The sequence below is a fragment of the Nilaparvata lugens genome, chromosome 3 (assembly GCF_014356525.2).
Source record: "Nilaparvata lugens isolate BPH chromosome 3, ASM1435652v1, whole genome shotgun sequence".
Classification (NCBI taxonomy): Eukaryota; Metazoa; Arthropoda; class Insecta; order Hemiptera; family Delphacidae; genus Nilaparvata; species Nilaparvata lugens.
The window spans coordinates 63,256,874-63,328,962 of NC_052506.1; the positions used below are offsets into that span (position 1 = coordinate 63,256,874).

Genomic DNA, 72,089 nt, shown 5'->3' on the forward strand with positions numbered 1-72,089 from the left:
AATGGCGGGAAAGGACGCCGGCTGCCGCCGGTCGTGGAGTGACGCGGCCAACACAAATTAATGGCCTTCCCTATATTGAGAGCTGCTGCTGCTCCTGCTGCTCCTGCTGCTGCTTCTGCTCCTGCTGCTCCTGCTGCTGCTTCTGCTTCTATCACAACATCGGTTACATTCACCTCTGACAGAAAAAGGACAACCATTCAGATTTATAGTTCGTCACATGTTTGCGTTTTCTGGAATCTGGAAGCTACAGATCTAAATTCAGTGTAAATTTATTGTTACTTTAGAAATGAGAATTTCAACTGTACTGATATTTTTTATCCTTGTGAAGTTTATTGATCAAATGATACCTTGTTTCAAGTTTATGTTTCTCCGAATGCTTATTATTATTACTTTCCTTGCCCTATTACCATAGGTAAGGAAAGTATTGCTTTCCAAAAAAATTTAAGGTACCCTAATATCAGGTTTTCTATACGTTTCATTACTTTCCTTGCACTATTACCATAGGTAAGGGAAGTATTGCTTTCCGAAAAAAATTAAGGTACTCTAATTTCTAAATTATATACGTTTCAAGGTCCCCTGAGTCCAAAAAAGTGGTTTTTGGGTATTGGTCTGTATGTGTGTGTGTGTGTGTGTGTGTGTGTGTGTGTGTGTGTGTGTGTGTGTGTGTGTGTGTGGTGGTGTGTGTGTGTGTGTGTGTGGTGTGTGTGTGTGTGTGTGGTGTGGTGTGTGTGTGGTGTGTGTGGTGTGTGTGTGTGTGGTGTGTGTGTGTGTGTGTGTGTGTGTGTGTGGTGTGTGTGTGGTGTGTGTGTGTGTGTGTGTGTGTGTGTGGTGTGTGTGGTGTGTGTGTGTGTGTGTGTGTTGTGTGTGTGGTGTGTGTGGTGTGTGTGTGTGTGTGTGTGGTGTGTGTGTGTGGTGTGTGTGTGTGTGTGTGTGTGTGTGTGTGTGTGTGTGTGTATGAGTGTATGTGCGTCTGTGTACACGATATCTCATCTCCCAATTGACGGAATGACTTGAAATTTGGAACCTAAGATCCTTCCCCTATAAGTATCCGACACGAACAATTTCAATCAAATGCAATTCAAGATGGCGGCTAAAATTGCGAAAATGTTGTCAAAAACAGGGTTTTTCGCGATTTTATCGAGAACGACTCCAACGATTTTGATCAAATTCATACCAAAAATAGTCATTGATAGGTTCTATCAATTGCCATAAGTCCCATATCTGTAAAAATTTCAGGAGCTCCGCCCCATCAATACTAAGTGTGATTTTAGATTCCAAATTATCAGGCTTCAGATACAATCTGAACAAAAAAATTTAAGTGGAAAAGATTGAGCATGAAAATTTCTACAATTAATGTTACGTGACATTTTCACCTAAAATTGGAAATAAGCTCTAAATTCGAGAAAATGTGTTTATTCAATAATGCAAACTGTTGGCAACTGTTGATTCTATTAAATCATTCACTATGAAGAGATAGCAGACTTCGTGTGTCTGCAGCGTTATTGTCCTGTCACCAGCTGGCAGATCTTTGAATAGTAAACTTGAGATGCGCGTGTACACTAGCGTCAGGTGATCAATTTTCAAAACGACAAGGAAAGTTAAGTGAGTGCGCCACACCAGATTTTTTTTGTAGTAGGTATTACTTATAGCATGTTGTATTTGACTCATATTCGCGAACAAAGTTTAGTAACCTACTAGAATGTTTGTGATTAATATCTTGTCCACTTGTAACTTGTCATTCCATGTCTTTGTGAATATTTTGTATGAATCATGAGTTATTGAATTTGATTTGATTAATTCCTCAATTTTTCAAGAATATACATCCTGAAGACTATTATCTGATTCGTATTTTTCTGTAGCTTGTAAGAGATCTTTTCGAATAACTGGCAAAATCGCTAAATGAAAAGATTTTATAGGTCTCAAGCACACAGCTGCTTTGTTATCGCCGGGTGCGATATCAACAAACTCGAGATTAGATAATAACGAGTATCCAGGCTACAGTTTTGAACAGATAAATAGAAAGAAGAATATTATTGCTATTTATTCAATTATATAAAATAATCAATTTTTGAGGTTAGGTTCTATGATACTTACTGGTCGGCAACCTAAATAATCGGTCAAGCCGTAAAAATTGAAAATTAGTTAGACACCTGTGGCAAATTTAGTTGTATACAAATAGCATTCGCTTAAAATGTGATCAGAAGATTTGGTAACCTCATGGCATGTTAATGTAAAAGGAAAAAGATTTAAAAAAATACAAAAATATTTATTATGTCATACGAGCATGGACAGAATGTGTAAAATAAATACAAATATTAAGGGAATGTGGTATATCCTACTCGGCGCATGAATACATTGTAATTTTAGAATAAGCCAATCAAAATACAGTAACTGACCGATGGTAAAAGCAAGTCAATTCAAAAATATACTTCATTTATTATATAAATGATAAGAATTTGTAAGTTATAAAATACTCAGTTCAGTAACAAATGTAAATTTGAATAATTAAAAAATATAATATGTAATCTTTATGCAACAACCTAGCAGATTGACACGGACTATTTCAAATTATGTAATTGCGTAGAAGTTGGATATTCAAATAATATGCAAATTTGAAATTATGGAAGTAGGGTCGTGGAAAGAATAGGGGTAGATCAAAGCCCACTTGCTTGTCAGAGGTCACCGGGAACAGCCACCAATTATATAGAGCACAAGATCCCTTTTTAGCAATTGTACGTTTTAAAAGTTTAAGTTTGAATTTAAGAATTAATTTCATAAGACTCAGTGAGGTCGTATTAAGGCGTGAGTCGCATAAAAATACATTTAATTTCCCACTGGAGAAGGTCACATCAGCCCACCAGAAAGGCCTAGGACGTCGAAAGAATCCGGCTTTTTGCCGCCAAATTCTCACAATTTCCAGCGATCCGGATTCTTTCGACGTCCTAGGCCTTTCTGGTGAGCTGATGTGATCTTCTCCAGTGGGGAATTAAATGTATTTTTATGCGACTCACGCCTTAATACGACCTCACTGAGTCTTATGAAATTAATTCTTAAATTCAAACTTAAACTTTTAAAACGTACAATTGCTAAAAAGGGATCTTGTGCTCTATATAATTGGTTGTTGCAATTGATGTTTGAAATTGCCAATTGTGAGATAATCTATTTGGTCAAACCTAGTTCCAGACAATAGCCATAAATTGGTTACTCTGTATTCGTTATATTGGTTATTCTATGCTCATATTTGATTGAAAAGATGAATATGAATGTATGATATTGGAAACTATCCTTAATTCAGGGCCTATGCTCATGATGTGATAGTTAGAAAAGATATAAGACCAGTGATAGTTTAGAATGAACAATGATGAAAGTGAAATAATGTTCGTGATCCAGGAACCAATCAACAGACTCCTGTGAGATAAATCGGCAATTTCATTAGTATAAGTTGGACTTTTCATTGAGTTAGCAGATGGAGTAAAGGAGGCTAAATTAAAGCAGTTACTGTCATCGACGAGCAGAGAAAGTAATCAGAATTATTTCTTCACTAGAGAGGTAAGTGAAGGAATGTGATGATGAATATTCAATTGAGAGTGAAAGGACGTGTGCATTGATAGAGAAGCCACGAGTAGGAGATAATGTAATCAAGGAGGATAGAAGATTGTGAGAGGAGGATGGGAGATATTGCGGAAGTAACAAAGAGGGAGAATTTAATAGGTGGTGGGGTATGAATGGCAAGAGGTAAGAGGCTTAGCTATGTCGGCGGACTGCGGTAATGAAACTTGGATCTTTTTTGTTCCCCATTCGCGGATGACTGATGAAGAAAGCACAAAAGTAAGAGAGAAGGGAATAGTGACTGACAAGAGAAGGAGCAGCAGGGGAAAATTCCATTGGTGCAGCTTGAAAATTCCAATATCAGTGGCGCTAAAGACAGAACTTGTGCACGAGCTCGCTTCTCATTCATACCGATGAACCATTAGCGCCCGTCTTCGCTACTCTCCTCACCAACAACCATTCTTCCTTCCAAGTTGAAATGCCTGGATTGGGATCATTCAAAATTATAATATGATCAACATACGGCCATCTTCCAATTTAGAATATTAATTTTGGCCGACAGTAGCAATTAACAAGGTTTCAATCTCTTCACCAACTTTGATGAGATTGAATTATTGCGAATTGAACAGAGCTGTGGATAATCTTCCAGAAAAATCCATTATTTTATGAATAACTCACACTCACAATAGCCAGTGATCTATAGAAAAAATTTCCTATCACATCTATAGAAAAAAATGAATCTAATTTCATAAGGCTGCTATGTGACAGGAAGCATTAAAAATTTCTTCATTTCCTGTCTATTTATTATTTTCTATCGTGCTCTATCCCTCTGTTGAGGAGTAATTGCAAAAAATCCCAACCGCAAGTTATTTTTCTATAAAATATCATTCTTCAGCTGAGAAAAAAGTTTCCGAAATCATTTTTTCCATTGATAAAGGAGAAATTAATAATTAAAATGAAATGGACCATCCAATATCCACAAAATCAATCCACATTGTATCCGTATTGTAAATATTGATCCGTATGATTAGAATAGTTCAATAATAATAATAATGTATAATATTAACCTTATTGTTATTATTTATTGATCGGCATCCTATATTATAGACCATCAGGTAACCCGTGCTCTGTAAGGGTATATTTTAAAACATCACAAACTGAAAACTTGACGTGATGGAATCTTGAAGGATTGAATCTATATAGGCCTATAACCATCCCGGTTATAGAATCTATATGCAAAATTTCAAGTTAAACAGTCCAATAGTTCAGACGTGATGATGCGTCAAGCATAATATTCCTATGCCTTACGTGTATAAGTCAGTTCTTTCCTTTATTATAGTACTAGCAGAAACCCATGCTCCGCAAGGATCTATTTTAAAACTTGACAAACTGAAAAATTGACGTGATGAAATTTTGAAGAATTGAAAATAGGCCTAAAACAATCCTTGGTTAATATTAAGAATGTATGCAAAATTCAAAGTTAATCAGTCCAGTAGTTCAGACGTGATGATTTGTCAAACATAATAATTTTCCTATCCCGTACGTGTAGAAGCGTACGTGTAGAAGATAACGACTGCAAGAGATAGGACTGTGGAACAGAATAGTGGTGAAACTATGATAGCGCCAGAAGTGTCTCAAACACAATTGTAGGTACTACATGAACTTTTTGAAAGTGATTTGAAAAGAAAATGTTAAAAAAACAGAACTAAATGTTGTCTACCTTATCATTCTACCTCCATTTAGAGAGGTTTTTGTTTGAGCCGAATGTAAATCTATATATATTGTGATGAATCTTTCAAATAGATCTCATGAAAAGAGAGAAAAAATTGTGATTACCTTTTAAAATGAAAGAATTTGCTAAAGGAATAGTTAGCGACCGAGCGATAAAGCTTACTTATCAATAAGTGTATATTTGATAAGAGTACCGTTCTGTACTGAATATTTTTCTAGGAAAATTATTCAATAAAATTATAATTATTTTGCGAATAAAGCACAAATTGTTTATGAATCGCTCACTGATTTTGAGGTTACACTTTGTTTACTATCGATCAGATGTTTTTAAAACAGTTCGAACGCAGCTGACTGATTCAAAGTATTGTCAAATGTCATGCTGGCTTCACGTAAGATATAATACCATCTCTAAAAATTAAAACTATCAATAAAGGACCAAGAATTTCAAATAAAAAAAAATAAAATGTATGTATTATCGTTGAAATTATTTATTATTTAAGAAATTATATTATATGTCAGGTCTTATTGTAACTAAATAGGTCATAGCATGAAATTATATTATTGATAAAACGGCAGAAATTAATTATAACAGTCTCAAACCTAATAAAAATTGTACAAGAATATTAATTTATTAATGATTTAATTCAACTGAACCACATGGTAATTAAATCTCTTTGGCAAGCCCAAGCCAATCATAGTGCATAGAAATAGCACCAAGAAGGTGATCGTTTGAAAGCAACACATGTTAATCAATTATCAGACAACAACCCTGCCTTATCAGTTACACTAGCACATGTACATTGTATGAGAGGAACTATGTCTATAAGATTAAGCAGTTTTAAGAATTACATAAATTGAATTATTATTGTAATTAAAGGAATTGTATTCTACTGCTTGCCACTGACGTCATGTTTACGTCACAAGCTTTCTACCAATGGCAAATTTTTATGCAAATTATTGCATCGAGATTCTGAGAAGCAAGGTCTAGCCAAGAAGCTTAGAGAAAAGACAGCACTTCCCTTTTGAAATCCTCACCGTGCAGATCTCTTTTTATAGTTACCAAGACCTATTTGTGAAAATTTCTTGTTCGATTTTAAATGTTCTATTTGTGAGCCGATATTTTAGGCCAATTTATTTATTATTTGTAAATTTCTGTTTTCATCAATCGATAAATTTAAAAGTTTAAAGTAAATTATCCCTTAATTAATTCGGTGAAAGAGATATCAAATCAAAATTCCCCACGTGCTGAAACCGAAGCCTGGATTGCCGCCGATCAAACGATTTTTGATCTAAAGAAGAAAAACCACGACCGCCAAGGAAATTCACGTGAGTTATAATTTTTAAAAAGGGGCCCCAATCTTCGCTTCGAAAAATATTTCAGTGCAGAATAACATAAAATTCTCTTCGTTAAATTATTGGCCACGCCAACAAGCGCTTTTAGTTATTAAGAGCCTAAAATTTATTCATATTTAATTTATAAGAATTTGTAGTTGATTAACTATCCTCCGCTGCCTGAACCACGACCCCGAGCATTTTAAAAATATTTTTTATAATTCATTTTTCACTATTTTTTCAAACTGTTAAATTTTATCAATTGTAAAATTCTGTTGAATCACGCATGGTATCATGCAAGCACAAGAAAATTTTTAACTATTCTATTAATGCTAAATTATTATCAACCTGTAAATCAAATTCTAAACCTGCACTGTATGATTGCATATTTTATTGTAATATATTTCAGTTTTGTTAATTCGCTTTCTGAGTTCGATTATTTCTTAAGCCTGTCAATTATTGTGTCTGATACGTTCTATATCATCAAGAACCGATCGAATACGATCATTGGAATAATTGAATTAAGCTGGATATTGGAACAGGTCTAAGTGGATGTAGCGAGTGGGGTCAGATCGAGATATTTATTCTTTATCCTTACCTGCTCATATATCAGCTTTTATCTGTTACCTACCTCGACTTTGGAGCGAACACATCGATTGTACAGCAGTGGCAGCCATAGATCATATAAATTCCTACAATAGAGCTTAAAACCCGACAAGACTCTGTTCTCGAAATATATTCTGAACGATGTTTGGTCCAAATACTGTATTTTAATCCTTCAGAACTTATTAGAGACGCAGTCCCGTAAATTATCTACATCGGGATTTTTGCTCGACCTGTATGATTTTGTATGCTCATTCTTCACAGGTAATAATTTTAAGGTATCCGTCTTCAGTGTTTAGCGATCGCTACACTGCTTATAAAAATTTCAGCTTTATACAATCTGTCATTAGAAGAATCAAGGGTGAGCGAGCGTTTAGGCCTCCCGCGATTCCGACAATTGTATTGAATCTTGTAGTGAATCAATCAGTCTGGTGTACATTCCGCGTCCACACACGCAATTACAAAATTTATAGCCGCTACACCATTGACTCAGTACAAGATTCACTCTACATGTGTGAAGCCGTTAAAAAACGCACTACATGATTTGCCGGCCCAACGTGAGGCATTTAGATACAGCATTACATGATTTGGTAAATCACCCTACATATGTGAGGCGAGTAAAATACCGCTTTACATGATTTTGGCGCCCAACTGTGATAGGCATTGAAGAGGTGGATAATCGACTATGAGGATTATTTAGTTGCTCAGTATACTATAGCGCTGACAACGGGAAAATTTTTTGAAAAAAATTCATGGTTGTGAATTTCTTCGAATTGAATATTAACTGTTCACTGTTATACAAAACAGCAAAACGTGCCATACCCAATTTTTGAACAGAAAAGAAATTTATCGATTGATGAATTTTTAGAGAAAGAATCGAACTCAGAATTTTATTATCGTGTTATTTGAAAATTGGTCATACTATAAGTCATAGGTTTAAGAAATACCATAAGAAAGGTCATATTATTTGAAGAATATTAGGTCTATATTGAAACAATTTATAAATATTACAGAAAAGAGGATTGAAGTTATTTACATTTTTTAAATTTTTAAAGCATAAAGAGGAAGTAAAATTAAATCACGGATATATTGTGGAATTCAAGCAGAGCATCACTGCTTTTATATAAAATTTTGCAAAGAATACTAGCCCTATATATATAATTGCGGCAAGAAATTATAAGAGTAAAATATTTATAATAATAAAAGTAATAAATTATAAGAGACGTACCTTCGTTACCGCATAAGTGTCCATTGTATCCTGTGTGTTATTATCATTTTTATGTTAACGATATTGCTAACTTGATTCATTTCATCACTGAACATATTATTGAAGCACACTTTTGTATTCCTTCACTTCAACAAATTTTTTTATTTACACTATTTCAACTTGTGGTCATTCATTTGTAATCTTGCACATAACCCCACATATTTGCGATCGTTTCACTGCACTCGCATCATTGTATCATCCGATAAATTATGGAAGAACCACACCGCATCCTGGAGGCCACGTCAGCGATTTCAGAGAAGGAGGATGTCGCGCGGGATAAACGCCCATGCATTGCCGTTCCAGAGGTCCGGACGCCCGCATCTCATGTCATAGAACCATTGCCGCCAACCGAAGACCACACACCCACCCCTTCCGTGTTACAGATGAGTCTCATCCTGGAAGCATTGAACGATATGATCAAAGAAAGGAAACAACTGAACGAAACACTAAACAATATAAAATAAGAACTACGACCAAATAAAGGAAGTCAAACAGGCAAACGAATATGGCACATATATGGAAGACCAACCTACCGAAAATGTCAAGGCTGAAGTCGCGCCGCACCCCGCAGAACGCCGAGAGGGACCGGACGACATCACCTGCCAAGCTGGGGATGACATCCATCAGGTAGAGGGACAGCCCGTACCCCCGCGCGCCGGACACCAGGAGTCCCAGGACGTTGCCCGCCGAGTAGAAGAGCAGCCCGGACCGCCGACCGCACGTATCTCCGAGCCACCGAGGACAGCACCTGCAACAGAAAAACCCAGCACTCATGAAGATAGTTCGCCAAACAATAGAAAAACAAAAATCCACAACAAACCAAAATCACAACCAAAACTGAAAACCTATAAAACAAAACAACACACAAGCAAAATAGTAGTTCAACAGAAAAGAAGAAGCATTAATAGAGTTCATTTACACCGCCGTCATGTTAGGCTGAAATCCCACATCAAACTCCCTACCAGCATGCAAGGAAAAAGGAAGACCATATCAAGAAGGACCTACAATCACCGCAGTCATGTCCGGTTAAAATCAAACAAACTGTACACCGGCATGCAAAAAAGAAAAGGATTATTTGAAAAAACCCACAGACACCACCGGCATGTCAGGTTTAAGAATATCAAACTGCATGTTACAGGCCGACCAAGAGGAAATGAGTTTGTAGGAAATGATCTACACCACCGGCACATCCGTTTTAAGCCAAGTTTGATGAAAACGGATAGTTGCAAATCGGAATTGGACCTTGAATAATACCGAAATCAATTTAGATGGGGGCTTGAGGAGAAAATAATTTTGGATTAACTGAAAAATTACATTCGTGGAATACATCAACAAATCAAATTTCTTCATAGTCACAGCCTACCCATCAAATCATATCTTTGCATACTAGCATCTTTCTACTGCAGCCTAATCAACATAACCTAAACTTCGCTGCATCTCAGCTAATAAGGAAATATTATTAATCCACGTCAAATGAAGAAATTATTATCAACTCTAAGTCAAGAAATTAAAACTGAAAACAACTTTAAAAATTTACCAACCTAATCAAGCCATCCGCCTCATCTTACAATCATCACAGAAACAATCGCCTGGTATCATCTGCACAACTGAAAAATAGAAACAAGAATTATAGTATCCACGGAAAATAATTGTAAATTAGAAATAACATGAAATTAGTAGTGAATAGGAGGAAAGAAAATAAACAAAGTTTATTTGAAAAAAAATGTGTAAATCTAACCTTGAAATACAGAATCAATAGAAAAATCTATTCAGAACCAACGCCTGTTCGATAATTTTCTTCGTCCCACCAACCAATGTGTACGAAATCCTAGAGTCAATGTTAATGGAATCCAAGCAATATCGTTATTTAATTATTGTAACCTATTATTTAATGTGGAATTATAAGTAAAAAACGCAACCAAAAATATATATTTATGTTAATTTGCACGAAATGCGCATGTTCTATGTCATATAAATGTATTACTAAAAAAAGCTAAAAAGAAAATGAAATTCTTACCTTTAAATGTGAAATTTATTACTGTTGCATCAAAAGATCATGAATTGAAATTCAAATTGATAAATGTAATCTTGAAGACTTAATATTTGTAACCAGCATTGATAAAAATCAAGAAAGCCATTTCAAGTGTAACCCTGTTTGTACGCAACATACTAAGCGCAGATAAGAAATTGCTCGAGTCAAACTGTAGACGATTGTCAAGTCACCGAAGTAAAATCACACTCTCACCCAATTTATGTAAAAGCCAGAACAAAGAGTCGAAACCTGTTATAACTATGAAAAAACGATGAAAAATCTATATTTGTTGCAAATACTGTTCGAATCTTAAGAAGTAATATGTGAAATTTTGTATATTTGTCATAGTTATGGTCTGCTCATAAGCCACCCGTGAATGGAAGTTGTGGAGTTGTTTTAATGAAGGATCCAAAGAGACCTCATTAATTATTGTATTTCGATTGTATCCAATGGAAGGAACAATCAATTATTTATTTTCTCATAGCCAAAAGTGCACGATATATTGTTTTTAGTGTTAAGTGTTGAGTTTTCGTAGAAGTAAGGAGATGAAATAGTGTATTCATCACAATATCGGATTTTTCAAATAGTCATTGTTTCGACTCGTCTCCCAATTACCTATTTAAAATATCCTGGGGGCTTTTGTGTGATGAATCTTTCAAATAGATCTCATGAAAAGAGAGAAAAAATTGTGATTACCTTTTAAAATGAAAGAATTTGCTAAAGGAATAGTTAGCGACCGAGCGATAAAGCTTACTTATCAATAACTGTATATTTGATAAGAGTACCGTTCTGTACTGAATATTTTTCTAGGAAAATTATTCAATAAAATTATAATTATTTTGCGAATAAAGCACAAATTGTTTATGAATCGCTCACTGATTTTGAGGTTACACTTTGTTTACTATCGATCAGATGTTTTTAAAAACAGTTCGAACGCAGCTGACTAATTCAAAGTATTGTCAAATGTCATGCTGGCTTCACGTAAGATATAATACCATCTCTAAAAATTAAAACTATCAATAAAGGACCAAGAATTTCAAATAAAAAAAAAATAAAATGTATGTATTATCGTTGAAATTATTTATTATTTAAGAAATTATATTATATGTCAGGTCTTATTGTAACTAAATAGGTCATAGCATGAAATTATATTATTGATAAAACGGCAGAAATTAATTATAACAGTCTCAAACCTAATAAAAATTGTACAAGAATATTAATTTATTAATGATTTAATTCAACTGAACCACATGGTAATTAAATCTCTTTGGCAAGCCCAAGCCAATCATAGTGCATAGAAATAGCACCAAGAAGGTGATCGTTTGAAAGCAACACATGTTAATCTATTATCAGACAACAACCCTGCCTTATCAGTTACACTAGCACATGTACATTGTATGAGAGGAACTATGTCTATAAGATTAAGCAGTTTTAAGAATTACATAAATTGAATTATTATTGTAATTAAAGGAATTGTATTCTACTGCTTGCCACTGACGTCATGTTTACGTCACAAGCGTTCTACCAATGGCAAATTTTTATGCAAATTATTACATCGAGATTCTGAGAAGCAAGGTCTAGCCAGAAGCTTAGAGAAAAGACAGCACTTCCCTTTTGAAATCCTCACCGTGCAGATCTCTTTTTATAGTTACCAAGACCTATTTGTGAAAATTTCTTGTTCGATTTTAAATGTTCTATTTGTGAGCCGATATTTTAGGCCAATTTATTTGTTATTTGTAAATTTCTGTTTTCATCAATCGATAAATTTAAAAGTTCAAAGTTAATCAGTCCAGTAGTTCAGACGTGATGATTTGTCAAACATAATAATTTTCCTATCCCGTACGTGTAGAAGCGTACGTGTAGAAGTTAACGACTGCAAGAGATAGGACTGTGGAACAGAATAGTGGTGAAACTATGATAGCGCCAGAAGTGTCTCAAACACAATTGTAGGTACTACATGAACTTTTTGAAAGTGATTTGGAAAGAAAATGTTAAAAAAACAGAACTAAATGTTGTCTACCTTATCATTCTACCTCCATTTAAGGAGGTTTTTGTTTGAGCCGAATGTAAATCTATATATATTCATAAATTAATGTCTGTATGTGTGTTTGTTCCCTATAGACTTAGAGAGTAGGTTACTCGACATAACGGCATGAAACTGGGAAAATGTTGTGTGAATATTGGGGATGGTATCTGAAGAGAAATTTTGAAAGAGGGGCTAATAATAATTATTCATTAATCCATTTTACTGACCTATGTTCTCAAAATTGTCGGCCGAGCGGCTACCGAAGGATGGAAAGATGATCATGATTCAAGAACATATTGTGATAATATGATTTAGCATCCAAAGTTACCAGCTGTAATAAACACGTCACCGTGTGATAAATTAAGTACTGGTATTAAAACGGTAGTTTGGAGTTGAAGTGTAGTTGATTGGTACCAGCTGTAGATAATGGTTCTTTAGAAGACCTACAGTATACAAATAATTATCACTCCCCTATCATTGAGAAACTGGAAAATGTTGAAAAAAATTATTCACCTCATGAAAGAGAGTTGTTCATATTGCATTCATTAATTACTGAAGAATGGAAGAATAATTTACAATTTTTTGCATTTAGCTTAGCTCATATTCATCCTAAAATGGAAGATCGAAAGAATATGTAATTCTGTGTGATTCATCGTACATCGCATATTTCCTGGACCATCTATTGACAATCAACAACTATGAAAATATTGAATCCATTTTTGAATCACTGATTTAACCTATATATTTTTTTTTTAATTCAACACTAAGTGTTTACTGACTTTACTAGATAACTACCAATTGATTGAGAAGAATATGTTTTCGGAATAATAAATGCTGCATGACTAAGCACATATAGAAAGTCCGTATTGAGATGTAAATGAGAATATTAATTGTCAGATAAACTGTACATTCCTCCGTACATCTTGCCTTTCAGTGAACATGAGCATATTATAATTCATAATGTTTAAAATCAGCTGTTAATCATTCGCTATACCCTACTCCGAACCGTTCGCCGTGCCGCTTGACTCTGTTCTTAACTGTTCGCCTCACCACACTCCGAACGCTGAACTTTCCAGCCAATGAGAGCCCACGATTACAATTAGCCGTGCAGCTCGCTCTACAATATTTTGGCTATCCATCACAAGTGGAAAACATGCGAACATGAATACAGAAGTGTGGGCCATTTTTTATTTGATTGGATTCATGTTTTGAACAGTTCATTGTTATGAATGATAAATTGATAGGAGCTTATAAATATTCTCTAATTCAAATGAAATAACTTCTGAAAAAAATAATGAATGGATAAATACCAAAATTAAAATATTGACCAAGAACTCAGTACATCGACAATTCATTCAACTAATTCTGTAGGTACAAATATAATCATTTGTCCTCTTTATTGATAATCAATTTCATCAACTAATCATAAACTGACTGAAAAAAGTTCTTCAATTCCCATGAATTTAATTAATAGAATTATATGAATCTAAAGTGTAGATTATATCACGAAGTGTTCGATTCTTGTTGGCAAGTTTCAACATAATTTCCCTTTCAGGGGCAGTTTTGACAACCCACAAAACTTATTTTTCATTTGAGGAAATATCGAAAAGGTGCATAGGATCTTTTTTTTGTTCAGCTCGACAAAATACCCCTCATTTCAATATTAAAATTCTCGACTGACTGTACAGAGAGTCAATCATTCTATCAGGGCTCGAATAATTTTGAAACTGTAATTAAATAAAAATGGTAGAGAATGATCAATTCATGTAAATATCAACACCTTTATTCAAAGACATATTAACTGCATGCGTTTTCATATTGCCGATACAGCATTGATAAAACTGAAGACGTTTATTTAGCAGTCTCAAAAAACTGTTCTAGCTGAAATTTAATAATCCATGCCACGTGTAGACCTATACATTTCATCAGGAAAACGAAGTTCAAAACTATGGTTTTTCTAAACATATGTTTTTGAGATAATTTCTTTGATGCAGTTGTTTCACATTTACCATAAATTATTAAATACAGAGTTTGTGAGAAAAAAATTTATTGATTACCAAAACAATACTATTATTATATCAATAATAATAATTGATTGTCGAAACAATAATATTATTATATTAATAATAATATTATTATTAACATATTTATCAATTATCAGAACAATATTAATGAGGTTGAGTGGAATCAGGTAGGAAGCAATAATAGAACAGATGTTCATTTTTGAATTTCTATCATATGATTTTGCTATTTCCAATGATTAAACCATATGTTAGAATATCTCATGTCAATCAATAAAAATTATCTCAGTTCCATATGGCGTTCACCTTACAATGTTCATAAGCTTACTTAATAGGATCCTTTTTCATCCTTTGAAACCCGTAGAGACAAAATATCTCAAAATCCGTTCTTAGTGCGCGTCTAGCATGTTTGAAGAATATTTGTGCAAATTTTTAAGTCTGTAGGACAATTAGTTTGAACTGTTGTGTGATTTTACATCAAAATTTTCGAAAAATGCCCTCTCATGAACCCCCTGTGCTCCTGATCGAAATTTTTCTGCAAAGATCTCATTTTTTTTGTAGCTGAACAATAAAGTTCCTCATGACTTTGCTGTGCAATGAGCGGTTAAAAAGTACAAAATTTGGGGGGGGCCCAGCTCCCTCAGGGGGGCAAATTTCTGAAAATCCTTTCTTAGTGGATGTTTTGAGGCTACCATGAACAATTGTGCAAAATTCAAAGTTTTCAGGCTCAGTAGTTTGGGCTGTGGTGTGATTTCTGTCTGTCGGGGCTTAGCCTTTTATAGATATAGAGAAAGAAAGAAAGAAAGAGAAGAAGAAGAAGAAGAAGATGGATTAGCTGCCATATCCAATCAACTCAATAAAATTTCCATCTGTAAATATTGTCTGAACACCATGATTTGAACGCTATGAACTAGTTCGAATGATAGCTTCTCTAAAAGCTACAGAAATAAGTTCAAGTCAGATATTAATTTCTAATAACTGGGGAAAATATTCAAAATTCTATTGAAAGAATCAACAGCTTATGATACTGATTTTCATAACTGTTATGATAGAAATGTTGATCAGAATTATACTTTTTGAGGGAAATACAGAACAACAAATGTCTGATGAATTCAGAGTTCCATTATCTAAACCGAAAAGTAGATTTCGATGCGTGCTTCAACCAACAGTTCATTAGCCAAGCTCACAATAATTTATCACAAACAATTTATTTCTCTGTAATAATTAATCGCACTGTTTCACGCGAAGTTTATTTTCGACTGCGACTCGGGGAAATTCCAATTATTCTGCGGTCAGTGAAGTTTTTTTCACTAATCATCAAGTACGACTCAACCAACAAGCGACCTATCACCCTTAACATTTGCATTTTCAGCAGGTTTAATTGGTGAAACAGTAGTGAGTTTTCCTAATTAGCAGAGCAATACAAGAGGAATGAGAGTTCATAATGGGAGTTATTGATTTGGTTGATAACTTTCCTGTGCTTCCTAAACCATCTTTCATACACAATTTTCGACTAAAATACCAAATTTTATTGCATTTAACATCCAAATCTCAAATTTGAATCATCAATATTGAATAATTAAGTCTCGGTTCCCAGGACACGTATTTAATCTGATGAAAAATTAAATGTATATAAAGACTCTAAGTTTATTTGTCCATTTTATTACTTTCCTTGCCCTATTACCATAGGTTATGAAAGTATTGCTTTCCGAAAAAATTAAGGTACCTCAATTACTGAATTTCTATACGTTTCGAGTGGTTTTTGGGTGTGTGTGTGTGTGTGTGTGTGTGTGTATGAGTGTATGTGCGTCTGTGTACACGAAATCTCATCTCCCAATTAACGGAATGACTTGAAATTTGGAACTTACAATTCAAGGATCTGACATGAATAATTTCGATCAAATGCAATTCAAGATGGCAGCTAGAATGGCGAAAATGTCAGAAACAAGTTTTTTCGCGATTTTCTCGAAAACTGCTCCAACATTTTTTATCAAATTTATACTTAAAATACTTATTGATAAGCTCTATCAACTGACACAAGTCTCATTTCTGTAAAGATTTCAGGAGCTCCGCCCCATCTATGAAAAGTTTGATTTTAGTTTCCCAATTCAGATATAATTTAAACAAAAATTTCTGAGTGGAAAAGATTGAAAATGAAAATCTCACCAATTGATGTCTTGAAACATTTTCACCTAAGATTGAAAAAAGCTCGAAATTCGAGAAAATGTTATTCTTTCAATTATGGAGAAATACCACAACATCTCATACCATACAATCAAATTATGTTTTTATTTTCAAACTGTTGGCAACTGTTGATTCTTTTGAATCATTCACTATGAAGAGATAGCAGACTTCGTGTGTCTCCAGCGTTATTGTCCGGTCACCAGCTGGCTTGGATCTTTAAATAGTAGACTTGAGATGTGCGTGAACCCTAGCGTCAGGGGATCAATTTTCATAATGGCAAAGAAAGTTGTGAGAGTGCACCACACCAGATTTTTTAAAAAGTGTCCAATAGGTCATCAATTCCAAATGTAACTTTAAATTGAAGTAATTTAAGAAAAGAAGCAATTTATTAATTTACGGGCTGCTTGAAGTTCACGGCTGCTTTGGAGTTTCGATATTGAATCAGTATAATATTATTAAATTACGAATTTCATCCCGAGTCTCAGAATATCATTGGCCAATTATAAATAATCTATGAATGGCTCTGATCCAAATATATATAGGTATTATATGGGTATAGATTTTCGATGTAGATATTTTGGCTGATAGAATTTAGCTAAAATATAAATGATCAAGACAGATCTGTCGTATTTGTAATACTGTATTTTGCTTGGAGAACCTTCCTATTCGCAAGCAGCAATTGGCAGGACGTTAACCCTTCGCGAACATGCTTTTCTTCAGCCCAATTCCAGTTGCCTTGAACTTGTTTTCTGCCACTTTTGCCAAACAATCCCATTCCTCTGCGCATCCACTTCTCAAAGTTAAACTATCGCGTATCCCATTTCGGAGGCAGCTAACGGTGTGCGCCACTAGTTGTGGTCGAGTCTACAGCACCATAAACTATTTATAAAAGCCAAAGCGTGGTGCAGTAGACGCCAGTCCCAACTTTGCAGGCTGTGCTGCTGCTGCTGCTTTACACAGCCGGGCTAAAGGCCGACCCAAATTGACATTATTTATTGTCATCATAATTTCTCTGTTTCCACGCTAACACCCCCTTGAGCATTACCATAGACGCCTCTGCTTCCACCACTAACTGGCTGCTGTTGCATTTTTCACGCTTCAATATCAATATTTTCAAACAAATCTCTTTGCAGACCTATTGAATTCTATACAGAATAATAATTCAGAAAAATGTTCTCTCATTTGTTTAGCTTCAGTAGACCATCAGATACATAAAGAACAGATAATTCATTATGGATGAAAATTCACTTGGATCAGGAATGAGTATCCAGTAGAAGTTTAGTATTAGCCTGTATTGAGTGAATCATTGTTTTCTTCGGGAATGTTGTTAGTAATTATAATCAATCTAATGCAAATTCGATTCATAATGCCTGTTCACCAATCTACAATAGTGTAAGAATTATCTATACAAATAGTCCGGAAGTTTAAAACTTCCGAGAAAATCTAAATTTTGAATCGGAAAAACTTATATAGGCCTAAACTTGAATCAATATTTTCAGCTATTTATCATATTCCAAATTTATATTCTTCAGTTCTTATTATTAGTATTACATTGTTTATCAACCAATCCAATTAGCAACCAGCTAGTATATAACTGATAGACTCCATACTTGAAAATATGGTTAGAGTTGATTAAATTAGAAATAATAATTATTAAGTTTGCTTGGCCTTTCAAGGCTTCGTGAAAGGAACATAATATCGTATACTGTATTGCAACAAATGAGCGAAAAACAATATTATCACAATCATCTGACATGCGTGTCTTACTTTTGAAAAATCATCTGTCAGCGCTCAGCGGATCAGGTCTCAGAAGAAATATGTTTTGTAGGAAAAGCACTGAGCTTATGACTCGTTGATGGCACTTGGGCCTAAGCAGTTACGTTTATGTGAGGACCGAGGACAGATTCTACCTCTTCACCCTTTGCATAAACTTACATAGTCAACGAGGCAGCAGCTCAGAAGTTGGAAATTCACAAAGAAACTCCCCACCTGATTTGTTATTCCATGACATTGACTTGTCCATGGTTTGTCTTTCAGATCTCCTACTAACTGGAGCATCAAAGAAAACTGAACAATATGAATAACAAATGGTAGCCTCGAGAGACAAAAATCGTATAATATAGAAATACGAATGATTCACTCCATGAGAATATCCTTCTTTTAGAGTGCACACTCTTTACTAGTTGGAAATAACTTACTTCAAGAGCATTTAATGGTCAAACGGCGAATGAAAGACATATTTTCGTGATTGATCATTATCACTATCACTGTCAGTCTATCAAATAGGAGTGGGGATGTTTCTCAATATTATTGATGGATTGAGTTGATGTTTGTCGATGAAGATTGAAAAATGTCAATTCTGCATGAGCACAAGGAGAAGAGCTCATAGGTTCCTTCAAATGAAAAGTATACATTAATACTTTGAGACTGGTACTTAACCTTGTTATATTTAATGGATATCATATAGCCAATAAGGATGATACAAAAATAATTTATAGATATGATTTGCTCCGAAGAATAGGAATTGGCTTCTAATTTATACCGTAGTCCATCATGACTAGAGTAGTTACTCCCACTCCCAAAAGTCATATATTATTTTTTATTGGAAAATATTTCCAAATATATCAAAAATTGGATCTTTTTCAGAAAAATATTATAAATGCCTCTAGGAGAGTGAAAAGTTATTCGTATAACCTGAGAATTATATATATATAATATAAATTAAAACAGGAGACACAAGATATAGATTGAAAACACTCTTGAAAACTTACATTAGGAATGGGGAAATTTTCGGGAACTGAGTTCCCTTCCTCAACCGAGCACTCAACTGAGTCTGCTCGGTTGAGGAAGGGAACTCAGTTCCCGAAAATTTCCCCATTTCTAATGTAAGTTTTTAAGTGTTTTCAATCTATATCTTGTGTCTCCTGTTTTAATTTATATATATATATATAATATATATATATATATATATATATATTATATATATATATATATATATATATATATGTATAAAATTCTCAGGTTATACGGCCTCAGTTGAGTCTGCTCGGTTGAGGAAGGGAACTCAGTTCCCGAAAATTTCCCCATTTCTAATGTAAGTTTTTAAGTGTTTTCAATCTATATCTTGTGTCTCCTGTTTTAATTTATATATATATATATATATATATATATATATATATATATATATATATTATATATATATATATATATATATATATATATATATGTATAAAATTCTCAGGTTATACGGCCTCAGTTGAGTCTGCTCGGTTGAGGAAGGGAACTCAGTTCTCAGGAACTGAGTTCCCTTCCTCAACCGAGCAGACTCAACTGTAAGTTTTCAAGTGATTTCAATCTATTTATGTCTTATGTCTCCTGTTTTAATTTATATATATATATATATATATATATATATATATAATATATATATACTTTAAAGTTTGTAATATAAATTAAAACAGGAGACATAAGACATAAATAGATTGAAATCACTTGAAAACTTACATTAGAAATGGGGGAAATTTTCGGGAACTGAGTTCCCTTCCTCAACGGTCGTATGACCACAGAGTACGCACGGAGAGTCAATTATAGCAGCAGAGATCACAGATTACGCGATGCAGACGAATGGAGAGAAAAAGGGTACAGATTCAAGGGACATTATGGGGTATTTAGGGGGCGGTTACAAACGGGATATTTGAGATTTGAGTGGGTTATGAATAAGGAAAGGTGTAGCTTATGAATTGATAGAAAAGAGGAGATTTAAAATTATAAATCAAAAAAGAATTAGACTAAAATTGGAGAAAGGAATTGTAGAATTGAACTTGAATGAAATTTATTTTTCATTTTTATTGAACATTTAATATATATTTGATAGCTGTGAAATTTATTATGATATGATGTTCAATAAAAATGAAAAATAAATTTTATTCAAGTTCAATTCTACAATTTCTTTTTCCAATTTTAGTCTAATTCTTCATTGATTCCTAATTTTAAATCTCCTCTTTTCTATCAATTCATAAGCTACACCTTTCCTTATTCATAAACCACTCAAATTTTAAATATCCCGTTTGTAACCGCCCCCTATATTACAAACTTTAAAGTGTCTTCTGCTGTGTGCTATAATATATATACTTTAAAGTTTGTAATATGAATCAAAACAGGAGACATAAGACATAAATACAACGGTCGTGTATATATTTATTTATTTGATGGACCATTATAATACAATAATGTTATGAGCATTGTTGAATTATTCATATTTCTGTTAGAATATGATATTACAGATGGTTATAAGCCTTGTATTTGTATCGATAGAATAGTATAAAAACCGTATATACTACATTGCTGCTTTGTTGAGTACATTGTTGTTACCCGTACAAACAATAAAAATGCTATAGAAAATTCTCAATTTCATCTATAGCTTACTATAGTCAAAATATAAAATTTATAACACATTTTTTCACAGCTTACCATCACAAAAAGTGAAGAATCATATTTATTGAGCATCTCAATAAGATCAGTGTTAAACAAAAAAATTATAGTCAATAAATTCTGCATTGCATCTTTTCTTAAAATTACACACGACGTTATTATTTGCTGGAGCCGCTGAAGAATTTCATAGCACGCCATGTAAAAGGGAGTAGACGCAAGATGAACGGCCGTATGTGACTGAATATATCAACTGTGAGCCCCAGCAGGCAGTCTCCACAACAACATGCATGTTTGTTTTTGAGAGGGAAAGGTGTGTGAGCGTCATTCTTGCTGCGAGTTGGTGACAGCTTTAGTGGAGTGCGTCTCAACTTCTATTCTGAAAGGTCAGTCATATTATAAAGCGGCTAAACTCGTCTCAAGTCACCACTTTTGATTTCAACAGATCGTTGGCATCCCTAAGTGGAAAACGAATAACGAACAGGAAAAGGAATAGAAGAGGAACAGGATGTTTGTTCACATTGCGTTCAGAAAGTAAATGGCAGCCTTTTCCAGTAAGAATGATTATTTTGTTCTTGAAAGTTGTTCAGTATCAAGGATTTGAGGGTTGAGTGATGCTTTCGAATATCAATATACTCGTAATATTTTGTTCCATGCTTCCATTGAGTTTTACTTCCAAAAATTATCTGTAGTCAATAGTGGATATACAAATAAGAGCTGCAAGCTAACAATTCAACATAGACTATAGATAAAATAATTGAAATCACTTATGTGAACTTCAAAGTGTCATTCCACTTGCTATATACAGTATACATATTCTCGATTTGGAATTCACTCAAAAAAATCTCTTGTGATTAGCACTGGTGAAGTGAATGTGGAAAAGTACCTAGTAGAGATTCAAAGTGGACATTCAAAGTGGACATTCAAAGTGGACATTCAAAGTGTACATTCAAAGTGTACATTCAATGCTGGATAACGTGAATAGGAATAACCATGAGTTTGAATAGAGAAATAAGTATCTGATTTGCCGATCACTGTAATGCAGAGTGCAGACTCTTCTGTTATAAATTATTAAAACTGAAATTCTCTAAGCACAATGTAAATGGTTCGATCAATTTTAAACTCTTTTTTGAAAAATAAAAACAATTGTGATCACTGAATAATCAAAGAGCGAAGTTTGATTTTCAGAACTTCAGGAACAATCAATAGTAATCAACATTATTATTATAATCAAATATTATCTTCCCATTCAATTGAATGCAGGAGTAGAAACATTCGTATAGTAATACTATTGCTCACTTAGGTCTTGAATTGATAATTCTCAGTTAATTTGCTGACTTGAGTAGTAAAAATATAGGCTTGACTGCATTGTTATATAGTGGATTTCCTGTTGCCGGCGCATACATCCCAAATATGATGTGTTACTGGCAAGGGTGATGTAATCGAATTTCAGTTGAGCTCGAGTGATGGAGATGAATCGTTGTTATAATCTGTTTATATCTGTCCATGGGGTAACTGACAGGCTGGCCTCGCTGGCTATTTGACAGGTTCCATGTCGAAACATGAAATTCCATGTCAAACATGGTTTATCATGGATGAGGTCGTGAAATACGTGTTTGTCCACAAGTAAGAGAATACGCTTTGGGAAATAGTGTGGTGGTGTATATAAGCAGGTAGAATCCTCCAATCATAGAGTCACAGAGATGGAACAAGCGTCGTGCTATCTGTTCTCCTGTTGGGAGGGTGTTTTGAGACAGTTCCTCTGAAATTTAGTAATGAGTTTTAAAATAACTCTCTGGTTATTTCTAACCGATCACAGAACTCTTTTCATAAGAAACTTATTTGGGCTTTATACTCACTAAAGAAGAATCACAATTTCTAAATTATCCGTTTTTTAACTTTTTTCAACGCCACTACAGTCTATTTTTTGAATATTAGCTAATAAAACTAGGACTAACTGTAATACTCAAGTTTCATGAACTGTTTGATTCTATAATAATTTCAAATATAACAATACCACTGATACCAACCGACTGCTTTCTACCTACCAATGACAAGGATATGAAGACAGCACTGTTGAAAATGGATTTAAAAAATCCGAAAGTACAATGAGAACTAGTTTTAATAAGTTATATTCAACAATTTAGACTGTGGTGTCGTTGAAAATAGTTCAAGAACGCATTATTACTTGCAGTTCGTCATGGATAGTGCAATAGATAAGTGTTTAAAATAATCTTCTGATGAAAAGAGTTCTGTGATCGGTTAGAAATATCCAGAGAGCTATTTAAAAACTCATAACTAAATTTCAGAGGAACTGTCTCAAAACACCCTACCAACGGGAGAACAGACAGTGCCGTAAAATATACCTTGATTCACTTACCGGCAATCAGACGAAAGAGCCCCCCTCAACAACTCCATTGTTATTATCAGTAATGGGTAGATAGATAGATAGATAAATGCTTTTTATTTACACTTTACAATTTCAAAAGTGATGTAGGCGAAATTGAGGCAATAAAAGCCCCCTCTTCCACTTAACACACGATTATTAGTTACATTACAATAAAATAATAATATACTTTAAAATTAAAAAATAAATTATGAATAAAAATTTCAATAAAACAACTAAACACTTCACTACAAATTTAAAAAAAATGAAGAAAAAAACTGAGAGAACAAAAAGCAAGAATTCTCAATAGTTAAAAATCCCATTCACTCATACAACCATTCACACAAACACACACACACACACTCACATCTCAAATAAAAACCGCCTTGTCAAACTCTTCCCCACCAATCCACGCCATGACAGCCGCACTGAACCGGCGTTGACTGTCCAGCAGCCTTATGTGGACTGGCAGTGAATTCCATAGTCTAATAGCTGTAACATGGAATGACTTATAAAGCTCAGTTCTATGAATTGGAACAGACAATGAGCAAGCTCCATGATGCATCCCACCACTGTCAACATCACCCATGAAGCGAAACCTCACCGCCAAGTACTTGGGAGACTGAGATTTCAAAAGTTTGAAGAGGAACATGAGTGCATGGAGACTCCTGTACTTGTGCAGTCTTAGAAGTTTGAGCTGTCCAAAGTATTGAGTAATATGTTCATCACGTCAAAAACCAAAGATGAAGCGCACACGGTAATTCTGAGGGCGCTGCAATCTCTGGTTAAGTTGAACTGTCATGTCCATAGTCACCAAGTCACAATAGAAAAAAAGGGAAATATCAATGCTTGAACCAACATTTTTTTCGTGACAAAGGGTAGAAGGTTCTCAATCCTTTTCAAAGAGTTAATGCCGGCCACAACTCTCTTACAAGTCAAGTTAACATGGTCTGTCCAGTCAAGAGTGTTTGTAACCTAGATTCTTCACCCTGATACTGTAGTCAAGTTGGACGTCGTTGATTCTTATGTAAGGTAAGTCATTAAGGTTCAGTCTGGTCAAGAGTCTTGAATGACCTACAACCATGACCTGCGATTTGCTCTTATTGATTTTCAGGCCATTATTGTCCGTCCAGGCGATCACGCAGGCAAGATAATGGTTCATCTCAATCACAGATGCAGCAGTGTCACCAACCTTGAAATGCCTGTAGAGCTGCAAATCGTCAGCATTCAAGTGATGCTCAGTTGTATTCAGTACATTTATGTGAAGTTGTCAATGAATACACTGAATAGCAGAGGACCCAAGATTGACCCCTGGGGGACACCTTGTCATACTGGTCACCAGCAAGAAGAGGAACCCTCAAGTCTCACACACTGACGCCTATTCTGCAAGTAGGACCGCACCCATGCCACCGTCGAACGAGAGAAACCCATACCCTCCAGTCTGTACAATAGGATGGGATGGAACACACAGTCGAAGGCCTTGCTGAAATCGATCAGGGCAATGTGTGTGAGCTCCCTACCATCCATTGCTCTGCGAACGTCGTCAGTCACGTTGAGAAGAGCAGAATTGTGCTGTGACCAGCCCTGAATCCTGACTTAAAGTCACTGATAAGCCTCCTCCTGGAAATGAACTCACTGATCGGTTTGTGGACAATGATTTCTAGGACTTTGGAGGGCACAAATAATAAGCTGATGGGTCTGTAGTCAGAAAGGGTGGAAGGGTTGGGAATTTAGTTCAAAGGTATGACTATGCATGACTTCCACTTATCGGGAAAAACAGAAAGCATTAGAGAAGTGTTTATGACGTGAGTGATGAAGGGAAGTATAAGAGGAAGCATGATTTTTATAAATTTCAAAGGAAGGCCATCAGCCCAATAGCATTACTTCCTATCATCAGAATAGCAGCCAAGACGTCACTTGCTCAAACACCTGGAAAATAGAATGCTTCTCTTGGTATTTGAGCTGGAGAAGAGTTGATGTAGTCATGGCACGATCCAAACCGACAGGGATGTCAGGAAAGAAATTGTTGAGTTCATCCAGTGAGTGAGACACAACAGGCTTGCCTCTCTCCCCACCAACCCCAACAGACTACAATCTGTGTCACTTACAAGCAGATGTACCAGCAGAGGAAATCAGATTTTTGAAATATCTGTATTTGGAGTTTCTGATGTTCTGCTTGCATAAATTTCTCATCTGCTTGTAGCTATCGAAATCAGCAGGGCTCTTGGTGCGTCGTGCAACCCTACTACGTCGATTGTACTCGGCCATCATCCGGCGTATTTCATCTGAAATCCACGGAGCAGGATCCCTTGTCACTCTGCGCTGCACAAGTGGAGCATACTTATTAAATAAATAAGATAAGCCATCTTGCAACTCGTTCAACATGTAATTTGCATCACTAGTTGCATAAATGGTTTGCCAGATCAATGTGATTGCCTCAAAATTATTCAAAATAGTCTATATTTTTATAATCCCTATATTGAGTATATTTTTATAATCCCTATATTTTCCCTATAATTCCCTATATTTTCATAATCCCACGTGATTTTAGTATGCTTTTGTTCGTTTTTAATATATTCAATGGCAGAATCAGCTCAATGGTTTTGCTCTCCCAGTAAAATGTGTACATTTCTGCAGTGCCTCGCCGTTCCAGTTTTAGATTATTTATACCTTATTGCAACACTTTAAATCATCAGAACTCTCCCATATATAGATCATCATTCATTTTCAATTGCTTCTCGGATCATCTTGACCTGTCATTCGGTTACAGTCGCTTCCGTAGGGATTGTAGGCGACTTCTGCGAGTGTGACTGTCGAGTGTTTTAATGTGTCTTTTGTCTGTTTAGTTGACGTTTTATGTTTGTTTTTTTAATCCACTTTTGTTCTAGTCCTCAAGGGTATGATTAGTACTGATTCATTTCTTTTTTCTATTATTTTTCCTCTTCTTTCATTGTAATTTTTCAATATTCTTCTTTTCTGTACTCTTACTATGTATAATGAACTATTGTAATTGTGTTTTTATGGAAGCAATTTTTGGGAAAAATCCTGTATGCTCCCATGTTTTTCATAAATAAATAAATATTCAATAATTCTTGGCTTCTGTTTGGGACTTTCCTAGCCATATATGAGGTATATCATATCATGACCAGACAGCGCAGGGAAAGGGATCTGCCCATGTCCAACAGCCGAACGCTCATCACAAACAGCAATCAGGTCCAAGAGCGTATCAGACGTAGCAGTATGATGGGTCGCCTGGAGGGGAAGCAGGGTCATGCCACCAGTGTAAAACATAGTCGTAAGTTGTGTTTTGTCATATGTGTCACGTCCCAGTAAGTCAGTGTTAAAGTCTCCCATGACAGCTACATGGCTGTGAGGCAGCATAAGATGCAACAGAGTATCTCCAAAGTCACTCATGAAACCTATATGAGGAGGTCGATAACATACCCCAATTAGCATTTTAACGTTATGAGATTTAATTCGGCAGCAAGGCGCGCTTAACAAACGCAGCAACCCCTCCATATAAGCGATCGTTACGAAGATGGACATAGCCATCGAGTTCCACAAGCCTATTTGAAACGTCAGGCTCCAGCCAAAACTCCGAGACCAATACAACGTCGCAATCCTGGGTTCCGAATACATGTCTGAATTCGTCAGAGGAGGGACAGAGGAGGGATTGCGCATTCACATGAGCAATCTTCAGTCGGACGGGAAATGGAGTGACCGCCCGCCTAAGCAGCTCGCTGTGCTCAGCGCGGCAGCATCGCTATACTGCTGTGCTATTCCAGTTGTGAAATAGATTGGACATCAATGACGCAGAGAAGAAGAAGAAGGCAAAATCCAGACAGTTTAAAAGATACAAGTTGAAAGAAATCAAACATAGGCTACCACATTCACACCAACACACATGCCACACAACGACATTATATTAAATGCACAATACAATACAGGAAAACATAATATACAGATTGAGATAGAGAATTCTCTATAATTTTATTTGTGACGGGCCAGTGGAGATTCGGCTCCATAGCTATTGTGAAAGAAATGAAATAGAAGAAATGAGTTGACTGACTCAATGTAAGAGGAAAGACTCATCACAAAAAAAGTTCATCGGAAGCGACCATTAATATGAAGAACAATAGAAAGGATACAGTAGGTAACAATATTGTGAAATCAGTATGGAGACCAACATTGAAACGTCAATAGTTGAGAAGATAATGTAACAGATGATAAGGTTATAGAGATAATTTAAGTAAAGTATTTATCATATAAAAAGTAGAAAAAAATGATGATGAAAAAAATTAAGATAAAAATAGAAGTTCAGCTTCAAAATAGTAAACTAATCAAGTGATTGTGAATGACATATAACGCTAGAATAAAAATATGATGGAGAAATTAAGATAAAAATAAAATTTCAACTTCTAAATAGAAGAAATGTTTAAGAAATTATACATATTTTAAAATGATAATGTATCTGATAATAAGATTATAGAGATCGAAATAAAAATGATATCTGACATGATTATGAAGTTAAAATAAAAATATTGATGAGAATAGACTATTAAGATGATAAATAAAAGTTCACGTTCAAAAAAATAGTAATGTTCAAGATTATATGCATATTAATGGTTTACGTAGTCAAGATAACGGGATGCGAAAGAAAACTAGATCACAATCAAGATGCTACTCTCCATTCACACACACAGAGATAACATGCAATGTAGACATCAAAATGATATATGAATTTGACTGAATAGTAATGTTTTGTTGAAGGAAATGTAAGACTGACTCAGCTTTTATCTATCCAGTCAATTTAATATAAATGGTAATTCAAAAGTTGAAAATTAATCATATTCAATCAGTCAAATTGAAATTACAAAGTGAACTGAATCTACTGTGGTAATCGACTGGAAAAGCAATAACTTTTGAATATAATTATCAACTGCAATAATAACGGAAATATTAATTAACTGGAATGATTAATAAAATACGCAAATAAATAATATGTATAAGATAAAAAAATGTTCTTTTAAATGATTTTCCCTGAATTCTTAGTTGATAATTCAGTCCAAGATGACATGCTTATCGGAATAGATACAAAAATCTGTGCTCACGGCTCACTGGAAAGGATTCTATCACCCTCGCGCCACATCACTCTGCCGTCGATTGTCCACGCATTCCTGATACCCACTCTGGCTGCCACCTCGCGGAAGTGAGCATGTCGTCGTCTCGTGAGGTCCTCTCTTATAGTGACATCAGAACCTTGAGCTGCCTCCTCGCCGATAACACCGAACGCCGAGTCTGGTAGCTCACGAACTTGACAATGATAGCCCTCGGTCTCGCCTGAGTCACTACAGTACCAGGAGGACGCCCCACTCTGTGGCAGCGGTCGATCTGCGCTGCATTGACCGCGATTTTCAATCTGTCACCACACAATTTCGGTGACATTTTCTCCTACCTCCTCCGGAATTCCAAATACTTAGACATTATTGTAACGTTGGTATTATTCTTGAGGGTCCAACTTAAGCTCATACAATTCGGTACGAGATGCTGCCTTTTTTGTGATGTCGCGTATTTCAGCCTCCAAAGATTCGATTTTTTTCTCCATTGCTGATAAACGCGGTTCATACTCACTTTGGATACGCGCTTTTATCAGTTCATCAAGATTATCATGCAGCTTTAACGCAACACGGTCGACGATACCATCAAGGGACTTTTTATCTGACAAGAGTTCGGCTACAAACTCCTTGAGCATGCCTTTTTCAGCCAGCCACCCCTCACCCTTGGTCGATGACGAGGATGATGCGGACGACGGGCGATCGCTCGATGCTGAACCCTTATCGCCGCCGGCTGCGACCCTGGTTAACTTGCTCCTTAGCACTGCTGGCGAAGAATTAGGCATGTTCAAAATTAAATTAATTAAATCACAGCAACCACTCAAGATGAGAATATGGAGCTTGTAATGATTGAAGATGATCACACACTGCACAATTCAGCCAAAATTTATGACTCAACTAACACAAAAACTTGCAAAACTCGAGAAACAAACAGGAGCCGAAATTAACATCGTCAGGCCGTTAGCATTCTTATCTCACTCTCGCTTATGGGAATCTCACTCTCGCTCTTATCTCTTAATGGGAATAGAATAAGAGGATAAGGAAAATGAATCCAGCTATCACAATCAGAGGACAGAAGGATAATGATGTCATTGAAGTAACTCATTCAAAACGAAGAATTCCTTTCCTGTTGGACTGATTCTGTATTAGAAAAGGAATCCTAGAAGGAACTTTTCACCACATATTCGTTTGTTGATAACGTTGTTTAAAATTATATGAGAATATTTTCAGAAATATAGTAGTAAAATTAATGGAAATTGTTTGATTGATCGATTGATTTAGTACTTCATTTAATTAGATTACAATATCACGCCTGTATTTCTTAAAATTTTCGAGTACGCCGTGCTTAGAAGAATGAGAGTATTTAAATCGAATAGGTTTACTGTCATCTGATCAATTCGGTTTCCGGCCAGGTTTTTCGATACACTATGCTCTCTTTCCAATTGTAGATGAAATAGTAGACTACCCTCTGTTGATAAAAAACTGAAACTATATGTTTTGATAGCTGATCTCTCCAAAGCTTTCGACCTTGTAAATGTTGAGATCATGATGAAAAAGCTGCAACTGTATGGTTTTGATGGCGCTGTCCATATCTTGACAAAAGGTACCAGCAGGTTGTCATTGAATCTAACTGCTATGAGTATCATTCCAATTGGATGAAAACGAGAAGTGGGGTCCCCCAGGGATCAGTACTCGGTCCCCTTCTTTTTGTTCTCTTTATAAATGACTTACTTTCTTACCTTGAACCAGCAAAAAGTGTTTTATATGCAGACGATGTTAGTATTTTACTAAAAAGCGATAGTCAGCCCAATGCCGAACTGGAGAGCAAAGCAGCACTTATTAGATCACGAAAATGGTTAGCTGCTAATATGTTAATTCAGAACAAAGAAAAAACCAAAGAAATACCTTTTCGAACTACTTAGGGGGTAGCTTGGAAATTGAAGGCAATGATATAGATTCTGTAAGTAGTATAAGAGTTCTTGGAGTGGTGATTGACTCTGAACTTCCATGGAAACCACATCTGGAATGCCTGAAAACCAAACATAATTCAGCAATTTTCATTCTCAGAAACCTAAAGGCTTCTCTGGATTCGATGCCTCTTAAAAGTGTGTATTTCGCCCTGTTTCACTCCCTCCTGAACTATGGAATTATTTTTGGGGTAATTCGAGCAGTGTAATGGAGGTGTTTAGACTTCAGAAGTGGGCATTATGATAGGGAAGTCAATCCGAACTAGTTGTAGGCCCTATTTCAAAAAACTTCTCCCACTTCATAGCCTATATATTCTGGAAACAATCAGCTTTTTAAAAAAACACATAAATGAATTTAATGCAGGAGAAAAATTTCACCAATTTTCGACCAGATACAGGAATAATTTGAGAGATGATGCATACCGTAGTACTATGTATGAGCGAGGGGTAAGGAGTTCAGGTATCCAGATGTACAACTTATTGCCATCTCACATGAAAGAAAAGTCAGGTAAGGATTTCATATTTTTATTGAAAAAAGAGCTGCTATCCATATGTGCCTACTCAGTGGAGGAATACAAAGATTTTTACAAACCTCAAGATGGAGGTTTGAGAAGATAGATAATATGTTAATGTTTGATTAATGACAAATTGACATATCCTTATACCCCTTTTACAAGTGGTCAGTGGATGAAATAATAATAATAATAATAATAATAATAATAATAATAATAATAATAATAATAATAATAATAATAATAATAAAACATGTTTAAAGCTATCAACACATATGCAGTACCTGTGCTAACATACACATTTGGTGTTATCAAATGGACTGAGACTGATCTTGAGGACCTCGTGAGATCTACAAGAGTTCTTCTCATCAAGTTTAGAGCACACCACCCCAAAGCCTGCATGAAGAGACTCGTACTACCAATGAGTAAGGGAGGTCGTGGGCTCTTTGACATCAGATGGGCGTGTATGTAGCAGATCAGAAGCATGAAACAATACTTCTTGGCTAAGGATGGAGATTTGTACAATGCGGTGAGGAGAGATGATCACCATATACCTACTCAATCTCTCAGTACATACTCTCAGTACATCTCTCAGAGCATATACCCTACTCAATCTCTCAGTTCAGATCAATGACGATCCAAAAACAGATGGGCAGCATGAGAATGAGATCCTTCAGCAATGGTGGGCAAAACAGCTGCTTAGGAGGCATGCTTACGTTTTGGGACAGCCTGGGATTGATGAGGGTGCCTCAAATGCGTGGCTCAGACACGGAGATCTCTTTATAGAGACAGAAGGCTTCATGATAGCTTTTCAAGATCAAGTAATAGCTACTAAGAACTACAAGAAGCATATATTGAAGCTGCCTATAAATGGTGACTTGTGTAGAAGATGTGGTATGGCTCCCGAAACATTGCAACACATCATTTCAGCTTGTCAGTTGATGGCGGCTTCAGACTACTTGAGGCGCCACAACTCTGTTGCTGGGATCCTACACCAGGATCTTGCCCTGAAGTTTGGTCTAGTGGATCAAAAACTGCCGTACTATCTATACAAGCCACTTTCTGTACTTGAGAATGATACACACAAGATGTATTGGGATCGCTCTGTGCTGACTGACAGGACAGTTGTGCACAACCGGCCAGACATTATCCTCATGGACAAGACAGCCAGGGAGACTATTTTGATTGATGTTAGCATACTATGTTGCCACAACTTGGAACAATATTACAATGAGAAAATATCCAATTATCTCCCCCTGGCTGCTGAAATCAGGGATGTCTGGAAACAGGAAAAAGTTACAACTGTCCCTGTAATTATCTCTACTGTTGGAGTGATCAGGCAGAAGGTTTCAGCGAACCTCAATCGCCTTGGTGTCTCAGTGAGTGCAAAACATGGAATTCAAAAGGCGGTTGTACTCAGCACGGTATCAATGATTAGATCCGTTTTAAATTTGACAGAATAGAGATGTACCAAAGTCTTGCCAATGGCCGACTAAGGTTACAATAAAAAATGCTCACTTTGTAAGTGATGAAATAATTGATTAATAATAATAATAATAATAATAATAATAATAATAATAATAATAATAATAATAATAATAATAATAATAATAATAATAATAGTCATTCATAACAAGCCTGACATCCTAATGTTGAACATGAATCAAAAAGAAGCCTTGATAATTGATGTAGCCATACCAGCAGATGAAAATTGTCAAAGAACAAGAGGTGAGAAATTGAGGAAGTATCAAGAGCTAGCATTTGAGCTCAAAGATATGTATGGGCTCAATAATGTTAGAATAATCCCAATTGTAATATCTGTGAATGGTCTGGTTCTTAATTCAACAGTGGAAAGCTGTAAGGCTATTGATGTCTCAGAAACTCTGGTAGGGAAAATGCAGAAGTCTGTTCTGCTTGATACAGCTCGCATATTACGCCAAACGCTCCAACATATTTGGTAAAATACTCCATCAATAATAGAAATAATGCCAAGAGGTTGCATAAATTTTGCCCCTCTTCGCATAAGCTATCCGCAACTGCGTGAAAAAGAGAATAATAATAATAATAAAAAAATAATAATAATGATAATAATAATAATAATAATAATATAATACTGTCTTATGCACTTATATACAATATCTCACAATATAGCAAAGTTTCAGATGAATTTACATAATATAAACTGGAATAATGTTTGTTGAACTGTATATAATATGAAAAAAAGGCTTTTTGGAATAACTATAGATGGTATTGTTATTGCTATGCATCTGCATAATTTGGCGGAGCTTTGAACTTATCAATGTCCATTCTTTGGGAAGAATATTCAAATTATCCTTCCCAGTAGGTCTCTACAAAAAAAAGAGAGAGAGAAAGAAGAGAGAATAGTTCAGTGTATTTTGAATCATTACCGTCTGCATTAACTCACAGAAAACATAAATGGAAACCTCCCAGTTCCATGAAGAAGATGAGCGCTGGTATTACTTTCCCAATTGTTTGAGTCAGCAGTTTGCCGGCTGCAGCGTGGGACTACTATTTCTTAGAAGGCCGATCGGAAGAAAGTCTTTGATAGATTCTAGCGATTGAGAAACGAGGATAGAAGAAGAGGGGAGAAAAAGGATAGAGCCGTTCGATTTTTTAGGTCGATTGATTCCACTCGCATTAGACGGGATATATTTCAAAGTATTTTTCGTTTAATTTTATTCCTTCCAGAAGAGAACTTTATCCTCTTTCAACGTCGTCGTGTTTTCCGAGCATAAAATCGAGATGATGAGGTGGAAAAGTGGAGAGAAGCAGGAGGAGGAGCTGGTTAAAATAATGAGACCGAGAAGGAGAGAGTATGGAAAATATTGAAGGGTGGATCCGGTGTAGTGAGTGACATGATAGCAGCGAACGAGGGAATCATTGCGGGGCCTTTGTGTGGCCGGGGCGAACGCCAACGAAAAGGAGGAACGATGAATGATAAAGATGAATAAGTGGATTTTTGCAGGCACACTTCCCGAAAGACAATGGGGGAAAACTGACAACTCGTCAATCAGATGCGCAGAACTGTCTTTCACGTTCCATAGGAAGATTCTTTATGTACTGTCAATTTCCACACATAACGAACAACCTAAGATCATTAAAATTCATTTGAATTGAAATAAGATTATAAATGTTTCACGAAAAATTATGAAAACTTGTTTCACAAAACTTAGGAATCTAAAAAATCATTGTTCATTGATAGTCAATTAACACAAAATGCTGGATTACGTCAAAAAAAAGTTATTTATGAACAAAAGTCAGGAAATTCAGCAAATCATCGTTATTCAGAAGTTGATTTTTCAACATGAATCGCTTTCTGTGTTGTTGTATTAAGGTCATACAACTTTGGATATATGGTGAATATCCGTATTGAATGAAAACTACTTTATATTGTCAAAACTACCAATTTATTTTGTTACAACCTTATCAATCTCTAGTAAAGTCAAACTGGTAATTTGTGTGTCAACCGAGAATGGTATACTGAATTGTTCCAATCAATTAGTGATTTCGACAATTTCACCAAAATCGCATGAATAATGTCGATGCTTCTCATTTTTATATCAAGGAAGACACCATAAAACTACTGTTGCATTATTTCCCTTCTTCACTTCATACGTCATAAATCAATGTTTCCTCTATCAATTGCAATAAGTAGTAGCAGAGTATTTGAGAATCCAAGAACTGACAATCCCTGAGAATGATATTTAGAAACTTCGAGCTTCAGATATATAGACAATTTTCATGAGATTCAATGTCAGTTATATTCATATATATTCTTCTTACTTGTCTGTCAATATTTATTTGTCCACAAACCATGAGCCTCATTCTAGAAGCATGTTCATTAAGTTGCTTCCTTGGAGGGCTTTATACATTGATTTCAGTGCAACACGATGCCACACTTTTTATCTTATTTGTGAAATTGGGATTTTTTACTGTTTACCATACTCAAGATAATAATTTATCAATAGGAAATTGAAAAAGTTATAAGAAATTAATGAATCTGTGTATATTGATTTTCTGAAAAATGTTTTCATATTTTTATGTACAATATTCTCAGTTATAGAGCGTTATTTCGTGAGAAATTGAGAAACTCATGCATTAAGAGGAAAGCTATGAACGTGCTAACGCTTGGCTTCAGATTACAAGTTAGTTTAATGCAATAATCACAAATTTATTTTCATCCTTTTGTACTGGCGTTGAAATAAGGTAGAATAGAGATTTTAGAACATTCTCCATTTTTCCACTATTATAATGTTGGAACATGTATTATGACAACAGGTAAAGTATTATGAGTAATAATTTTATATCTTCAAGCCAGTAATAAATTGATTGTTATAGAAGCGAGAAGAGAGAATTTATGAAAGAAACTCACCTACAAGAGAGCGTGCAATGGACAGATGGGCACGGAGAAAGGGGTCCCAAGAATAGCGAGGAAATAAGATGTGAGTGATATCGCTAGTTGCATCAGATTGACCAGGTGCTCTCGACAGAGTGACCAATACAAGTCCACATTCAATTACTGTTGCTGTCTCTTCAGCAAATTTCGTTCCTTTCGCATGTCAGATCACGTTAGTATAAAGACCACAATACTTATAAGCTATTCGATACAGCTGTGGTCTAGGTAATAGACCTGCTCACGTGACGTGTACAATGTTCTCGCCGTGCGAATAGAGAAATTCACAGTTTGACATTTTTGATAAATTTGTCCCAATGAATACTTTTTTATTCTGTTGGATTTGAGATTTGTTAAATATACTTATTTGCTGGAAGATTACTAGCAGTTCTGTAAACAGTAGACCTCGCGCAGTTATAAACCGCAGCCTTCTCTTATACTGTCCATCAGAGTGAATCCTGTCTGTGTGTCGTGTCGGCGAGATATCGGTGTGAAAACGGCTAATGGCTGTTCGGGTTGGTGTATCAAAAATGCTAACATCAAAAGCTAATCTCATTCAAGACATACTGGCAACAGGACAGCCCGAGTTCAAAGCAGAGAAAGTTCGAGAGACAATACCATGTTATTTTAGTTATTAATCGTATGCGTTATTGCACGCAATCAATAGTTCATTTATTAGTGCATTAAAATTGCATTCAATGAAGCATGCAATAAGGCATGCAATTTATAATCCACTCGACAGCTGATTTATGATGGATAATTCTATAGTCTAATTTTTACTCTAATATTGGCGTATGAAGGAGGCTCCTTCTTCCTTTTATATTATCCTTGGAATGCAAAATTTCCAAAAACCTTGTACAGACGTTGTTCCAACATCCACTAGTGAGTGTAGTGTAGGTTATAGAAGAAACCTTATAATAATGAAAAATAATTTACAGTTTTGTTTATTAATTTTTTCAATTTTGCAATGCGTTATAATATTCATCAAGCTGTGTACAGACTTGTGCCATGAACACATGCTGTACGCTTTCCATAAGCTGATGCTATAATTATCATACTATACATATATTTGCTTATTTGATAATAATATCACAAATAAATATAATACTAGAACTTCTACCTGTTCATCCATTGACTTCGGCGGCCCCGCCTCCTTTCTTTTACCCTTATCTGATTCGGATTGTGAACTGATATTATGGAACCCTGAAGAGGATAACCATATAAATATTCAGGGGAAATAATATGTGTGCTGTAATAATATTACTGATGTTACTCAAATGAATTTTGTAGTGTCACACACAGGGTGACAGATGAAAAGACTTTTATTTGGTCAGAGTCAACAGTAGTATACTGATAGACACACCTTGATTTCTTATATGGACCGTGGAATTTATAGGTTATTCCAGATTTGGGAATGGAATATTTTAATTGCAATGAGCTTGAATAAAACAACCTTAAAATTATTTTTGTTGTTCTGATAAAGAGCCAATGCAACTTGAACAGAGATATAGATCACAAATCCAAGTATGATTGTGTCTCTCATCCCTATCAGAATTAATAATGAGTGATTTAAAAAATAAATATAATATCTGAAAAGAGGTTCGAGTACAGAATCTAATACAATCGGTGTTGAGTTACATTGACCTGAATCCTGCAAAATGCCGCATACACTGCTTAATTTTGTCTGGAAATTATGAGCTAGGTTACCAACAGTAACTAATGTAAGAGTGAATGAAAGCAAAATTATGTTAATTAATTCCGCAACAATCAAGTGATACATCAGCAACCATCTACAACCTTCCACTCAATTAATTTCTTGACTTGTTTCACTGACCATAATATAAGGTCTACTAAAATACCAATGATAACGTGTCAAAGACGATATTAAGGTTTTTAGAAAGGAAACGAACTGGAAGATATGCTCAGTTATTTCAATGTATTATATAATCATAAGATTTGCGACATTACAAGATAAGTAGACAGTAATTTAAAATTTTCAAGTGAATAATAATGTCGGTATAATGTGTTCTGGTTTAACAATATCATACATGTACACAGTACAACTGATCATTTAACAATTATTTATGAATTTAATCAGTATTGTTCGGGCAGTCGAACGAGACGGACTTATCTATGAGTTGCTGATAGCTGTTTTCGTTTACCTGCCAGCTCAAGCCAGAGCAGTATAGTTTTGAAACGGGATTTCAAGTGAAGTTTCTTTCTTTTGTTTTCTTTCAATATTGATTAAAATGAGTGCATGTGGTAAATGTAATAAAGTAGTCTCATCATCGACAAAATTCAAATTGCAGTGTTCAATTTGCCACGTGTTCTTCCATGGAAACTGTGCTAACATCAGAGAGTCGGATATGGATATTTTCAATGAAAAACCTTACAAGTGTGATGAATGTGTAAATGGAATAAGGTTACAGAGGAGTGCTTCGGACTCAACTCCAGTCAAAACAGATAAACACAGTGAGGATTCAATATTAATTGCTTCAGATGCGTGCAGCGTTAAAACGTTCAAGGAAATGTTAAAACAGTTGGAAAATAAAATATTGAATGGTCAACGCAAACTGGAGGACGATCTTGGTAAGTCCCTCGGAACTTGTCATGAAAAATTAGATGAGTATACAAACATTTTGAATAGGCAGATGGAGTTAACAAAGAAACAAAATGATAGCATAGAATCTCTACAAACTGAAAACAAGTTTTTGAAAGCCAAAGTAAACGATCTAACAATCAAATTAGAGGACTTGCAACAATATTCTAGGGCCAACACTGTTGAAATTCATGGCGTCCCTGTATCCGAAAATGAAGACACTTTAAAATCATGACCAGATTGCAATCAGGGAAAATTCAACGTTAATCTACATTGAAATAGTCAATATTAAATTAAAATAATTTATAATATGTTTATCGATCAAGCTATTCCAGAGCAGAACTCACAACCCTGTAATTATCATTTTATCATATTATTTTCTTTCAATTGAAATTGAAATTGAAATTGCTTTATTGTCGCTTCAAAATAGATACATAATTTACATACACTATATTATTATCGACAATAAAGTTTAATAACAACCTGCAAAGGAGATCCTGAGTGCAGGTGTGAATCAATTGTAATTACATGATACAAAATAAAATCACAATAGTAATAAAGAAAAGAAAGAATACAAAACAAATAAAAAATATTAAATCATATCCTCAACATCCTAAAATTTATACATACACGAATGTATCTCAAACTCTTTTATAAAAAATAGTTCCTCTGTTTACACTCAATTCAATGACTTATAGGACAAATAAATACATTAACAAATCAATAAAATTCAAATTAAAACGTGCAGATTAATTCCGATTCCAGATAAATTATAATAATGAAGATTTCGACATTTTGTATTTTAACAATTCAAATTTTGGTATCCCTTTCTTTGTCCTATGATTGGTAGTTCATGCAAAGAGAAACAAACCCAGCGAGATCGCTTCCATTCAATATTTATTCGTTAATAACCTAAATAATAAATGTAATTGAATTAAATAATACCGTTTATCAATTTAGACTTACATACTGTGACGATCCTCTATCTTGGTCACTTGAAAAACTAGTTTTTTAAATCATATTAATATGAAAAATCAAGGCAGAAGCAGCAAACTATCTCGAAATGAAATAACTATCAACGTTACCGTTACTGATAACAATATCAGATTGAATCAGTCTCTTCCTGTAAATCATATTAGATATTATATTATTAATTATAAAATTATTGTATTGAAATCGCATTTATAGGTTGAGGAAATGTTGTGTTAAACCTAACCTAAAACGTTTGAATGCTTAGAACACTAGTATAGAGTTGAGATCAATCAGGCCTGCGTATTATATAATATAACTAGCCGTCAGGCTCGCTTCGCTCGCCATATCCGTCTAGTCAGGGGGCTCCGCCCCCTGGACCCCCGACTGGATCGTCCAAGATGAGATCAGCAGGCTCGCTTCGCTCGCCTGCATTTTTCATTTGAGCATTTTTATCATATGTTAGGACGATCCAGTCGGGGGTCCAGACTAAACGTCTGGCTAAACGGATATGACGAGCGAAGCGAGCCTGACGGCTAGTAATATATTATTCCCAGGAATAACTTTGATTGAAGTAGCAGTGCCCAATCAATTTTTCCGCGATAAATGCATTTCAATCCTCAACTTGGTGCCAACCTAACAAAGTCAACTCAACTTAATGCCAACCTTAAAAAATTATAAATTTAGTTACCAGTTAACAACTGTTTCGAAGAGGTACTCTCTCTAGATTATAGTTCTATATTAACATATAATATGGACATTTTTCAATATTATAATTAAGAGAATAAGAAGAATATACATACTAAAAGACGAACTTTAAACCCTTAAAAACCACCCCTAGAGTTAAAATATTGCCAAAAGATTTCTTAGTGCGCCTCTAAAGGGCCAACTGAACATACCTACCAAATTTGAACGTTTTTGGTCAGGTAGATTTTTAGTTCTGCGAGTGAGTGAGTGAGTCAGTCAGTCAGTGAGTGAGTGCCATTTCGCTCTTATATATATAGATGTGATAGCATGCCATTATTTTGTGAATTATAATTTTTCGTCATTGTGTAGAAAAGGAAAAAGGAATCTATAATAATAAGTTAATCGAGATTATCAGCACAATAAATGAGTTTATTCTTGAAAATCAAATTATAAAAAATATATATTATGCTGATGTACAGTAACAACAAAAAAGTTACAAATACCCTTTGTAACAAAATGTTAATAACTTAATCTTTATAGATTCTATTAGATTGAACGGAACTTGACAAACACATATGTTCATCATGTATATGATAAGTTATATTCAATCTATAAGGATTAAGCTATCAACATTTTGTTAATAACTTTGGTGTAAACCCAGCTTTAGAATTCGACATTTTGACTACGCAAAATTTGGTTTCTACTATCTTCATCTGTATATAAGAAAGCGAAATAGAACTCACTCACTCATCAACAAAACTAAGATTCAAAACCATGAAGTTCAAAGTTTATAGGTATGTATGTTCAGTTGGCCCTCTAGGGGAGTACTAAGGACAAATTTCAGAAAATATCAGATAATATAAGTTACAACCAAAATAGGCGATATTACATTATTACAGTGTTATATATTTTTTTGAGAAAAAATAATATATAATGTTCGTGAAAAAATTCAGATTTGGTATGAAACTGTTATATTAGAAAGACTTCGAGATAATGCCAAAGATACGCATGAATCGGAGGTATTTTAGTGTTTTCCAGCGAGTCTCCTAAATTTGTCTGCGTTTACTTAACCGAGAACAAATAATGATCAGAAAATGGTCAAATTTAGGAATAGGTGTAAAAATTTAAACTTCCGAAGGAATTTAAAGTAACGTCAAACATAAGCCCAAAATCTACGTTTTCCAGCGTTTCTTGCCTTTTTCGAGAGCAGGCTGAAAGAAAACTTTCAAGTTACGTACAGTGGTTCAGCAAGTGTCATAAGATTTTGTGATGAAGAACTCCAATATTTCGTCAAAGATACGTCAAAAATTCGCGTTTTTAACCATCTTCCTGTTTTTTCTCTCCTTTTTCAATAATTCATGTCTTTTTATTCTTTAAAAAGTATATTTACAAATTAATAGTGTTACGATAATTTAATAGATATAACCACTGCGTGGATGATTCGTCTGTGTGCAGAGGTTGGTAGCACTGAGCTGCCCTGTGAAAAGCTTGTTTAGTTTGCTCCGAAATTTTAGTAAATTTTAAGTGTTTAATTGAATTGTCTAGAGTTAAGTGTGTTCTTTGAGTTATAATAATGTATCCTACCTGATTCGAATATCCAGTCACATCGATTCGGTAAGTCTTGTGTGTGGAAAAAGACACTCACATAGCACATATCCTATTGTGACGAGCTTAGGAATCCATTTTTGCGGCCGGTTTTCGCCTGTTGATGTTAACAGCAAACAAACAATTCTGCCTACTGACTTCTCTTCAATAGAGGGGGTGTGAGGAGCCGGCTATTACAGACAGATATCGTTATCATCCCCGTCGATACAATCAACAGCTCAACACTTCAGATAATCAGCTGTTAGCAGAGGCGCGCGTCTCCCGTTGCTATGACTACGATCTGAGTCATTAGTGGACATCGCAGGCATACTACTTGAAGTCAGCTGTTCAACCTTGAATTTCCTAATCGGCGGATAAGCGGATAAGCCCTACAGTACGAAAACAGTCTGCGCAATCTCTACAACGGCCTGTTTAGTTGTTTACCAAAATATAAAATATAAAATAAAACGAAATTTTGATAAAAGTCACATAGTGCAGTCACTATATAAATTGGTGCTTGCAATCTATATAGTAGTTTTGAATTATAAATTTATTGACCGAGGGACGTGAGGTCTAAGATTCGAGTCGACGGCTTTGCATTTCTCTTTATGTATATGTTTAAATGTTTATATGTTCCGCATTTACGATTCTTATGATAATAGATTTTCATTAAATTTGACAGGTATGTTCCTTCTTAAATTGCGCGTCGACGTATATACGATGTTTAAGGAAATTTTGCATTTCAAGGAAGTAGATATAAAAGGGCGACTCTGGTGCACAAGTGCACCAGAGTCGCCCTTTACCTCAAGGTCATCCAAGTCAACCACCCCCAACCTCAAGGTCATCCAGGTCAACCACCCCAACCTCAAGGTCATCCAGGTCAACCACCCCTAACCTCAAGGTCATCTAGGTCAACCACACCCACCTCAAGGTCATCTAGGTCAACCACACCTACCTCAAGGTCATCCAGGTCAACCACACCCATCTTAAGGTCATCCAGGTCAACCACACCCACCTCAAAGTCATCCATGTCAACCACACCCACCTCAAGGTCATCCAGGTCAACCACACCCACCTCAAGGTCATCCAGGTCAACCACCCTAACCTCAAGGTCATCCAGGTCAACCACCCTAACCTCAAGGTCACCCAAAAAAAAAAAAAATTAAAAAAAAAAAAGAAAATAAATAAATAAAAACACATAAAATCGGAAATAAATGGGAAAAAAGGGGAAAAAAATTCCCCCCGGATCCTGAACTGGGGTATGAAAGGAGTTGTTCTGCAAGGAGTGGGACATTGTGTCTTGGGCAGTCGTGCCGTCAGTACGTGTGTGTACCACCAGTACGTGTGTGTGTGATTTTAGTATATTGGTTTTGGATCACTTTCATCTTTATCAACATCAAGAGTAAGTACCAGTGCATTTTATAGTTCTATATATATTTATATTATATTCATGATTTAACAATTAAGTTTAAAAGAGTAGAATTTTGAAGTAGATGGTTTGAGACTGACAATTAAATTCTAAAATGACTTAAATTCGAAAATGACAAGTTTAATTATGAATTAGGTTCCAATACATAGAGTAAATGACATAGTCAAAAATGACTAGTGTAATTATGAATTAGGTTCCAATACATACAAGTTATGAGTTTAATTATGAATTAGGTTCTTCGAGTTTGTGGTTGTAATCCATCCTAACCTAAAAAACGTATAATTACAAAGTAGATCCTAGACCCCCATTCACATTCCCCCATACAGCTCTGGACCATCATCCCTAGAACATTAACACCATAGAGTAAATGACATAGTCAAAAATGACTAGTGTAATTATGAATTAGGTTCCAATACATACAAGTTATGAGTTTAATTATGAATTAGGTTCTTTGAGTTGGTGGTTGTAATCCATCCTAACCTAAAAAACATATAATCACAAAGTAGATCCTAGACCCCCATCCACATTCCCCCATACAGCTCCGGACCATCATCCCTAGAACATAAACACCTATGAACCTCCATCCCTGACCCACAATCCTAGATACCGATTTACCACCTTCATCCCCCACATCCGTTGATAGTGATATATATATATATATATATAGAGTTGAATACTGCATACCATACTAATACAATATTGTTTTGCATTGTTCCAGTTCTCATCACTCTGCATTCAACATGCATGCTGCCAACATTCAAGTCGTGCTCTGCCTCATGCTGGCTCTTGGAGCCTATTCACTGGATCCAAAGTATAGGAGTGAAGACTTTCTAGCATCCAGGGAGCATGGACTGGATACATACAACATTTTCCACATCAGGCAATGTCTGATGTCATCCAGCAAGTTCAACCACGACCTTGCAACAATGTAAAATGATGTCAACAACTGGTACTTAAAAATCGCAGGAGAGCATGAAGTGGGGAAGGAACTGTGTCACAAAATCCACTGCGCATATGATCTGCGCAACTGTCTCCACCCATCATTCACATCGCTGGATTTCCTTGAAGCAGTTATTACAAAGTCAGTCGAGGTGTGCTCATCCTACTGTCAACATGGGCTGTCAACAACATCTACATCCAGTACTTCAATCAGCAATGGCACCTGCAGACCCTGAATCACCATGTCCTTGCGGTGATTGCATTTTTGTCATGAGTGCAAGGTGGAGTGTTGAGCCACTCACTATCGCCACCAGTCGTCCCACTATCGCCACCAGTCGTCCCACCATCGCCACCAGTCGCCCCACTATCGCCGCCAGTCGTCCCACTATCGTCACCAGTCGCCCCACTATCGTCACCAGTTGTCCCACTATCGTCACCAGTCGTCCCACTATCGCTACCAGTCGCCCCACTATCGCCACCAGTCGCCCCAGTATTGCTGCCAGTCAACCCACCACCGCCACCAGTCATCCCACCAGCTGAGGCCAAGACGGTTTCAATTTGGCAGTAGCCCTCATCATACCAATCAGTTAATATCGAATGTATTACCATTTGTAATATGATAATAAAGAAATAAACCCTCATTGGCTGATCCACTGTCTAAAACTAACTCTCATGTATGAAATAAACCTCATTTTATGTGTTAACCATTGATTGAGAGTTTCATTAATTCAATGTTCAACACCTCATCCCATAGATAATAATAATAGTAGGTCAGAATCTTGCACATCAATATAGATGTTTCCTCTAGGTCAATACTGAAATAGCATAAATAGTTGAAGCTAGTTAATAGATATCCATTATGGTGTAGTGGTTAGCGGCGCCACTTTCCATGCTGTAGGTCCTGGGTTCAAACCTTCAGGGGTAGAGATTGATGTAGGGTCCCAATTGATAAGGTAAGTATACAGGGTTGTATACCATTACACCATAATGGATATCTTTTGATATTTTGCATCTTGGTCAACCTATTGCAACATGTCAATAGATATTTTCATTGAAAGCTTAACAACCTAATTTCTTGTCTATATGAGGAAGTAGGATAATCAATAATAACAAATGGCTCATTACACATAGTATTTATTGGCAAACATATAATTAATCTTCAGTATTGAATAGAATATACAGCTGAAGAAGTCTTTCTCCTCGGCTATAATCATTGTTGGTGACATAACGCTTAACTGATGGCTTATTCCTTTCACGAACAATGCATGGTCCATCAACTTCATCATATCCCCCAGTAGATGGCAGTGGCATAGGTATGCATACAGCCTTGTAGATGCTAATCTCAAAAGCTGAATCACCAGATGTTCCATCCTCCAGCCTGAATCGTTTCACATGTCCTGTGCTCTCAATTTTTGTAAATCCTGCAAATTTGATCTCCTTTTGACCCAGTCCCAGTAGACATTTAGATTGTTGTCTGCATATAAAATCACACTTGTAGTATTGGTCCTGATTGAGAACACTCAACACAATCTTCACATCCTTATCCCTCCACTTGGGTACCTTCTCAAGATTAACAATAGCAACCATTCTACCCTTATCCAACTTGAAGAAAGATTTTAGCAGTATGCAAGTATCATCAAACATGACAGTGAATTTCATTGCAAGTCCTGGTGGGCAATGACGCATTGCCCTCTTGTTGATATTATCCTTGATACTCTTCATAGTTTGCATGAAAACTTTCAGCAGGAAACATTCCACATCAGTGGAGGTCACATGAGTATTTCTCAATGGGTTGTGAAGATCATCACATACAAAGAAAACGTTTCTATCCTTGACTGTATCAACAACAGCCTGCTGCTTCTGCCTGAGTCGTATGCATGCACAACTATGAGATTCACGATCTGTACAAAACTCTAAATGTCCACTCTCCTTGAAAAAGTCACTCAATGTCATTATACCGTGATAATTCAGTTCAGCTTCAAGCTCACTCACTGCATTAAACAGATAAAGTTCACGTTCACTGTCTGACAACTTTGTAAGACTGAGTGCATTTTGTTGTCAGCATCATCTTTTATACTCTGCTTGCTGAGTGGTGGGGTAACCCATTTCCTGTTTCAATAGGTCTGTATGACGTAATACAATAGCTCTATGTGAACACATAGTGTGCACTTTACTCAAAGAGGAGTGAGGAGGAGGATAAATGATAGAGCATAGAGTTGATTACAATATTTCTTTTTATTGATAATGCAAATGAGTATTAACAGCATTGAAAAAATTGCGACAAAAGGTTCTATCTTCTAACAAAGTTTTATTAATCCATCCATGTAGAGCAATAACAATTTTCAATGAGCAAAATAGTTGTGTATTTGACAATCCATCAATGTTGCTGACGTTGGTTGACCAATCTCCAAACGTTGGAGATGATAGCTTGTTCCGCACCATGTCGATAACGTTGAGTAGATGATGTTCTGGGCAGTATATGCCATCAATCTTCTTGATCAACAACTCCAAATCAGGCATAGTAGGAAAGGAATATGGCGATGATAGGTCCAGGTACTCCACATTGTTCAGTTGTAGAATCGTATCCAGTAGAGTAATCTGCTTATATCCATGGACAAAGATTTCAATTGGACACTGCTGGTTCTGATCCAACCACCTTCCAACTGTTTCACGCACAATTTCCATCAAAGCTGAATAGGGAAGATGTTCTGTCCCACAGTCTGACCACCTGAGTCCATGTTTAGCTTGATGTATACAGTTGTTGGCGATGATTTGCCTGCTAGTCTTGAGCAGAGACTCGGAGTAGGGAGGCTTGAAAAAGTAGTGATGAGTAGTCACATGATGCTCATCATCCTGCTCCAGGATAGCCATCTCCTTCACAATAAACTTGTTGTCCAAACCTTCAAAACCTTGAATGTTTATCAAGTATAGTGGTAGTGGCCCAAAAATGTTTTCCGCTCTACTCGATGGCCAGTCATCTACACCACTTTCTGCTGTAATGTAGGAGTTGTCATCATTGAGTCCAGTTGTACTTGTAGAGGCATCTTTCATCAGCGGTCGCCCACCAATAACACAACCCACCACATCCTCCTCCTCCTCATGCGAAGGCAGCTCCCCCTCCTCCATAAAGAGTCCTCTGTATCCTGTCATGACTGGCTCATTCATTGTCTCGAGCTCAACTGAGCAAGTTATCGCTGTGCACTGACTATATATCTTTTTATACTGATAGTACAAGGCCTGACATTGGCCGATACTCTCTAGTCATCTCATGAATCATCATACAGTAGGCAGTTGTATTACCTAGAATGTTTTCAGATGCTTCAAACTCAATCCTCACATCGATACTTCCAGTTTTGAGTGACTCATTTTGGCGGGAGCAATCAAAAGCAAACAGCATTATTTTTCCATCACCAATTGCATTCTTTTCAAACAGAGGGTTGCTTGCACGAGCATTACCATGGTTGAAGACTCCATTGAACGCTGCATACATGTTGTAGATGCAATTATCATCACCATCAATGCTCTCATATGGGTAGTATCTGTTGTTTAAAAACACTCGAACATCCTTCATATTACACTTGTCAAATTTTGAACTGTTGGCTGCTGCCACACCTCGTCTTGCAGTCTGTAGCCCAACCACAATGTATTGTGGCTTTTCAAGCTGTGATGTCGACTTAACAGTCCATGTATGCTTTCTTGTCTGTGGTAATGTTGGATAGGTATACAACTCCCAATGTCGAAATGGTATACTGATGGGTGTGTCGTTCTGTACAATCTGTAGCAGACGCAGTTTCACATCATCTGCCACTTCCACATGAGGCATTCTCCACAAAAGCTTTGTGATTGCTACATTGGTAGCAGCAACATTCACACAGTCGTGAAAGTTGGGGCTGACCCTCAACACCAGCTCTTGTTTCACATTGAGTAGAATCTGTCTATAGTCTTCGGCAAAGCCCAGCAGATATCTCAAAGGCACATCCATGATTGTAGTGTCAGCTCCATTGGCGGCAAAATCGGCGAATCCAGTGGTTGAACTAAACTTGTAGCCAGCTCCTTCCATCTTGGTCCACTCATCGCGTTCAAATGTAACAGCATTCTTCATTAGGCTGGTAACTCCAGGATTGCATATACCATCCACCTCCACACCATTGATTTCATAGCATATCTCTGAAAACACATTGGCAAAGAATCCAGAGACACATGGAGTTCCGGCCACAGCAGCGTTGGCAGCTCCAGTCACAGTATACTCCAAATGTAGATAGCTCTTCGATGGCAGTGTGTAAACAACATCTTGCTGTTGAATTGGAATCCGTATCTCGTCATTGGCATTATAGCTTACAGTATAGGGTGCATGAGAATGGTACTCAAACCCAATGATACTGTTGTCCGATGACGGTCCATTCTGTGTCACATCCAAAACTCCCATCTTCCTATTCTACTCGTATCTGACAGCCTCGTTCTTGCAAATACTTGATGCTCCTAGATGTTTACCTTGTCAAGGTTGAATGCTGAATGAATCTTTCTTTCCTTTAATCTTCTTTTATAGGTGAAGGAGGATGATGATGATGGAGAGAAGAAGAAGGAGGAGGATGGACTGCAGCCTCCATATCCAATCCTTGATTCCACTTTTCAAATAACAACACCATTTCACTTACGTTGTCTCAAATGTAAAGCAATATTTATTTCCTCGCCTCTATTATTTATAAGACGACCGTACTCGTCGACTACTTGCAGTGTAATGCTACCAATCTGCTTGATGTCTATAGGTAAATAGATTACATTCTGCACAGTCACCACCATTTTATACCCTGGATCAACGTTTGGGTAAAACTCATAGATCACATGATCTGTAATTCCATTAGAGTAAGATCCAGTCACAATGTTGCAGGTGATGTGTATCACATTAGGCCGACTGATTTGTACAGTATTATCACTTCTAGTAGATGTGTTGGGCTCTATGAACTGGGTATTGGTGAAACCCAACAGTTTCCCTATTGAATCTTGTGGTCGTAAATCCAGCTTAGCACTACTCAAAACTATACACTTTAAGGTTGATGGATCTACAGTCACCTGGAAATCAACATCATTTTCTGACAGCCTTTGTGCAAGCAAGTCAGTAATTGTAGAAAATTCAAAGCTACCTGTTGGTAATGATACCTGATGCAGAACCAAATCCTCCTTGTCAACAGTAGTAGCTGGCATTCTCCTTTTAGTCCTTTTAGGCAATACTGTACCATCCTTATCATCATCATCAGACTTGCCAGGTTTATGCTTCTCATGTTTAAGCACCTCGCTCCAATACTCTTCAAATCTTGCTTTAGCCATACTCCGTAGCTCATCATATAGGTAAAAAATCACCTTACTTTACTTTCGGTGATGCAATTTCAGCGACCCCCACTCCTCCCCCTATCATGTGACCTTGGCTCCACCCATCACTGCTCTTAGCCTGGATGACGTCACATTGGATTACAACCTTCTCTGCTCACATTGCACAACATTATGCAACAATTTTCTAGTTATCTTTGCACATGCGCAGTATCCTTCTCCTTAGCTGTATCCCTATAAATACTCCAGAATAATTGACATTCGCTCAGTTTGATAGTAGCAGCGAAGCAGTGAACATGGCTTCTTCCAAAGTGTTTAGTGTTTCACATTGGATTACAACCTTCTCTGCTCACATTGCACAACATTATACAGCAATTTTCTAGTTATCTTTGCACATGCGCAGTATCCTTCTCCTTAGCTGTATCCCAATAAATACTCCAGAATAATTGACATTCGCTCAGTTTGATAGTAGCAGCGAAGGAGTGAACATGGCTTCTTCCAAAGTGTTTAGTGTTTCTCAGCTCCGTGGTAATAAAATAAAGCCTACCAATGAGCGGTTTGGTTTGTGGCTGCTGACAGAAAATCTGTGCAATGACAACCTTATTACAGACATTGGGAAAATTGATTACACTGCTGGAGAAGAACTGTTGGTGCAGGATGAATCAGATCTTGTGCCTATAACAGAACCTTTTTGTGACAATATTATGCTGGTAAAGGTTTGTGGTTTGGAGGACTGCCAAGAACTGGATAAAAGACGTTTTATTCTGAAGAAGGAGATGTGTGGATCATTCAACTTGTACTTGAGAGGAAAATTCTCCAAAATGGTGTCAGCTAAGCATGGAGTTAAAGCAAAGTTGCCATACTTATTGGACAGTGGAAGCGATATGTCAAAGAAGATTCTACAACTGCTTGGGGAGGACAACTATGGAGAAGTGCAGCAGAAGTACTACAATCCAGTGGGGATACCATACAAAGTAGAGCTTGCGATGTCCCCATTGCTACAATAATGGAGGAGTTACCAACAATATTGGAGCAGCTTAGGAAGGAACATTTCTATCTTCTGGACTTGGATATAACACAGGACTTTGCTGGAATATTTAACAAGAGTGGAATGTGTGATTTTCTAACTACAAATCATTGTTTTTGTTTCCAAGGAGAATATAAAGAAGACTATAATGTAATTGTGAATAATGATGGAACTGTTGGAATTGATTGCTTGACTTGGGTTAATAATAATGTGAGAGTAAAAATTTATAATAAGTTTGTTTGTCAAATGACAAGCCCTGGTGTAAATAAGCAGGTAGGTAACCATATTGTAGACTTTATTGCCTGTCCAGATACAAGATTACGGGAAACCTTTACCTCTGACTTGGCTAAAATGCATGGTATTACTCGTTTGGAAGCAACAATTTATAACTACAGCATTCGAAATAACTATAGCTCTAATCAATTTGACCCTATTAAAGATTGCTTGTCACTCTTAAATGACAGTAAGAATTATTTCCAAAATGCTCCTATATTTTCTGTATCCTTAGCTAAAATGTGGACTAAACTGACAAACAATTTAAAGAATAGCTGTTGTTTGGTTTTTAACAATCTCTTACAATATGTCTACTGGGGAAATAGCAATACCAAGAAATTGACTGGAGTACAATTAAATCTGCCTACCAATCCACAACAACGAAATAGAATAATATCCTATGTAATCTCTGCATTTAGCTTTAATCTACTACCCATTAATTATGTGGAAATTTTCGAGGATACAGACAACAAGGACAATATTAGTTTTATACAAAAGTGTTATATTAAGAGTGGTGAGACTTATTTCTCCAAGTCAACCACAGTTTTCTCTACCATATCCAAAGAGTTCAACCTAGAGGAGCTAGGTCTTGTGAAAACGAGTAATGTAACACCACAAGTTTTGAGAAAAAGAACAAATGTTAACTCTAAGCTTGCACCTTTTCCTGTTAAGGAGATAGAACCTCTGTCTCCAATCACAATACTATCTACCAGAAAGCGTAAGCTAGAGTTGGATGAGATTAATCTCAAACATAGAAAGGTAGAGTTTTTAGAGGCTACAGAGAGCATAAAGAAGCAGCACAAACAACTTATAGAATTTGAGAAGGAGATTGAGAGTTTAAGAGAGCAACTTGAACCATATTTTTATTCACATTGGCGGAATTTTGAGCCTAGTGGGGTTTATAATGTGACTGCATTTTCTGTAAATAATAAGGGAAAATTTCCATATGTAGGTGTTTTAGGAGAAAAGGAAGGCTCGAAACAAGTGTACATTGTAAAAGGGTATCACAAAAATGTTTTTCTAAATGCATACAAAGCAATAGAAGACTTTAAGAAAGTGGGTTATTTTGTAATCCCATACAATGATCAAAAAGAAATTATTTGTCTACCAAGGGGAGAAACTATTTGTGAAATTACCACCAATGGCATGACAAGCTATAATGGTAACACATTTCCAAAAATACAAAATCTAAAATTTTTGTCAGATGTATGGAAAAACTTGGAAGACACCCCATTCACACAGACAGAAGTGGAGCAATTCAACAACATTACTATGCTGGAAATTAAAGGGAAAGTAAAAATAGGACAGTGCAAAAGATTAGAAGAGTTACCAGAAGGTACAGAGTTGGTCATTATTGCAATAAAAGAGGTGTACAATAGAAACAAGATACGGTATATTTTACAGTTTGAGAGCCTAGAAGAATTGTATGTGTCTAACTATTGGTTAGAGGAGGAATTTGAGAGCTCTAACATTGATTTGAATTATAAAATTAGAATTAAGCTAGATGTTCTAAAGCATAATCCCAGTAGACATAAGGAAAGAGTTGTATTTTGTATTTAATTTAAGGTATTGTAAATAGTGGAAAATGTAACATTATAATATTAATAAAGAAATTATTGTAACTTATTTGACTTTGATTATATATCCCAACAATCTTATCCACACCTAAGTTTGGGGCTCTTGGGGGGTCCTAACCTAACCTAACCTAGCCTAACCTAATATGTAATGCAATAACTGCAATAATAATAATAAGCATATAGCTTTTATTGGTGGAGAGCCCCTTACAGGTGGATCCATCTTGCCATATGAGCCATGACATTGGATACATGGACCCTATAATTTTAGGTGGACTCCGAGCCACCATGGAAGACATTAGTGCAGTGGGCATGAACCCTACAATTTTAAGTGGACTCTGAGCCACCATGTAAGACACTAGTGCAGTGGGTGTGCACTAGGTGCAGTGGGTGTGCACTAGGTGCAGTAGGTAGTGCGCAAACATAACTATACTAGATTGTTGCATAATGTTGTGCAATGTGAGCAGAGAAGGTTGTAATCCAATGTGACGTCATCCAGGCTAAGAGCAGTGATGGGTGGAGCCAAGGTCACATGATAGGGGGAGGAGTGGGGGTCGCTGAAATTGCATTGCCGAAAGTAAAGTAAGGTGATTTTTTACCTAAATATTTAAAAATTTTTTGCAATTTTTTTTTAATTTTTTTTTTCTTTTAATTTTTTTTCTCAATTTTTTTTTAATTTTTTTTTATTTATTTTTTTTTATTTTATCTATTTTTTTTCTTTTATTTTTTTTTTCTTTTATTTTTTTTTCTTTTTTTTATTTATTTATTTATTTTTTCCATTTTTTTTTTTAATTTTTTTTCATTTATTTTTTTTTTTTTTGGGTGACCTTGAGGTTAGGGTGGTTGACCTGGATGACCTTGAGGTTAGGGTGGTTGACCTGGATGACCTTGAGGTTAGGGTGGTTGACCTGGATGACCTTGAGGTGGGTGTGGTTGACCTGGATGACCTAGAGGTGGGTATGGTTGACCTGGATGACCTTGAGGTGGGTGTGGTTGACCTGGATGACCTTGAGGTAGGTGTGGTTGACCTAGATGACCTTGAGGTGGGTGTGGTTGACCTAGATGACCTTGAGGTTAGGGTGGTTGACCTGGATGACCTTGAGGTTGGGGTGGTTGACCTGGATGACCTTGAGGTTGGGGGTGGAATATAATAAGGGAAAGTAGCCTCCTTCATACACCTATAGGACTTCGCCCTCCTAGGTTTTTAATAAAGGTAGCGATTCAATTCAATTCAATATTAGAGTAAAAATCAGACTACCGAATTATTTATCATAAACGAGCTGTCGAGTGGATTATAAATTGCATGCAATCAATATCTGAATGTAACTTAGTAAAAAATCAGCTGTCGTGTGTACTATTAATTGCATTCAATGAGGCATGCAATTGAAAACTCGAAATAGCATAGTATTTTTTTTTACTATGTTTGTTGGCTCAACTCTATTTGTATGATTAATGTGAACAAATAAATTGATTATTATTATTATTATCATTATTATTATTATTATATTATTATTATTATATTATTATTATTATTATTATTATTATTATTATTATTGATTGTATCAATGTACTATTTCTATGGTTTTTTAATATAATGTAAAACTTGACTCCTCCAGTCAAACCTTCTTTAGAAGGTTTTGGAGAATTTATAATTCGTCTGGTTTGTAATATTTGAAATGTTCTACTGAAAGGGAATCTTCTTATCTTTTGTCATTCTTGCTTTTTTTTATTATTCTTCATTTGTTTCGTTTGTAAGATTTCTTTTTATAAGTGTATTTTTCATTTTTGTTTGTTATATTTTCTATAATAAACTCCCTTCTTCTGGGGGTACCAGGACGAAGGAAAAAGGAAAAAAAAAAAAAAAAAAAAAAAAAAATTATTATTATCCCGACTTTTGTCTGCTTTCAACTCGGTAAGCTTTTTATGATGGTAGCATAGTTGTTTACAACAAATTATTGACATTGTCGATAAAACAACCCAAAAAACCATTAGTTTTTCACACACCAATATCTCGCCGACACGACAGGACAGGACATAATTAACTCTAATTGACAGTATTAGAGGAGGCTGTGGTTAATAACTGCGCGAGGTCTACTGTTCACAGAACTACAAGTTTATTAGAACTGAAGAACTGATTGAATGGAACGTTACGTGCCCTACAGACATGATTATCCTGTTCTTAATGATAATATTTGCTATGCCAACTCCTACTTATCAAGAGCGGTGGAAGGATATACAGGGAGTCTCAGCATCCACTATAGGGATATCAACAAGTTCCTGGGTAGATCTCATTTTACAAGGCACGGTCTTCACCTTGGTCGGCGAGGGAAACGAATTCTGGGCAACCACCTGGCAGGATATGTGAGAGACTTTGTTGGAGATGGTCATGCATCCTTAAGTACTGAAGTGACAGTGAAGGAAGCTAATTCCTGCGTGATCAGTTCTCCTATCATACAACCCCATCCTGCTGTGCCCCTTCCATCATCCAAGAGGACGCCGGTTCACATTTCAATCGATGACCAACCTGTACAGAATGAACTTCCAGTTGATTCTATTACCGTGGACAATCCTCTTGTCGCTCTCAATTCTCCGATTACTGATAATTTAAACTATTAGCTTTTGACAAAGATAATTCCTCTGCTGAAAATTTACGACTCAGGGATGAATTTCAAAACTATTCTATTGACAGGGTGCCTGATACTGGTGTGGTTGTGGATTGTCAAACATTTGAATCACCGTGTGAAAATGGCTTCAACAATGATTTTAGCAAAGACAAACTTAATTGCTTATTTTGGAATATTCAGGGTATGTGTAAAAAATTTGATTATCTAGCCTTAATTTGCAAAAAATACAATATCAATATACTTACAGTTGCTGAGCATTGGATAAAGGATACAGATTTGGAATTCACTTATCTGCCAGGCTTTAAAAATGCCTCGATTTTTTGCCGAGTAAATCAGTCTAGGGGTGGTGCAGCTATTTTTGTTGCTGATCATTTGGAATTCAGGGAACTTGAACATATCAAAGTCATGTCAATTGAAATGGTATGTGAAATTTCAGCAGTAGAAATTATTAGGGACAAAATTATAATCTTGTCTGTCTATAGACCATATAATAGAAATATTAATTATTTTAAAAACTTTTTATCTTGTCTTTATAATGTGTTGAGTTTAGTGTTTAAAAATGGATACAATCTAGTCATATGTGGTGATTTTAATGTGAATTTTATTGGTAACGATTATTTTAAAAAAGATTTATTGAATTTATTTGAATGTTTCGGATTAGATATGACTGTAAAGGGTATTACTAGACCTGGTCTGGATGGCATTTCTGATGGAACTTATATAGATAATATTTTGACTGATGTCCACAATAGTGTATGGACTTCTGAGATAATTCAATGTTAAAGTTTTACCTCTTCATAAGAAGGGATCAAGGAAAGAGAAAGGTAATTTCAGACCGATTGCTATTGTTCCTGTATTTTCAAAGGTATTTGAGACTCTAATGTATGAACAAATGTCAATCTATTTTGAGTCCAACAACATTTTCTCTGAAAAACAATTTGGTTTCCGTTCTGGAAGAAGTACTAATGATCCCATACTTAATGTGGTTAGTGGTGTAATTAGCAACCTAGAGAGTGGTGATTCTGTTGGTCTAAGGTCATACGATTTTTCCAAAGCCTTTGATACTGTGCAGCACAAGATTTTAGGTGACAAACTAAATTTTTATGGTTTTACTCGAAGTGCAGTTCAACTTGTATTGTCCTATTTAAGTAGCAGGAATCAATTTGTTTACAAAGATGGCGTCCTGTCCAATGGTAGACTAGTTGATTACGGCGTGCCTCAAGGCTCTATCTTAGGACCCATTCTATTTAATATTTATATAAATGATTTGCCAATAAATATGGATAGCAATAGTAAAGATGGGTACCTATTTGCAGATGATTTTGGCTTAAAAATAAATTGCCCCTCTAAGCATGATCTTGAAAGTGAGAGGAATCAAAGTTATTTGGTTCTAAAAGATTGGTGTGCAGCAAATAATCTTTCTCTCAATGATAGTAAAACCGCTGACATTAACTTTGCATTCAGAAAGGTTAAGGGTGAGACTCCATTGAAGTTTTTAGGTGTTTTTATTGACCCTTGTCTGTCGTGGGATGCACACATTGACTATTTATCAGGTAGGATGGCTAAAGGATTGTATATGTTACGGAGACTATGTGTAACTGTGGATGTGTCTGTACTAGTGAATATTTACTATGCACACATCCAGAGTCTCCTTTCTTACGGAATAATGCTTTGGGCAAACAGTGTAAACGCCAAATCAATTTTTGTTCTTCAAAAGAAAGCAATAAGAATAATATGCAAGCTACCATATAATGCACATTGTAGACCTTATTTCATTCACTTAGGTATCCTGACGTTGCCGTCATTATATGTCTTAAAAATATTATGTTATGTACGAGGCAATTTGAATAAGTATGATTCTAATAGCTTCCATAGTTTAAATACAAGAAATAGACACAAACTTAGAATTCCATTGTACAGTCACACTAAATCACAAAGAAACTGGCACTTCACATCTATCAAATTATATAACTCCACACCTGACCACTTGAAGGAACTCACATGCACACAATTTAAAAAAGTATTGAAAGCAGTGTTAATTGATGAATGTTTGTACACCGTACATGACTATTTTAGAATAGATTGGAATCGTTTTATGTGATTCATGTGTTATTTTATTGTTCTGATACTGACTGATCTTAGTGTTTTTGTGTTTGTTTTGACTTACTTTAGTGTTAAAAAATTGACGAAGTCCATGTATTCATGTGAATATTTTATGACCAATAAAATTCTATTCTATTCTATTCTATTCTATTCTATTCTATTCTATTCTATTCTATTCATGCTCATTACGGTGCTGTCTTGGGATCAGATGGCCCTGTATCATTAAAGTTATTCATTTTAAATTACCATATGATCACTCTACTCAAACGTTCGATAAAAGATCGTAATGAACTTCAAATTCGATGTGTATGAAGTTGCCACTTTGATCACATGCGCCACTGTATTCACGACCACTGAACGACCACTACACGGTCGAGACAAGAGACGCCCACTACACGACGTCCGTACGATAAAAATCGATGATCGATGTGTTTGTGATCACCCATTTATTTCATTGCGCTACCATTGGAATTTGGTCGTTCGATTTCTTATCGAACGACCAAAATCGATGTGTGTGTAGCTAGCCTAACGGTAAACGTTGATAATTATTTTATTAAGAGATAGTTTGCTGTTTCTGTCTTGACCCTTCATAATATAAATTAAAGAGAGTGGTTTTTTATGAAGCCTCTATAAAGAATAGTCACAATATATAAAAGCGAAATGGCACTCACTCACTCACTCACTCGCAGAACTAAAAAACTACCTGATCAAAAACGTTCAAATTTGGTAGGTATGTTCAATTGGCCCTTCAGAGGCGCACTAAGAACGGATTTGGAAAAATTTCCAAAGATACGCCCAAAATTGCCGTTTTTCCAGCGTTTTTTAGGGTTTTCTCAGCTTTATCGAGAACAAATGAACAGAAAATGTTCAAATTTACTACAGAAGCTGAGCTAAGGTGTAATAATGTTGTGTTAGAAGGAATTTGAAATAACGCCAAAGATACGCCCAAAATTAGCGTTCCGCTGGTCTATTTCTTGGACGATCCATTCGTGGGGGGAGGGGGAGGGGGGTTCCAGGGGGTTAGACGGCTAGACTGGCTAGACGAATATGGAGATCGAAGATTATATTTCTACATCGTCGAAAACAAATTTGGCTTTGCTGTGGAGCTAGAAAAAGATAGTATTTCCTGCTTTGTCGAACGATAGACAAGGATAGCAACATCAAAGTTTATCAAATACTGTCATTATAACGTGTACCTCACTATAGAGTCTGATTTTCACGGTAATATTGGCGTCCAAAAGAGACTCCTTTTCCTTTTGTATTATCCTTAAAATGCAAAATTTCAAAAAAACGTATGTATACGTTGACGCGAAATTCAAAAGGAACATACCCGTCAAATTTCATAAAAATCTATTGCTGCGTTTCGCTGTAAATGCGGAACATAAATATAAACATTTAAACATAAAGAGAAATGTAAAACCGTCGACTTGAATCTTAGACCTCAGTTTGCTCGGTCAATAAATAAATATTAATCATAGCTAACTATTCAATTTCCTTTCGAGAGATGTTCTCATATTCATTTATTCATGAAAATCTATTGCTGCGTTTCGCTGTAAATGCGGGACATAAATATTAACATGAATATAAAAAAACAAGAATATACACATATAAACATAAAGAAAAATGTAAAACCGTGGACTTGAATCATAGACCTCACTTCGCTCGGTCAATAAATGTTAATCACAGCTAACTATTCAATTTCCTTCCGAGAGATCCTCTCATATTTATTTTTTCAATTCTTTTTGAGATTGTAGACAACAATAATGTTTTGACACCATATTGAAGTTTCCAGTAACTATTGTTTTTAACTGAGTGCAATCAATATATTTATACAAGCATCCTGATTCGATGAATGTCCAAAGAGAAGTTGAATTGTGGAGGAAGAGAGAATTATATGAGGAGTAAAAGGTACAGTAATCTTTTTCAGAACCGCAACGAGCCAAAGTCCAGGCCACATATCTGGGAATTTATGTCTGAGAGAGCAATGTCGAGTCCATTTCGCAGATGAATTCAATTCCAGCATTTCTGTAGGAGAAAAAAGCTCGAACGCCGCTCGTCAGAGTTATCTGACCAGTGCCAGGCACACGGCGATTCAGAGCGAGAGGAGAAATGCACTGAAAGTCCAAGCAGACACAACGAACATATAGAGATCGCTGTACGAATGTTTCATCTCTCTGTCAGGACTCAGAATGTGACAAGAATAGAGAAAATCGGAAGGGGAGGTTATACAAAGGAAACGATATGAACAATAGAAATGTATGAGGAAGAGAAGTATGAAGTGAACCAAACAGTTAAAGAGTGATAGGATTCTAGAAGAACAATGTGAGAGTAAAAAAGGTGGCTCTGGTTAATCAAGAGAACAAGTAGAACAAGAAAAATGTGAGACTGAAGAAGGTGAATCAAGAAATCAAGAGAACAACTAACTAGTGAATTTGTTTCTCTACTCTCGTAGACAGGTAAGCAAGTTGAAAAGTTGAACGTGAAAGCAAAAATCAGATTATTCAATTTTAGTCGCGTTTGTACATTTTTAATAATCCGAAATTTTTTTTTATATCTCTAATATGAGTTACATCATCTAGTCTTAATCATTGCTAATCTATGAGTACCTCTTCAGAAATAAAACTAGACTAAACGAACGTCTTGAACAGAGAAAACAATTTATTGATTTCAATGCAAATTTTTTTCCAAGTGATGGCTTCAGGATGTTATATCCATATCGTATGTTATATCCATAAATCAATATATTATCCATATTCTCAAATTCACATTTTTCCAGTAATCATAATTGATTCAGAATTATTCAGAAACTGTGAGGTGTAGAAGATACTGACGAGAATTTCATATGAATCAGGCAATTGCAGAGCAATCAAATCCTTTCATGAGTTTTCAGAATACAACTTGGTGGAGGTGCAAAGGAGTATGGTGCCTATTTAAAAATTTGTATTCCAATAATATGCTTCCTTAATATTTGAAATGAAATTTTTCAACTGTAACAACATATTTATTTCTAAATCTGATTTTCAACGTCCTAGGTAATTTTCTTTGCATACCAGAACTTCACTTCACTAGAGGTGAACAATTATGGGTTAAAGTAGAGGTATGGTTATAGACTCTAGAGGGAGGCTCGAGGCTAAAGAGTTCATCTTTACATAAAAGATTAACAACCGCTGATGAAATTATCTTTTGCAGAGGAACACGTACTCTACGCCTGAATGATTGCTTCAAATACTGAGGAAATTATAAAATAGACTTTCCGAATGATTAAATTGGAGAAGATAATCGCATCTCCAGTAACCACTCTTACATTTACCAGATGCTACACTTTGAAGTTAAAATCGTTCTCCTAATAGCCAAAGCAATCAGGAGTAAGAATGTGGTAAACTTTAACAACTGGCTTCAGAATAAAAATTGTTATCAGGTTCAGTGCTATAGATTGAAGGTTCTAAAAATTGTAGTAGTTCAGAAAAAAAACTCGTTCGGGAAAAAGTTCGTATTCAGTTGAATAACTGATCCTGAAATCAAAATTTGATTGAGCATTATCTTCTCAACTCCATTTAGAGTACTCCAATTTTCTATTTGGAAAATTGAAAATTCTTTGGTGAGTTTGTTGCTCCCTTCTAAGGCAATGATAATTCACAAATCACTACAAAATATATTATACAAGGGAAAAACTAAGAGGTTTCATTGATTGTTCGAGTGCTTTACTCATGCACAATGGCTTATTCACTTATATACATGATATATATGATAGCTTACAATACAGCAAAGTTTTTTATGAATAATATAATATAAATATGAACTGAATAATAATTTATTATTGAATTGTAGGTACATGATTAGAAAAAAAATTTGGATTGCAAGGAAATAATATTTTTTGTATCATACATTGGCGGAACTTTGAACAAATCAATGTCCATTCTTTGGAAGGGATACCCAGAATATCCTTCCCAGTAACTCTCTACCAAAACCTTAATTTTATTTTTTCAACTAAGGATCAATATGAAAATGGAAAATGTTTTGAAAGTTGAAATACATTTGAAAAGTTTATAACAGAACATGGAATCAATAGAATAATTGATTTATGAAAATGAATTAAATAAGAATCATTGATGATTGGAATGGATTAGATTACTAGTGGATGAAAGTAATCAACGTTTGGCAATAAACATTACACCAATATAAAAGTGGAGTGACGGAGGGAGAGTGGAAGGTCGGAGAGGAATGAGAAACGTCCTGATGGATGAGATGACAAAATTTTCTCAAGTACAATTTTTTAAAAGAATTAGAACTTATAATGTGAAGTCATTATCGGTTTGAGATATTTCACAAAAAGATTTATAATTGGGAAGCCTAGTACAACAGTCAGTCATCGATATTCATTTCTTCGTGAATTTCACTTTATAGTGAATAATTGAATATTAAGTGAAGTGAGGCATTATATCCCCTAACTTCAATTTGTGAGCATTAATAACTCACCGAACTGCAGAACAGGCCACGTAGATTTATTCAGCTGTTATTTAATTCCAGGATACTGCATCCACTTCCATCTGCAAACTTCTATCATTGAATAAGCCTTCACCAGTTTTCCAATTTCCATCACACACTGAAAGTTACTACTGGGATTGTTCAACTTCCCATTTAAATTGAACAATGAGAAATCACATTTATCCAGTGGATTGGAGAGGTTAGAAGTCGCTTTGTATTGAACAGTATTGGGAGGGTTTGATCAAGATAACGCCAGACAATAGGATTGCAGTTTGTAAGCTTCAATAGTTTGTCGCTGTTGACTTGGATTTGGCCAATCAGGACGCTACATCCCCATTGTCTCCCAAGCTGAATGCAATATTACGGAATGGTGGCTTACCGAAATACGATCGGCTTTTGGTTTGGTGACAATAATAATTCGTTGTCGACCGGTGCGTGGGACCGGACTTGGTCGATTACCGTAATCGTCAATGATTTAAGTACTACTTAGGTCTCCCCCAAAACGTAATGACTTAGCAGTCGTCACCCTCCAATTTGACGACAATTGTCATCTATTAAAAAAAAAACCTATCGTTGTGCAAAAACATAATTAAACATAGTTCGATCGCCCCGTGTCATTAGAGTAGAATTAATTTTGGGACTCACCCATAATGTAGACGTCGAAGAAATCCATTAGGTGATGATTTGGGTGATCCAGTTCCGAAAAGAATTTGTGTCCGAGTGCGCTCCGTTCGCTTCAACCGTTAAAAGAAGAGTGCACGGAAAGAATGCAATTTTTGTCTCAGGTCCGACTCTTCCTAGGCCTACACGTGGAAAACTAGACTACGGCAGGGGGGAAGAAGAGCCGGAAACTGTTGATGGGACGAGTGGATGGAAACTATCTTTCCCAGGCTGGGATGCAAGCTAGGCAGTTCCCAACCCTGAGAAAGATCCTCACCTCGTCCATCGGTTGAAAAAAATGCAAGCTTTCCGTAGCCTATGCTAGGCAGCCAGCAAATAAAATATTACGTTCTAATTTCACAAATTTCAATAATACTATTTCAATTGCTTCCATTACATCACCCCCTCCCTAGAAAAAGGGCGCACTAGGATTCCCGCGGCTCCTCAGGATCCTGGGTGGGTGGTGTAGAGTCCTCTGCAACATCCATTGTAGAGGGCTGCTCTGCTGATACCAAAGCATCCTTGCTCTGGGCTGAGTGACGGTGGCGGTCCCAGATCAACCCTGCAGCCAGCGCAGCGACAGCAGCAAGGGTGGCTCCAAAGGCGAGTGCTGAGGTGAGCCACCAGCTCCACCCCTCAGCATTGGGTTGTTCTTCCAGGGATGTCAGATGGTGTAGCAGCTGGTCAATGGACACCTCGTCTACCCCAAGTTCACCAGGTTGCAGGCGACCCTCGGTCTGATGATGGTGGATGCCCTCCAGTATCCGCTCTCTAGTCATGCCTGGGATAGTCAGCATGAGAGCAGGAGGCACACTAAGGAGTGCCAAGTGCTTCTGAAGATTGAGGTGCCCTCTGGCACGAGCTGATGGTAGGATCTGGTAGTGGGACGTACTCAAGGTGCAGCCAGGTGTTGCCTTCATGTGTCCAGTTCCATGGAGTGTCAACTCATGTACAATGATCTGGTTGCCCTGCTGACACTGCGAGACAACCTGCCGCTTGGATGCTACACTGTAAATCCAGGTGTCATCTTGATCATTCCAGACCCAAGTGTCTGCTGGGTCGGCGGCAAGCACAGTCAGCTGACACTGTTGTTGAGCTGCAGCAAGGTCGTTCAGGAACAGTGCACTCAGGCAGGATGGATGATGTCGGCTGTAGACTGGAGTCATCACTGAGCATACAGTCAATGGCCCCGCTTCACACTGCTCCAGTTGTTGTTGGTGGATGACTGCAAACCGAGCCCGATCAGGTGTCATCAGCAAGCGGTGGGCAGGCTTCAGCTGGTATTGTACCATCAGCTGGGTCTGGTTGTCACGAACTGGCAATGCAAAAGCCTGGAAAAGTTCAAATCTCCGTCCAGGAGACATTAATGGCACCGTCACAATCAGTTTTATCAAGCCACCAACGGATACAGCACGCACTCTCATGATATTGTAGTACAGATAAGCACTGGTGGGGTTTGTCCCAAATGGCAACTCCAACCCATCTGACAGGCTTGATCGAACTTTTTCCAGAATATTACTTAACTCAACAGGAGACAATAAATTGATACTTAACCTACCATATGACACTTCATTAATAATCGTTATTAGTTTTCTTAAATCTAACAATGCATTACTACTTGCTAATCTTAAATTCTGTAGGGCTGAGGATGTGTTAATATAGGCATTCAAAAGTTCTTCGATCTTAACCACCTTTTGGTTAAGTTTCTTTATTGCAGAGACTATCTCATTAGTGTTCTTTGAACATTCCCTTGCAATTTCAACCAGCTCTCTACTGTTTTCTGCCACTCTGCGACTTAAATGTCGGGTCAGGGTCAAGTGATCCTTCTCCACATGAATGAGTCCTGCAGTTTGAGTTTGGAGTGCTTCCTCGCTGTGTTTCACTGACTGCAGATCCTCATCTTCTGCCACTCCAAAGATTACACGAAGAAGTTTTCCTCCCGCATTGATCAGCCCCCTTCTTCCCCTTCCTTGGTAGAGAAGATCCATCAGGGTTCGAATGGAGTCAGAGATGTCATCCTGCATATCGCTGATGCTGCTGAAGGCTTGCTTTTGAATGTGTAGTGCAGGCATTTTTCCTGAAGCAGTGGTGATGGCATTCTGCATTTCTTGGGTCTGATCGTGTAGTTGAGAGAGTTCGTGACTGATTTCAGTGATGTTGATAACTACCAGGATCCTCCAATAGTCACCTGTCATGAGGACATCTGCTTTCTTCTGGAACCATACTCCTTGTGGATTGATGATCTCTCCACATGATAGACCGATAGCACCTGCAACTGATGAAACAGCTGTGTCCAGTCTTGGAACGGGTTCATGTTCTGTTAATTAACTCATCTGTACAGTGTCCTTGCAGTGTTAGATATCTGACCCTGATACCCTTTTCTTGCCACTCAATAGTTGCATTCCTCAGCCCAGTTATTTACAGCAACTTAATACTATACCAACACAATTAATCTTATCCTTCTAATATTAACCAATACGATTTGTAATCGAAACATCCAGAGAACAAAATACACTATCTGTCAATGGCTCTCCATTGAATATGACTATTTCAAACAACAACTAAACAATAAATTCTTAACCTAAAGTCACACGAATCTCAATTACTAGATATTGTAGCCAATTACAAAAGTGTTCGATAAAATTCACAAACAAAATTAACCAACAACAAACAATTTGGATCCTCTGAATTTTCAATAAAACTTCAACAACTGGGTATAGCAGCATGTGATCCTCAACAAAGTCCTTGTAGGCTTACACCTTTCCACCAAGGATTGCTCAAACCTCTACCAAACAATACTCGACTCAGCTATGCTTTAGGACAGACACACTTCCTCCCTGCCAGATAGCCATGCTTCTACAGTTTCAGACAGCCGTGCTTCTTCCCTGCCAGACCTCCATGTCTGCAGTTCCAGACAAGTCACGCTTCCTCCCTGCCAGACAGCCATGCTTCTGCAGTTCCAGACCGCTGTGCTTCCTCTCAGCCACATGCTGATGAGTCTCATATTTGAGCTAGTGACACCTTCACTTGCTCCTGATTTTCTCATGCATACTTAATGCATGTTGTAACCTGCACACCCTAGGCAGTTACCTGTGCACACATCTCATGTGTGACTTCCTTGGGGCACCAAACAATGTTGCTTCCGACAGTCGACTACTTATCTCTGTTACTCTAGGTCGAGAGATAGAAATATTCTTCTCATCTTGGCATTGTCATTAATTTGATACCTTCTGTACTCGTTGGACTCCATCCCAAATGATATACAGTAACATACAAGATAGAACTATTACAATCTTGATCACATGACAACTATACCCCAAAAAGACTACTGCATCAGTTAAACTAACACATTACATCATTAAAATTCACCAAAAGCGTTTCAATAACCAATTACCAACAGCATTGCCAAAATACTACTATCCTTGTTTTTTTTTTTTAATCACTTTCTTCATATCAACATAATTACAAAAAAAATTTTACTAAAATTTTCTACTTCTTCATATCTCTTCATCACACTTCTTGTGGCAATCAGCTAACCCAGAGCCAAACAACTCTGCAGCAAAGAATTTCCTACTCGATCCAGAAATTTTTTTACCCGAATTTATTGGTTAGGTTGCCGACCTTCTCTGACTTCTCGTTGCAAGTGGGGATCTGGGAACATCTCTCTGAATTAGATAAAATAAAATCCTGCTTGTATCGCACGTGTGAAGGATCCTCTTAGCAGCATGCAAGGCGACGATGTTGCTAGCAGACAGCACTCCTTACAACTCCAGATGACATCACAGTTAGGCTCTCCAACTCTGCTGTAGAGCATACTCCGTCTAGGGGTAGGATGTCATACAGCTCTATTGGGCACCGCGAGAGGTGGTGACGTCGAACGCTGTCATTGTCGCGGCCGCTATCGCTAGCGAGCGCAAGAAGGTGGTCTCATCATCTCATCAGTTACCGAGGAAACGAAGGGAAATTTCTTACCGCTGGAGGGAAACTCCTGAGCGCTGGCCGGAGGGAATTTATCAACCAGAGAGGGAAATTGTTCCGCGCAACCAACCGGCGCACTGAGTGATCTTCTCTCGGTTTTCCTTTCACACGCTTTTCGTTGGTTATTGGTTGTTTCTTTCTGCTCTTCTTCTTCTTCATCTTATTGGCTTTTCGCATCGTACGTCCATCCGTAGATTCAGATTCGGTGCTATTTCTCGGAGATAGATCGTCAACTAGTTCTTCTTCTCTCTGTTTTGTTCGAACTTCGCGTTCTTTTCCAAGCTACAGTCTTTAAGCGGGTATTCTCGCTGTTTCTCCCTTACTTCGCCAGTGTTTTCGACTCTATGCTCGCCCATACTAATAAATTATAACATAGTATGCTGTTACCATTTAATATGTTATTACTCTTTCATTCGCTTCATAACCATTGCGAAATTACAATTTACTATACATTTAAACGAACTATACTGAAACAATACTCTAATGACAATAAAATGTCTTGTGAATACTAAATTTATTATCGAATCTCTCACAGAATTATTTATTCCGTATGCAATCATAAATATTGATTTCAGAACGCAATAAATGAAACAAATATGTAAATACTAATATATCAAAACAGTTTTTAAAAAAATATTTTTCAAGGCTTTAATAATTTACTAAACTTTCAAATTCTTTTGTTCTAAGACATATTTCAAGAAAATCCTTCTATGAATTAGTTTTTCCCATAAATTAATTTCTTCACTGATTATTTTCCACAGAAAATAATCCCACATTGATAATTCTTGTTCTTCAAAAGTTCGGACATCAATCCTCCTATCGCACGAGATACGCCAACAAGCAACAGCATTCTTTGAAAACATTTTTTCCTTCAATTTAATCGTAGACTAATAACGTGTTATATCATCATTTCATAATTACTACTGTATTTTGTTTCCGAAATACAATTCACTGTATTTAATTTGCGTAGGCAGCCAACTAATAATTAAATTGATAATTCTCATTAACATAGAAGTGACAATTTTCTCTAATAATTTGCATTTGGCATTCTTGCAGCCAAATTCCACCGAACTGCCACCATTGTAATATCTCGGGTAGCTAAGATATTAAAGAATTGTTTTTACCAAGGTGTAGACGTGATTAAATAAAGCTAAGGTTTACTCTATGAAAATTGTTATATTTAAGCATTTGCTCTACCAAATTTTACATCAATTTCGGGCTCTATTCTGGCTGCCTAGCCTAATACAAAAAAAAAGTTGAATGAGATTTGGACTATTACAATAAACAAAAAAACCTATCGTTGTGCAAAAACATAATTAAACATAGTTCGATCGCCCCGTGTCATTAGAGTAGAATTAATTTTGGGACTCACCCATAATGTAGACGTCGAAGAAATCCATTAGGTGATGATTTGGTGATCCAGTTCCGAAAAGAATTTGTGTCCGAGTGCGCTCCGTTCGCTTCAACCGTTAAAAGAAAAGTGCACGGAAAGAATGCAATTTTTGTCTCAGGTCCGACTCTTCCTAGGCCTACACGTGGAAAACTAGACTACGGCAGGGGGGAAGAAGAGCCGGAAACTGTTGATGGGACGAGTGGATGGAAACTATCTTTCCCAGGCTGGGATGCAAGCTAGGCAGTTCCTAACCCTGAGAAAGATCCTCACCTCGTCCATCGGTTGAAAAAAATGCAAGCTTTCCGTAGCCTATGCTAGGCAGCCAGCAAATAAAATATTACGTTCTAATTTCACAAATTTCAATAATACTATTTCAATTGCTTCCATTACACCATAGTATAACTATAGTATAGTATAGTTATAGTATAGTATAGTATAGTAAGTATAGTATAGTATGTATAGTATAGTATAGTATAGTAGTATAGTATAGTAGTATAGTATAGTATAGTATAGTAAGTATAGTATAGTATAGTATAGTATAGTATAGTATAGTATAGTATAGTATAGTATAGTATAGTATAGTATAGTATAGTATAGCATAGGGGGAGCGCGACTAGGTGTCACCCCGACAACTAGCACCTCGTCAACCTGTCCCCTTTTAAAACTGGTTTTGAGGGTACAGGTTGACGTGAGCCATCCCCGTCAACTTGTCTCCTTTCTAAGAAGGTAACACAGTCCGTCGGGGGACAGAAGGTGACTTGTCGGGGGGACACTCTAACACAAGGGTGCGAGGTGTCAGGTTGTCCTTTACGGTCATAACAAGTTGGCACTTTTGGTCCAGAAGGCGACAAATTTTATTTTGGACAAATGGGTAGAAATTTCCATATAAGGTTTTGAGAGCATATTCAGGCACTAAAATCTAAAAATAATACACAAAAGTCGGCATTTGCTGAACACTTGATAGATTGAGGCCATAATTTCACAGATATAAATTCCAATATGAAAATACTAAATTATGGTAATAAATGTGGAAAACTGAATATTAAAGAAGAATTTCATATGCATGCGGCAGCAAAGTTAAACAGGGATAAAATAATAAATTAAATTCAATTAAACATCAATAACCCCATTTTTGATGAATTTGGATAAAAAATTCACAGTCCTAGTTTATAAAATCACATGAATATACAAACTTTTTTATTTTGATGAATATAGATCAAAAATACGAAGCTTGCAATAGTATTTATTTAGTGTCATTTTATTTATTTTCCAATCACTTGATAATTGCATTATATAGCCGAAACTTGTCGTGATTAAATAATTTGAAAATGTCGTGATTAAATAATTTAAAAAGGGTACTTAGATGTCAATTTTGATTCATGCTCAGAACAAGTTTGTGGTGATTTCTCTCCAGTCCCGACTCGTGGTGAGAAGCGCCGGTGCAGACTCGAGGAACGGCGAATAAGCTACTCGAAAATAAAGTTATGACTAATCAATTTGTTAATGTCTCAGAGCTGCTCAACTCAAAATTGTTATTGACAACACAGAGAACTACTCGGCATATTACGATTGATCCTATCTCATTTTTTATATTACCTCTATTACATTTGTCAGTTTTATAGAACCAGTTGCCACTAACGAGCCAAGCCAGTTTGATTGTAGTTTGCACTAATAAAATAATAATAATAATGATAATGATTGGTGTGGTTGTAGTAAAATAAATGATAGGCAGACAATCGATGGAATGCTACTTCAGGCTACATGAACACTTTAGACTAAGGCTGAACAGAATTATGTCTAATTTTGGATACGGATTAGAAAAGTGCTATAGAAAAGAGCAGGTGGTTTTGACGTCTATCCAGGAGATAAGCCGAGATGATTAAATTTTATGAGCTAATTTGAAATAATGTAATGAGTTGCTCTACTACTCATTGGAACAACTATGAGTATAGAAGTCACCGGTTGTTGAAATATATGTTAGACCATATTTGATGATGGAGAGGGGTTATCTGTACTTCTGATTCTGTATTCATCTTCATTCTCTGAAAATATTTCATTTTTCTGAATTGATTCTGATAATTATCCATCAATTTTCAACTTTTATTATACAGAATAGGTGAAAAGTCCGAGAACGGCTTAATATCTCATACACGATCCTACTCAAATTGAAAATACTACTTTACTATGACTTTGAAAATCTGGACTGCCATCTTGGATCCGCCATTTTGAATGCAACTTTATTTTTTTAAATGGAAAGATTGTCATGCGATACATGATTTCGATACGGAATTTCAATAAAAAATGAATGGCGAAAACCGCACATCGATATTTCGAACCGCTTAGAAGACATTCACATTATTAATCAACACCATGCAAATCGTCAGAAATGAAATACAAAAGTGGTATTGATTAATAATGTGAATATCTTCTGAAAGGTTTGAGATATCGATGTGCGGTTTTCTCCATTCATTTTTTCTTGAAATTCCGTATCGAAATCATGTATCGCATGACAATCTTCCCATTAAAAAAAAAAGTTGCATTCAAAATGGCGGATCCAAGATGACAGACCAGATTTTTAAAGTCATAGTAAAGTAGTATTTTCAATTTGAGTAGGATCCCCGATCACATCCACCGTCACATTACCTTTGTGTATGAGATATTAAGCCGTTCTCGGACTTTTCACCCACTGTGTATATCTTGCTAGTTTCATCTTCTGTACTCAAGATTTCCATTCTTATATATATTATCTGAATGAATAACCATCAGCTCGATGTAAAAACTCGTTCCAACTCAAAATGGGAGTGATATTGAGAATTTTCTTGATTGAAAAATTAAGGCTTTCTCATGTTTGTGGGATCTAGACAAAAATATTTGCATCGTCTTGAATCTTGAAGCAATAATATTAATATAGTGTCTTCTCAGATTCAATTCCAACTAGTAAAATTTGAAGTTGATCGTTGCTTTGAATAATCACGATTCAGGAAACCGTAACTACCCAACGTTCATAGCCTAAATGATAATGAAGAAATATGAGTCACAGGATGTTTTTTCACTCATGCAAATACCTATTGTGGTGAGTATAGAATTATAAGAACGGTAATTAAGGATATATAGATTCGGTAATTCGTAAGAACATTACCATCATTCGATGTTGAATAATAAGAAAATATATGTACTTGGTTCTTAGCTCACAATGAGCTCATGTTTCATTATGAAACAAATGGATTCGAATCTGAACAATACTAAACACTATAGACTACTAATCGCATTCCATAGATCTGCAGTGAAAATTCTTAATTTTCATTTCAGCTTTCTGTATCAACTAAATTCATTTGATTTCCCACCGTGATTCTATCGCCTCATAATAATCCCTTGTTATGTACTTTGATTGCTCCATCTAATTTTGAACGGCCATAGTCATAGCCTTAATTGAGTGGAAGGAATTCTGCGGTCACGAGAAGAGAGACGTTTGTAGGGAAAATGTGACCCTGAAACTTCTTCAATTGAACAGCTTCACTCTTCAGCTTTCATCCATTTTATTACAATCCTGTTACTGTTAGAGTGATTTTTGATTTTCCACCAGTTCTTTCCGAAAAAAATTATTCGATCAAAAATGCTCAATGCTGTTGCTCATCTGGATAAAGCGCACTATCAACTTATAATTATTAATTGCTGCTGGATAAGTTTTCATGCTCTTATTTAGTCAGGCGAAATCAGCTATTTTACTTCGAATTGTTTTATTTTTTGAGTTCGATTATGTTACAGAAAATAATTCAACACCTAACAAGTGTATATACACTTTCATTCAGGAGAGTTATCTATTGAGAAATATGCATTTCAATTCCAGATTCACTGCAGACTTTCAGCATTGGTTGAATGGTAAGCTTCAATGATATAATATAAAGAATGATGAAAGTTTGAAGTGGATCTCACTACTAATACATTATTTGATAAAACAATTCTAGTGAATTCTGGCAATGACACCATCACCAAAATGGTGGTGTCATAAGTGGTGGAAAAGGTAGCTCAAGTACAGTTTGCCATCTTTCCAGCAGGGTAGAATTTGGATATGTTAATTTCAGAAGTTAAAGGAATGGAGCGTAGCATATTTACTGACATGATACGTACCAACACTATTACTGATAATATATGAAACTTGGACGTTCATTATTGTGTACAGAGGCGCTTCAATTCCAATGTTGGATGGAAAAGGGGAAAAGGTTGGTTGAGAGGTTTCTTTCAACCCATGAGAAATACAGAATGGTAGAGGGATGTGAGAAGTAGGAAAGGCCTGGATAGATTAAGTTGATAGGATAATCAACGTCTTGCATTCGTCTCACGCTTCTAGGCAATTATTTGGATGAGCAATGGCGTAAAGTGTAAACTGTGTACAGTGCTCACTACTTGTATGTGCTGCTTTCAAAAACAGCAGCTGCACCACCTTTGGTAGCTTCTTTTTATTTATTTTTCTTCTTCTCCTTCTCCTTTTTCTTCTTCTTCTTCTTCTTCTTCTTCTTCTTCTTCTTTTTCATCATCTTCTGTATCTTTTTCTTTTGACCACAGCTCTCAATTGTAAATTTGCTGGTTACAAAAATTATATTGTGCTCATTCTGCTTCAAATCAGAATCTGCATTTTGCATTCAATTCTGCTCCATCAAATGATCAGTAATGAGTTTGGGGATTACATTCCTGATTGTAGCTATAATAATAATAATAATGTCGAGTGACCTGGCTGGCTCAGGTCTGGTGTCAGAGTTTTCAGGTCCCAACTGATCAATTTCAGGGCCTCTGACATGACCTAACGACTGCTTCTTAGGCAGCCGGGACCGACGACTTAACGTGTCCATCCGAAACACTGGAGTGGCCCGAGATAA

General features: G+C 36.2%; 1 protein-coding gene and 1 long non-coding RNA gene across 2 annotated transcripts; both read right to left on the reverse strand.

Annotated features, from left to right (window-relative positions):
* Positions 1 to 8,586: 8,586 nt before the first annotated feature.
* On the reverse strand, positions 8,587 to 9,071 carry LOC120350532. The gene is made up of 2 exons (XR_005570860.1): positions 9,016 to 9,071; positions 8,587 to 8,877 (listed from the first exon to the last, which is right to left on the reverse strand). It is a non-coding gene; the product is annotated as an uncharacterized LOC120350532 (long non-coding RNA).
* A 37,919-nt stretch (positions 9,072 to 46,990) lies between these two features.
* On the reverse strand, positions 46,991 to 48,199 carry LOC120350270. The gene has a single exon (XM_039422865.1). It carries the CDS (start codon positions 48,197 to 48,199, stop codon positions 46,991 to 46,993), a length of 1,209 nt encoding a protein of 402 aa, XP_039278799.1.
* Positions 48,200 to 72,089: the final 23,890 nt, after the last annotated feature.

Excerpts from the sequence above, each read along its gene's own strand:
- LOC120350270 (XM_039422865.1), bottom strand. The coding sequence starts at position 48,199 with ATGGGAGTTTTGGATGTGACACAGAATGGACCGTCATCGGACAACAGT.